At 38.4% G+C, this 60,150-nt stretch overlaps 1 protein-coding gene across 2 annotated transcripts; it reads right to left on the bottom strand.

Annotated features, from left to right (window-relative positions):
* Nucleotides 1-15,597: 15,597 nt before the first annotated feature.
* On the bottom strand, nt 15,598-56,592 carry jag1a (jagged canonical Notch ligand 1a). 2 transcript variants are annotated; one of them, XM_067440931.1, is made up of 26 exons: nt 56,290-56,592; nt 55,663-55,971; nt 46,089-46,146; nt 43,184-43,441; nt 42,150-42,210; nt 41,535-41,665; nt 41,151-41,270; nt 36,536-36,649; nt 35,605-35,718; nt 35,181-35,294; nt 32,701-32,747; nt 30,857-31,030; nt 30,579-30,729; nt 26,396-26,560; nt 26,194-26,307; nt 25,987-26,100; nt 24,972-25,085; nt 24,771-24,887; nt 23,655-23,682; nt 22,777-22,862; nt 22,554-22,667; nt 20,804-20,913; nt 20,055-20,279; nt 19,821-19,952; nt 18,677-18,830; nt 15,598-18,365 (listed from the first exon to the last, which is right to left on the bottom strand). In XM_067440931.1, the coding sequence occupies exons 1-26, from the start codon at nt 56,359-56,361 to the stop codon at nt 17,812-17,814; spliced, it is 3,750 nt and encodes a 1,249-aa protein (XP_067297032.1). In that variant the 5' UTR covers nt 56,362-56,592; the 3' UTR covers nt 15,598-17,811. The 2 variants fall into 2 exon arrangements, with proteins under 2 accessions (XP_067297032.1, XP_067297033.1); XM_067440932.1 differs by having other exon boundaries at nt 15,598-18,362.
* Between the last annotated feature and the right edge of the window lie 3,558 nt (nt 56,593-60,150).

Genomic DNA, 60,150 nt, shown 5'->3' with positions numbered 1-60,150 from the left:
GTTCTCCCAGTGTGTGTATGTGTGTGTCAAGACGACATCTACTAGATTACTATAAGACGCTAAATAAAGATTAATGAGAGGGTGTGTTTGTCTCAGTTTTGCTTTGTATCCTTCATTCACGTTTCGGATTCACAGAAACAGACAGTAATGGATCACTCCAAAGTCACTTTATAGGAAACATGTGTCATACTCATTCCCTGTATTAAGGTGATTGTTTATTTCCATCTCTCTTCAAACAGTTGCCAGACTTCCCATGCAGTGAGGAGACTGAGAAAGAGTAATGGCAGGTTTTGAAGGAATGACAGAGCAGAGGGTAATAACAATTTAAACTGGCTAAAAAGCTCAGGGCTATATCTATCACACACACACACACACACACACACACACACACACACACACACACACGTTTGTTTTTGTGACATATGGGGAAATTCCATATGGTGTAATGGTATTTTATACAAACCGTATTTTATATCCCCTTACACTGACCCTACCATCACAGGAAACATTCTGCATTTTTACTTTCTAAAAAAAAAACTCATCCTGTACGATTTATAAGCATTTTGAAAAGTGGGGATATGGTCAGTGTCCTCATATTTCACCCTCTCCTTGTAATACCTATGTCAAACCCACAAAAACATGCCCCCCCCCCCACACACACACACACACACTTACACACGTGCAGACACACACACACACACACACACACACACGCATGCACGCAGAGACACAGTTCGTGTGGGAAACTAGTTTGTGTTTACAGTAACATGCCCAAACTGCCAATTTCCCCCCCCCCCCCCACACACACACACTAATCCTCCAATCAGCCCCCATTCTGGGCTTGTGCAGACAGAGGTCCTGTTTACACCTGTTATTGACAACCAATTAAATTTTTCAATAAGCCTTTCCATTTTTTATCTAATTATGAGATAAAAAGTATATAGATCTATATTATGATATAATTATGTATTATAGCAGAAAACAACATAATTATCATAACATGCATCTGTTTTGGTCATTATTATGAAAACGTTTTCATGATTTTGTGGTAATTATGACTATAGTAATCTCATAAGTATGATTTCTAATGTAGCAGTAAGGTAAATCGTCTCGATGCACCGGGGTTCATCATCAGTGATGTTCCCTGGGGTCCTCGGGTGTTTCGGGTCTTTCAGCATCAGACAGGTAACCCGTCCAGGGTTGAACCGGCCCTAATCTGCATCCCAGTATCAACTGCCCATGGATCAGCTCTCTTAAACCAAAATTGCATATAGATTTGCATATAACCGCCCCTGTCATCCCCAGCCAGCTCAAGAAGAGATCACCCTGCAAGGCCCCTGCATCCAGGGCCGTGCACAGGGGGGTGGCCCGGTGGCTAGAGCCACTGCCCCTTTGCCCTCATCGGCTAAGGTGCCCCTCTTGCCCCCTTCCCTCCCTTCACCCTCAGAGGATTCCTATAAAAGCGTAATAAAAGCGCTCTGTTCCGCTAAAAATCCACTAATTCCGCTAATCCGTTCCGTGTTTTCCCGCTCCCTCCGCAGCATCGCTCACAGTCTGCAGCGGGGTCCGCTCTCTGTGGAGACGACAATTCCAGAATGTCGTCCCATTAACGGGTAAATCACAAACTACAGTCTACATCACAGACAGTGGTTGATCCGCAGAATTATTTGTTTGTTTCTTTCAACAGTTCAAACATAAATTAAAAGCTCCAGCATGCCAGCGGGTAAATCGTCATATACTGTATACTGAATAGCTGACAGTTTGTCACTAGGCTATTTAACTCCTGTAAAATAGATTTCCGATTATAATACATTTTTGTGAGTTAACACTTGTATCTATAACATGTCATATTTATGATATTTTATTTAGACCATATTAATTGTATTCACAATTTTAAAAAAAGGTAATAAAGGCTATTATAGATATGAGTTGTATCAGGGTAGCCTGGGGCTAAAGCACACCCTAAGAAAAATGTGGCCATTTTCCAAAAAAGTTCATACTTGTGCAAAAAATATCTTGCAACGTTTGCATTATTTTCTGTTTATTTTGATGAATAAAATAACATTCTGTTATTTAAAAAACGGTTGCATATGATTTACATAAATCATAAACAAGACCTTTGTCTCAAAACATATTCAATAAATGATTCTTATTTGCTACTTAAATCTCCAATACTTAAATCTTCAATAGAAAAGAGATCAAATTAGCCCAGAATCAACTTTTTGGAAGAATAATTAGAACAACATAAATGTAATTAGTACTAAAGCCTAACAATTGTATTCATTCTCTATATTAAGATGATACTCAACCCCCTTATAGTGCCCCTTTTTTGGTTGGGCCACTGCCCCTCAAAATGTCTGTGCACGGCCCTGCCTGCATCCCACCTCTATGGGCAGTATGTCTTCCAGCCTTTTCCTCAGCTAGTCTCCATCTGATCCTGGTACTTTGCATGTTTCTGCTCATCTTCCATCTGCTCTTCCCAGGGCACTGTAAGTCCAGCATGATCAGCTGGTTTGTGGCCTCAGAGCTAATGAGGGTGTCTGGCCAGGGTCATGTTATTGCAATGTGCGGTTGAAACTTCAACTGTTTTGCCAGGTCAACTTTCAACAGCCGGTCAGAGACAGGTTAGAGGAGGTCCGACCTTGTTTTAACATGTACCTGGTGTTTTGCTCCAGCTTTTACTTAATGGGGACATGTTGGTTTTTATTGGTATTTATGGCCTTGTCTATACTATCAGCAACTGCCCTGAGCATCTGGTAACGGCCTTCCTCCAAGGCCTTTGGGCTGAGAAGATGTCCCAATGAGCCAGGGAGCAAGAGGGTGTTTCGCTCTTGTCCCAAACATGGAGGTTTGCTCGACTTGGTCGTGTGCATACACAGTGTTGCCACAGTTACTTTGAAAAAGTAATTGGATTACTGATTACTCTTTTTAAAAAGAAACTTAGTTACTTTACAGATTACTTGATTTTAATAATAATCAATAATAATTTGTTACATTTATATAGCGTTTTTCTAGGCACTCAAAGCGCTTTACATAGAAGGGGGAATCTCCTCAACCATCACCAATGTGCAGCATCCACCCGGATGATGCAACGGCAGCCATTTTGCACTAGAATGCTAACCACACACCAGCTGATTGGTGGAGAGGAGACCGAGTGATGAAGCCAATCAGCGTATGGGGATTATTAGGAGGCAATGGGCAAATTTGGCCAGGATGCCGGGGTAACACCACTACTCTTTATCGAAGGACATCCTGGGATTTTTAACGACTAGAGAGTCAGGACCTCAGTTTAACGTCTCATCTCAAAGGGCGGTGCTCTTTGACAGTTCAGTGTCCCCATCACTATACTGGGGCGTTAGGACCCACACAGACCACAGGGTGAGCGCCCCCTGCTGGCCTCACTAACACCTCTACCAGCAGCTACCTAGTTTTCCCAGTTGGTCTCCCATCCAGGTACTGGGCAGGCTCAGCCCTGCTTAGCTTCAGTGGGAAACCAGTCTTGGGCTACAGGGTGATATGGCTGATATTTTAAAAGTAACAGCCTTAGTAACTAATAAAGTAACTTGTAAGATTACAAGTTACTTTATTAGTTTCATTCAGCAGTTGCCGGCAACACCCCTGCCGTCTCAACATAGAAATGACAACCGTTTTTCCTCACTTTATTGGAAGTGCGTTTTTAACAGTAACGTCAATAATGCATCTCCTGACATTTTAAGTTGAAATTAAAAAAATATTTCCTGAAAAAACACTCTCCCTGAGATGCAAGATGAAAGCAAAAATATATATATTTTTATTTTTTACTAAGCAAAATGACTTAAATAGTAACTCACAGTGACTTGGATAAATTACTTTAATCTGATTTCTGGTTTGGAAATAGTAACATGTTAGATTACTTGTTACTGAAAAAAGTAGTCCGATTAGAGTAACGCGTTACTAAACTCTGTCTGCCTGCATGATGTTTGTTCAGGGGATCTTGCGCTGGGATATGCCTATTTCATCCATGCTCCCTGTGGCCTTAGCCCCAACCTAATAACTCGCTCCTCTTCCACACCAGCTCGGACCTCCTACTGGATCAGGTGGTGATGATCGTTCCCCCGAGCCTTGCCAATTTGCCATCATGCCAACTTTTGGAAAATATCCCAAACCTGCTCTGCTAGTTGCCACATGTTCCACCAATGCTTTCTGCCTTAGGCGGGACTGCTCCACCTCTGCATTCTCCACCCTCCATTTTGTGCCTGCCCTCATCGCTATACTGGTTGGAGACACCTTTGGGTCCCGTGAATTTTTGTTCACGGGATGTCGGGCTTCTCTCGTTCATGCCACCATAAACTCTTCAGTGAGAGCAGGAGATGCAAGGTATTACTGGTTTCATGTAGTGCACCACTATTCAAACTCCACAGAAAACCCCAACCAACTACAGAGAAAATCCGCTGGTTATCCTCTCTAGACATTCAACTGTTGACAATGGGACAGCATAGCCCAGGAAAGGCCAGAAGACTTGTGGTAGATCCATGCTTTCAATCTACCAGGCAGGCCTAACTTGTCTACCTTGCTAAGACAATTTTTAAGTTTTTTTTTTTTTTTTTAATAGTCTTTCAGTGTGGAATCATAGAGTTTACCCAAACTCTTAATTGGCTTCTCTGGAAAATAAATATGGATAAAATGTCATGTGACTGTATTTACAGTCCAGTCTTGTGTGTTTGCAAATACATATACATGCGTTGTGGTTAGTCAGCAACGTTGCAAGCGTTGTTACTTTACCTCATTTTCATATTGACTACCACTTTTGAAGGACAACAGCCTCCAAGCTACATCTCTATGACAAAATGCTGTGTTTGTGTCTGCCAGGGTGTGTTGTGTGAGTGTAACACCTGGTACTACAGCTTCTCCATTATTACTTTAATAGGCTTTAGGGCAATTTTCTAGATGACAGTAACCACTTACACCCATTAGTGCAAGACCTTTCCCCTCTCTCACCCAGTCTTTTTCCTTTTTTTTCTATTCTTTTTCTCACTCCCAGGAAATTTTAAGAGGAAACATGCCATAATTTACCTTCACCTACAGTACCTGCAAAATAGGAAACACACACACACACACACACACACACACACACACACACACACACACACACACACACACACACACACACACACACACACACACACACACACACACACACACACACACACACACACACACACACACACACACGCACACACACACACACACACACACACACACACCGTTTCCATGTTCCACTTTCCATAGACATTTTATACTTTGTGACTTTTATACTGATCAAACTGTATATTCTATCCCCTTACCCTAACCCTACATCTACATCTACATCTACCCTAACCATAACCCTACATTAGTATGATTTATAAGCTGTTCTCTTCATGGGGACAAGAAGATCTAGCAACACCCAAGCAACTGCATAGAACACTCCCAGCAAAAGCCTAACAGCACCCTAAAGGCTAAAACATACTCTGCAAAAACATTGCCCTGGTTTGGGAGTTCTCACAGCTTGTTTTTGACACATCACCTGAGCAGAACTTTTTTCTTGCGGGTGTCCGAGAACTATTATGTGTTTGGTCAGACATTTAATGTGGGCGTGGTTAATGCGGAGAAACACAGATGATCGGCACCTGCTTTTCTTGTGAAGTATGGAATATACTGCCAGAACGAACTTTGTTCTTGTTCTTGCCACCTCGAGAAAATGAACTCATTTCTTTTTTCTTGTAGAGTATGTTCCAAGCTTAACAACTCCCTAGAACACCACAGCAACACCCGTAGCAATGCACTAACAACAGCCTATAGAATACCCCAGCAATAGCCTAGTAACACCCTAGTAACTGCACAGAACACCCCGGAAGCAGCCTAGCAACAAACTAACCGTGCGTTTACACCGCCGCCGGGCGAGAGCGTCAAAATTCGCTCTTGCCTCCCTGCCAATGACGCTGTAGAAAGCTTCGTGGGCACGCTGCCGCTCTGACGTAGATCAAATGTTTTTTCTTTTTTTAAACTGTATTTAAAGAGGCCACAAATCAAACAACCATGCTGATTGATAGACTGACCACAAGTAGGGTATAAATTAACCTCATGAAAAAGTAAGAATTAATTGCATACCCGCTGAAAAAGAGCGTTCTAGGGCCAATGAAATAATGTTGCATGACTTCTTAACAAATTACACATCACTATGAATGATCTCGTCATAAATGATAGGGAAACCCGCACAGCAATGATCAACTTCTCTTACATTTTGCTTGGGAACTAATGTGGTCGGGACCAAAGTTTACAGGCCTGCATTCTCTGGATTTCTCTCAAGCAGAGCACTTCTTCATTCCAATTGGTGGCCGTCGGTTGCCGCCAAACCGCGTCATAGCTCATTACCATAAAGTTGAGCTGATTTCAACTCTCCTAGATACCCAAATCATCCAAGACGCACCGCACCACTTTCGCCGGAGCTCGCCGCACGGCTCCCATTGAAAATCAATGACTTCCGGCCAGGTTGCCGCTCTCGCTGCCGGCGGTGTGAACGCACAGTAAAAACCATAGATATCCATAATAAAGGCTAGATGTCTTACGGCGGAGTCACCATCGGCATCACCGGCGGCCGTCTTGTCACAGGCAAGCTTTTTGTCGGGCTCTGTGGAACCTGATGTAAGGTGAGTAATCTGTACGAACATAAATACAAAGAACACAAAAAAGTTACAAATGGTTTGGTTTCTTACAAACGTTATTAACATGCTTAATCTGGATGCTTTAATACATTGAAATTGCAGCTTTTCGTTTCGATAATCGACTTAATCGTGCAGCTTGTGTATCACGGGCCACGGCTAACTTACGTGCACGTTATCAAGGCTGAGACCACAATCAAGCTGTTTAATTATATATAGGTTTTATTGACACCAATAACGATTTTGACAACCAATCTTTTGTCTAGTTAAAATAAACTTAGTTTGCATGTTTTTTGTTTTTTTTTAATTTAAAAAAATAGATAAATTATTTTATTATAATAGTGATATTCTTATTATAAAAGTGTACATTATATATATATATATATATATATATATATATATATATATATATATATATATATATATATATATATATATATACATATTTATATTTATATGTAAAATTAATAATTTCTCATGTTGCCATTCGGTACACAGTTTTAGCCTATATATTTATTTAACATAAATACCTTTTTTATTGCACCTATTTGTTCTGTTCAATGTTACTTTCATATTGAAGTCCATGGTTATAATTATTCATAAGTATGTAGTGTTATAACTACATCTCTGACGTTTATAACAAATGAAACAGTTTGAAAATCGGTTGAAAATTGAGCAAGTTATGGCTAGTTATAAGTACATGGACCATTAAAACACACTGTTACGAGCGAGCGAGCTGCCTGTGACAAGATGGCTGCCACGAGACATCTAGCCTTTATTATGGATTTCTATGGTAACAACTCCCTAGAACACTGCAGCAGCAACCTATAGCAATGCCATAGCGGTAGCCTATTACATCCCAGCAGCACTTTAGCAACAGCCTATCCAGCAACAGCCCAACACACCCAAACAACTCCCAAGAACAGTGCAGCAGCAGCCTACATTAGTCTAGCAACAGCCTATAGAATACCACAACAATAGCCTAGTAACATCCTAGCAACAGTCTAGCAACAGCCTATAGAATACCACAACAATAGCCTAGTAACATCCTAGCAACAGTCTAGCAACAGCCTAGAATATCCCAGCAACAGTCCAACAACACCCTTACTATTCCCAAGAACAGCGCTGCAACAGCCTATAATAGTCCAGAAACAGCTTAGAATACACCAGCAGTAGCCTAGTAACACCCTAGTAACTGCATAAAACACGCCAGCAGGAGCCACACTAACAACTCCCTAGCCTAGAGCAACCATAGCGATGCTATAGCGATAGCTAACATCCTACCAGCAGTCTAGCAACACTATAGCAACAGCCTAGAATAATCTAGCAACATCCTAAGCCCAACACCCTAACATCTCCCTAGAACAGCAGCAGCCTAGCAATGCATTATAAAACAGCCTACAAAACCCTATAGTAATTTCTGTGGCATTTGTGAAAGATAATTTTTTTCCACGTTCTTTTTAAACGTGAATGCAAAAAAGGACATAATGATAAATCATGGTTTAGTCAAGCAGTCATGTTCAGTTCCCAGAACAGCAGAGAGTCATCTTTGATTGACTATGATACATTAATTCCCGTCAAACAATTACTACCTCCACCTTTGATGATGTCATCAGGGCATCCTTTCTTGCATCACGTATGAGAACACACACACACACACACACACACACACACACACACACACACACACACACACTGACGCAGAGTGTTGTCTCTGATGTTTAGATATATCTGCAGTTACATGCAGGTTTTTTGGGTGTGTCAGTGCTTAGATACATTTCAAGTGTTCTGTAACAAACTTTCAAAACAAAGGTAATAGAGCCAAAAATATATATAAGTGTGGAAATGTGGGAACTAGATATGCATGTATGACAACTGCTGGGGCGGTTCAGTGTGTATGAATGAGTGAGTGTGCGTTCTTGGCAGTACATCTGTGAATCTTGACTTTTGTCCATTTTGTTTTTGAACTTCAAAAGGGCCTGAAGAGGTCAGACTTTTAGTTTTACTTGTGCCTGACCTACATTCCTCCTGCACTGCACTAGCATGTGGTTTGTCAACAGTTAGCACTGTAGGGTGATAAAATACACACAAACAGCCCAGTGGTGAGTCCACTGAGAGAGAGCTGGACTCTCAGCACCATCTACACTGCAGCAGGATCAGCTCTTCCACACTCTTAAAAGTAAAGGTACAGTCTGTCAGAAAAAAAAGTGCATTGCTGTCACTGGTTGCTGTCATCAAGGTACAAAACCGAAAAGGTACTAATATGTACCATTTAGGGGTGAGTAAGGTACAAAGATGTATCTTTTTTTACTTTTGTACTTTAGGGTACCGCCCCAGTGTCAAATATTATGTCTAATATATGTAATTAGACAATGCAACAACCAGAAACATATAATATATGCTCCTATTAAAGAAATGTCTGACTTGCGGTGAAGTATTTATTTTGCTGTGATGTTGATTATGTGCTGGTGGTAGAGCGAATTTACAACCTTTACCAAAACAGAATTCACAAAATCTTTGCCAATGAGCCAGTTGTGAAGTGTTTAAGTAGTCCTGTGTAGCTCAACATCAATGATATGATACTGTGGGAAATATCTACAACATCAGAGAAGCAAATCAGACTGTTATCACGCTGAAAAATAGCACAGCAGTTACGCCTTGCAGATAAGCTAATCGCTAACGTTAAAGCCCTGAAATCTAGACTGTCTTACACCGGCCGTCTCTGTTTGATCACACACTTCCTGCCTCCGAAACCAAAGATCCAGCTTTTGTTTTCGGCTCAGATAAAAAAGACCTTAAAAACCATGACACAGGAACGTTCTCGATAAAAGCCAAGCTCTCTCTCTCTCGGTTGTGTTGTTTTTATTGCTTCTCTTAAACACTCTCATGTTTCAGACGACTAAAGGAAGTGTGTCAGTGGGTATGTGTTGGGTGATCAGCTCACGGGATTATGGTTTTGTATGATTATTATTAGCATGAAACACTGTGAACAACACACACATAAATATGCCTATTTAATTGACACTTTAGGTATTAAAGTATCTTTATTTATAATTGGCATTTCCCCCACTTTCTCGAACTTTTTAATTGGATGTTTTCTCTGATCTCATAAGCTATTAGCATAAAAGCAAATATCTATTTTGACTTCACAATAGTGGGATATTTGACTAACGTGTGATCCACGTTGCAGGTTATTCTGGCCAAGAATATGCCTACTTAGACGGGAAGAAATTGTCTGAGCAACCAGAAATAATAAGTAACCAGAAATAATAATAATAATAATAATAATAATAATAATAATAATAATAATAATAATAATAATAATAATAATAATAATAATATAATAATCTGACCATTTTGCAAACTGAACATTTTTCAGACAAAATAATGATGTAAAGATAAAATGTAAGATGAATAGGTGGCTGAAGGGGTGGGGTTGAAAAAGATGGATAAATTACATACATACATACATACATACATACATACATACATACATACATACATACATACATACATACATACATACATACATACATACATACATACATACATACATACATACATACATACATACATAAATAAATAAATAAATGGGAGCTCCATGCTCTCTGATATCCCTCTCTAGCCCATGAGGGTGGCTCATTCCTGCACTGTAAATTTTTTTTAGAAAAAAAGTTACCTGGTTGCCTTAAAATTTTGAGTTCATCAAAATAACATTTTTGAGTTAATACAATTAATTTTTTTTGAGATTCGACAACCTTTATTAAAATATTATTAAAATATTTTGTAAGCATATTGGGTAATTGTGTGTGTTTTATTTCTGATGATGCAGTGAAACATGGCAAATTGTGCTATTTTCATGATTTATCTTTTTTTTTAATGTGGTTCAGATACAATAATATTTTGAGTTTCTATTTATTAAACAAATTTCCTTCATTGTATCAACTCACATTTTTAATTTCAATAAACTCAAAATTAAGGCAACCAGGTTTCTTACTTTTTTTAACTTAAACCAACAAAAACCAACAACATTTTTTTACAGTGTGGTCAAAGTCAGATCTGTCTGCTCCTGGAGGTCGGGTGCGAGCGTAAACGTTCACAAAACGGACCTTCAAGAACGTCAATCTGTATATCCATCAGGAACAGATGAAGGTGGATGACCCTCCTATACAGACCGTTGTGAAGCCCACTAGAGCCTGTGTGGGAATCCAGTTTCCACCGTGGTGGAAGCCTGGAAGCCTGGAAGCCTGGAAGCCTGGAAGCCTGGAAGTCCTCCACTTTAGATAGAAAAAAATATGAATAAAAAACAAATCATGAACAATGAAACCAGTGACCAGTGTTGCCAAGTTTTCCCGCAGAATTGGGCTACTTTTACATTATTATTATTTTAATTGAACAATATCAATTTACAAACTCAAGAAGGGAACAATAATATGAATATATACACAAATAACATGTAATTACTTTTAAAATGTTGCTGTGGTTCGTATTTTTAGTCTGTGGGTTGAAGTGAATTAAATTTTTACCCCCGAAACACTTTTTTTCTGGATTTGTTATGCAAACATGGCAACCCTGCTGCCATACGCATTAAAGGGTTAGTTCACCCAAAGTGAAAATGATCATTTACTCACTCTCAAGCCAGGTGTAGGCTATACGACTTTTTTTATTTCAGCCGAACACAATTAGAGTAATGATAAAAATATCCTTTAGCTTTTGTCAAGCTTTATAATGGCAGTGAATTGTAGCCTACTTTAGATTTTACAGCCCAAAAAAGCACATCCATCATAAAAGAAATTCATACGACTCCAGGGGGTTATTAAAGGCTTTCTGAACAAAGCCATGCTATTGTGTAAGAAAAAATATCCATATTTATCACTTTATAACCTATAATCACTGGGAATCAACTTGAGGTTTAGATTGTGGGGTAAATTTCATTTTTGGGTGTACTATCCCTTTAAGAAATCAAATAGAGTCGATTATAATTCTGTGTTGCTCTGTTCATAGTGTGTAAAACAACATCATGCGCTTGCAAATCATCAGTGCCAAACTGCCTAAGTTAGTCTGTAAATAAACTATTTGTCAATGGAACAGCCGTCTAAATTGCCGACTAAAGCCTAAAGGGACGGCTTCTGTTCTTCCCTCCTTCCCTCGTTTTATTTTGCACATTTTTCGGCCTAAAGGAAAGTTGGCATCATCATCTAAGGACGCATAAGTTCCCACACGGTCTCTGTTTTGCTGTCTCACACACACATTCGCAGGCTGAGTCACGATTCGGGACCCATTACTGACTGAGGAAAGTGTTTCTGCAGGAATGGGCAGAACCTCAGGGTGTGTGAATCGGTGTGTGAATCTCTGACTGTGCTTTAAACAAATACAATCTCTGTGTGCTTTTAAATTTTTTTAAAATTTAAGGGAAAGGCAGGGAAAGAGTAGACCTGATAACTTTGACCGTTCTATTAAAATTACCGGAAGAATGTTTTTGTTCAATACTTTGAGAGAACCTTGCCAGAACATTAGCCAAAAGTTCTGAGAACGAACCCTGTTTGCTGGGACGTTATCTTCAAATGCTATGCTTGTGTATAGACATCCCACAAGGTTTTGGAACAGAGCTAATGGTTTTCTGGCTAAATTTGAGTGCAAGTGTCTTTTAAAGGCTTTGTACTTTCCAACCTTCTGGTCTGGAATCACTCTCCTTACAGTACAAACACACACACACACTCGCGCGCACGCACGCACGCACACACACACACACACACACACAGATCAGTTTCTAATACACTTTTAAATAAAAAATGGCAATAAAACTCCTTCTGGAAGCTCATGTTACATCACCTCAGCCCTGGCAGTTGATCTCGCCGCGGCGTTGTTCTAAAGCGGACACTGAGTCCAGTTACCGTGACAAATTTGTTAACATGATGGAGCCATTAGCGTTGGAGAAGGTGGCCAAGTCAAGTTTCAGAGAGACTTTCCTTCAGCCTGACCCATTTCTTAGGCTTTGAAGTCAGCGAAATGCTCATATTTTCTGTTCTGATGACCAGGAAACGAAGGGTCAGTTAGATTAATAGTCTGAATGTGTTTATGGATTTGTCTACGTCTTCAGGCAAATATGGGACTTTCACAGAAGGCATTTGTTCTGCTTCTGCTTGCTATACATCTGTTAAAATGAAGGAAAACAAATGACAGTGGCCCCTGAAAGCATTTATTCCACACTTAAAAATGAATGAATGTCATTGCATTTAAAAGTGTCGTCTGTGTTCAAATGCTACCAGAGATTTTCTCAGAGCTAAGCCATTCTCACAAAAAAACAACAACAACAAAAAAACATTGCAACTGGTTTAAAGATGATTATGATGATTTGTAGATGATATTAGTGAGAGGGGCATGTTTATTCCAGAGTATTTAATTGGACAAAAATGTGTAGTTCAAGATGAGTTATCTGGTCTGCATAGTGTTTTTTTCACATTACATTTGAAATGGTTATATGTGCTAAAAGTGAATTCAACCTTTAGAAGTGCATGCCGATAAAGCTAAAAGACATGACTAAAAGCCACAAAATGCTCATTTAGAAGACATGAGGTGTTTAAAACCTATGATTTATGTGCTTGTGCTATCTTGCTTAAAATAAATACCTTGTGGTTTGGTTATTTTATTATCTAATGCATATACTTGTAAATGTCTTAGATGTCCCGATACCTTCTCAATGTATCATTTCAGTAACATGATTAATGATAGATGCATGTCTGTCACTTTAGCTCCAGAAAAACAGGTTTGCACGTGTTCAATGCTTCAGTGCATCAGGCCTGTTGAGAAAGGGTCACCGCGCGGTTTTCAAAGAAAAGCTGATTGGAGGCGGAGATCTAGAAGAAGATGTTCTTTGTGCGATGCCTTTGCAAACACGTTAGGCAAACGCGTCTCATGCTGTCTATTTTGGTGTGCATCTTCAGCTTTCCCACGACAGCAGAGAGAGACAGTGTGAAAGGCTTTCATAACCTGTCTCACATGGTCGCCCACCCGCCGCACTCAGCTGAACGTCTAGCCACACACAATGTGGACCCTGTTGGGACGGTTACGGCTGTGTCCACTATGTCAGACCTGCAATTCAGACCCTGTGTAACATTAAATCAGGGATAAATAAAGAAAACATCTACAATATTCTTAGACCTAGACTAGGCATAAGCTACATTTGATAGTATGTACTTAAAACTTTAAATTCCATAGAGATTAGTGCATGCTGTCAAAAAGATTAAATGCAATTAATCACATTTACCTAAAAAGTTTGTAAATATATGTTGAACGGACATATCCGATATCCAATATCGAACTATATGTGTCACGAACTTCCTCGTGGAAGAATAATGCCATTGTGTTTACAACTGTTTAAAAAAAAAATCACATCCCTAAACATAATGCGGAACAAAACAAACTGTAATTTGTTGCATTACATGTCAGTCAAACGTCCTCTCTGGTGGTCCTTGACCAATGAAAGAGTCCAGACCTTCTGTCGTCAGTCTGAATGTCTGGTTACGCAAGACTAGGGTCAGAGCATCTCCAAATCTGCAGCTCTTGGGTGTTCCCGGTCTGCCATGGTCAGTATCTATCAAAAGTGGCGAACCGGCAACAGGGTCATGGGCGGCCAAGGCTCTTTGATGCACGTGGGGAGCGAAGGCTGGCCCGTGTGGTCCGATCAAACAGAAGTTAATGCTGGTTCTAAAAGAAAGCTGTCAAAATATACTTTTCTTTGGCCAGGTGCGTGTGTGTGTCGCTTACGTGGGGAACACATGGCCCCAGGATGCACTATGGGAAGAAGGCGAGCCGGCGGAGGCAGTGTGATGCTTTGGGCAATGTTCTGCTGGGAAACCTTGGGTCCTCCATCCATGCGGATGTTACTTTGACACGTACCACCTACCTAAGCATTGCTGCAGACCATGTGCAGCCTTTACAGTATTCCTGGTGGCTGTGGCTCTTCCAGCAGATAATGCTCCTGCAACAGAGCAGAAATGGTCCAGGAATGGTTTGAGGAGCACAATAATGAGTTTGAGGTGTTGACTCGGCCTCCAAATTCCCCAGATCTCAATCCAATCAAGCATCTGTGGGATGAGCTGAAAAAACAAGTCCGATCCATGGAGGCACCACCTCGCAACTTACAGGACTTAAAGGATCTGCTGCTAACATCTTGGTGCCAGATATATCTTCAGGGGTCTAGAGGAGTCCATGTCTCAACGGGTCAGGGCTGTTTTGGCAGCAAAAGGGAAACCAACACAATATTAGGTCATAATGTTATGCCTGATCATTGTATATAAATCTATATTAGTGCTGTAAAATCGATTAATCATGTTATATACAAGTTTGTTGATTAATTACGATTAATCGCATCTAACACAACCATGTACATTTCTCTTTCTCTCTCTCTCTCTCTCTCTCTCTCTCTCTCTCTCTCTCTCTCTCTCTCTCTCTCTCTATATATATATATATATATATATGAACCTATATTAGTGCTGTCAAAATGATTATTCGTATTTAATACAAGGTTGTAAATATGATAATGATTTTACATGATCTTTTCATCAATTGTTAGTGAATACTGGGTAAGTATTATTTATCATTCAATGAATCATTCAGACAAATTTGTGAACCCATTCAACTGATTCATTTAAATGAACTGACTCAAAGAATGATTCACTCACAAATCAGGCCTCATTATGTCAGCCAGTTTCACCTTACACAAGACAAATATTTATCCAATGAAATATTTTATAATATAAAAATGTATTTTTTTATGGCATAATGCTCAGTTTAGGATTATTCTTTACACCATAGAGCTTGCTTTAAATTATTATCAAGTTATAATATTTGCCACAAACTAAAACTCGTTAGATAGTTTCCGAAAAAGAAAAATCAAATTCCTAAATTCTAAACATTCAAGTGAAATTTTATTTGATTTAGGGATCCAAATGACAACAACTGAATAAAAATCAAAATAAATGTTTTGACAAACCCCAGGATGATTTGTTTTCATGGCTCTGCTTTTTCATAGAAGAATTTCATAGACAAACACAAGAAATAAACATTTAAAGGAATTCAACAAACTCTAGACAACATGGCAGTAGTAACACAGATCGCAAGTGGGACTGAAGCAGAAAAGCCCCACAGTCCTATTGTCTTGTACAATTAATAAAAATGGTCTACTAAAACTAAGTTGATTTCATGTTTGTCTCGCTTATCACATTCAAATCTGTTTTCTTCATATTTCACATTACATTGCACTTCTAATACTGCTGGTTCCCTTTAGACGTTTTGGTTTAAGTTCATTTGAATACTGTGGTTTACCAGAAAACTCTGGACAAGCGTTGTTTGATATCCTGGGCTGCCGAATTCATTTAACACAGCTATGAGCAGAAAATTATGTTAAAAATGTTTAGGAATGGTTTTAAAGTCATAACAACTAGAAAAGTGTATCTGCATCAGTCAACACTAGATGGAAAACCCATCTAGCCTACGTCTCAGGACATTACAAACACAAGCCATGCACGTTTTCTCAACAGACATTGCACATTGTATTCTGGATTTAGACACAAATAAACAAGCTATTCTTCAAAAATAAACTATTATTTTGGCATTTCAGAAACAAGAGACAATATTTTCCATCCAAAAATACAAAGATCGGACACATTATCAAACCTAAACAATGTATATAAATAAAAACAAACGATAGGCTCTCGATTATTAAGTTAATAAATCAAATATACACAATGATTAATTAGAAAATATGTACAAAGTCATCTATACAACATCTAAATTGACAGTGAATTTCTTCATATAGACAGTAACTCCTAAGCATGACTGTACACATGTAAAAAAGAAAAAAAAGAGAGCAGAATAAATAAAAATGAACTGCTGGAAAGAGCGGGAAAATAAAATCCAGTAAATACCCAATAAATGGGAGTTAAATACAATCTTCAAGCACATTTTGATTTTTGGAAATGATTCACGAGCTATTTCTGGTGCATTACGTTCTGAAATTGAATACAGTCTGCACGTGCCATTCAGTTCAACAATTGGGTGATACTCACGAAACCCTCAGGAACATTTCCATGGCTAATTTCATCCCAAAGTCATAAGAAAGTAAAAACAAACTATATTTTTCACAACCTATGTTTAGCACTATAAAGTTTAAGCACATTACCCTGCAATTCTCATTTCCGCAATGCAAAAAAACAGCAAAATTCAAGCATGATTTTAATTAATGTAATGTTAATTTTGAAAAACCTGAATAATGGTAGGTTATTTTTACTGTAGAATTTATTGTACTGCCTTTAGGGGCTGTTTGACACCGGTTACAATAAAAAACTGAAACCTTTTTATGCATTTTGGCTGTTCATTTACACGACGACAGCGTTTTGGGGACCTGAAAACAAAAGCTTTTGAAAGCGTGTTTCAAAGTGCAAGTTTTTGAAAACGATAGTTATCGTCTCAGTGTAAACTACAAAAACGCGAATATGTGAAAACGATGACGTCACGCACATGCGTATTATGTGTTCAGTCTATAGGCGTGTAGTGTTTCTTTACTAAGTGACATCGCCATCTACTGACCTGGCATAATTAATACAGCATTTTTTGTCGTTTTCGTGGATCCGTGTGAACAGGGATCGTTTCTGTACACAAAACCTTTCAAGAACGTGAAGGAAAAACGTTCCTCTAAATTTATGTCGAAAAAAATACTAGTATTTTTTTACTGTATAAAACAGCAGTATTTCACTTTTGGAAAAAAATAATAATTGCAAAAATACTATAATGGGAATTCAGGAGACAAATGTGCTTAATTGTCATTCAAATAATATCATAATGTCTATGAATTCTGGGTTGAAACATGACCTGGACATGTTTTTGTGAGATTCACGCAATTCGCAGATTTGAGCCAATTACATTCTCGTTCAGGTTTTGTGCTTCAGGCTAGAAGTTCTGCACAGGTTAATGTCTTTTTATGACTGGCGCACAAAAAAAGAAAGCGGACCAGCCTGTGGTCCACTGCAGCGCAACGCCTGAACAAATACTGTCCGGACTTGTCGTCACAGTCATAAGCTTTTTGATTTATTCGCTATCCGTTGAGCTTTTGAGACGTCGTCAGTGATTGTTATACGATAAACTCCATTTTGTGCAAGCTGTGTTGCGTGTCCAGATCTCTTTGCTGTGAATCCGGAGCTCTGTGCTGCGACTCCAGGTCTCTGTTGTCGCGTTTATCAGTCCAGTGCGGGTTTTTTGCGTCCGTGCCGTTGGAGCTGAGCCTGTCGTCTCGGTCCACCAGCATGTAGGCCGGCTGCCGAGGAAAGCGTGCCTTCTGCAGCCGCGTGTTGGAGTCGTCCTGCGCCAGTCTGGCGGATTCGGAGAAATGCGTCCTGATTTTGGCGTTGACGGTGTTCTTGTCGTCGCAGAGGTGCTCTTTTCCTGGCAGGCTGCCGTTAGATGCGTTCTTCTCGATGTGGTTCTTGATCTGGTTGAGCTGCTCACGGGCGTTGTTCACCGTGTTTTCTTCTGCGCTTCCTGTGGTGAAGGGGGCGGAGGGGTTGATCGCGGTGGAGCCGGAGCTTTGTTTGCGGCGATGCCGAAAACACCACAGGAACACAGACGCCAGGGCCAAAACCCAGATCGCCGTCACTATGGAAACCAGCAACGGCACCAAGTAGTCTACTGAACCAGAACCAATGAAAACTTAGATTAATACAAATAAGCTTGCAAAATATGACATCCCTTCATTGTGTGCAAAGAATTTAGTATTTATCGATATCTTAGTATTAATCGATACTTTATTTGTTATTAAATTTAATATAAACAAAATCTTAACATTTTTCAGACATCTCAGGTAATTGAATACTGTATACACACACACACACACACACACACACACACACACACACACACACACACACACACACAGGATCCATCATTTTGACCTACGGCTACTTCCTGTAAGGTTTTAAAGACTTCCTGTGGTGTCTCACCGTTGGGGTTTTGTGGTTGTTTGCGCTGCACGCGGACCTCAGCGATGGAGCCGATGATGGTGCTGTTCGCGCTGTGTTTGCTCACCAGATCGATGATGCTGTCCGTGATCTCTTTAACAGGAACTCTGCCGTGAATACCATCCTCAGTCACATGCTGGAAAGCACAATATTTCCTTTAAAAAACAAATTCTGACCTAGACAGATTTAGTTTCTTTTTGCAACTGAAGCTATATATATTTATATATGGCGTGTAACACAGCCACTTTGACGGGTTGAATTTTATATATAATATATACAAGTCTTTTTAGGCACCTGAAAAAATAAACTAACTGCAATGGAGATTTTTTGATACATATCGATACTGGATTTGATATGTATCGAAAAATACTGCATGGAACAGCTGCTTTCTCTCTCTCTCTCTCTCTCTCTCTCTCTCTCTCTCTCTCTCTCTCTCTCTCTCTCTCTCTCTCTCTCTCTCTCTCTCTCATCTCTCCGACAGCGAGTTGCACACACAGCCGCCTTCACTCACTCGTTGCAGTTGCTCTGGATGAATATTGTTGGTGTTACAGGGCTTGAATTTTGGTGTGGGAGTGCACAGAATTTTACTTTTTCCCACAGATTTTGTGCTCACACCCAAAGAGCACATACATAAAGCAGCCTCTCAGCACTAAATTAAGTTGTTTTTTGCTGTTAATTGAGCTTAAACAGCCAAATACACACAAAATGTCAAAATGCCAGTGTTTGCGAGTATTCACGCAAACACAGTCAGTTATGTTTTAAGTGAACGTAAACAGCTGAGAAAGAAAACGTGTAACGGTATAATGGATCCATGTATAAGGTCTTAAAGTGACATATGCCTAATATACCTGCTGCCAAATTATGAAATAACATTAAAAATATCTATATGGCAAATTTTCTCCATGGTATCGATGTCAAAATTGTGGACAGTGTAAAGGCTGAGTATCAAGTAACTTTGGAAAACAACGAGCCACAGTGGCTTGTGAGCAAAAAAGTTAATTTTGTGCCTTGTATGTATGATTTTCATATCTTCTTTATTACTATAAGGATACTAAAGCATTGTATAGAAAGTTCACTCACAAAAAAGATATTTCTAACCAATTAAATATCGTGTTAGATCACTTACGATGGCCACATGAATCTCATTGTTAGCGGCGGAAGAGAGTTCACAGGTCAAAGAGATGGAAAACTCAGTCGAAACATTCTTGGTCACATACAGATGTCTCAGCTCACGACACACCTGCTCCACCGTCACTCCCTGAGAGCCAAAGTACATATACACCCATTACAGACATCATATAATAAGAACATTAATTGACTGTATGCAACCATATCACCAAACTTTGACTATCAGTCTCACCTGTGGCATGGTGTCCTTGTTGAAGGTAAAGGTGACGTTGGCGCAGTCGCTCTCGGGGTGACAGCGTGCTCGTACGGCCGGCCGGTGAGCGGACCGGCACTCGCCCTGTGACGAACAGGGCTTTACAAAACACTGCTCTTCCCGTAGCTGCACACACAGCTGACCCAGAGGACAGTCTCCTCGCCCGGAGCCAAGCATACGGCAAGGTTTAGGGCCACACCACAGCTGACAGCCAGAGGAAGGAAGCGTGAGTATTTTAAGATCACAAATTCAGAGACGATAATGCATCACTATTAAAGGGTTAGTTCACCCAAAAATGAAAATTCAGTCATTAATTCCTCACCCTCATGTCGTTCGACACCTGTAAGACCTCCGTTCATCTTCAGAACACAAATGAAGATATTTTTGATGAAATCTGATGGCTCAGAAAGGCCTTCATTGACACCAATGTCATTTATGAATCAGAGAATCGATTCAAGATTCGGATCGCATGTCAATCTGCTGAAATCACGTGACATTGGCGATCCTATTCATGAATTATTCACTGATTCATAAATGACATTGGTGTCAATGAAGGCCTTTCTGAGCCATCAGATTTCATCAAAAATATCTTCATTTGTGTTCTGAAGATGAACATAGGTCTTACGAGTGTCGAACGACATTAGGGTGAGGAATTAATGACTGAATTTTCGTTTTTGGGTGAAGCCTTTAATATCTGTCAACAGTTAAACATCAGCTACAAAACTTACCTTAGTACAGGTGACGACCCCCTTTTGACAGTAACAGGTGTTGCAGTCTTCGGCCCACTTTGCTCCGTCTACAGCGATCCGACCTCCAGCCACACACGGACGTCCGGTCACTAAGAGGAAAAACAAGCCATTTTAGAAATCATGTGACATTAACACTTTTTATTTTTGTAATTATGGCCACTTTTGACTATTTAAAAATCTTTAAAAATTAAACTTCTTCAAATTATGGTTCATTTATGTTCAATTTGTGATGGTAATAATGTTTTTATTTATTTATTTTTTTATAGAAAATATTTAGTGTTGATCTAACTAATACAATACGTTAGCTAGTACTCAGAACTTATTAAAAAATACAAAGAAATTGATTTATTATTAAGAATTATAGTTACTATTTAAATACTAAAATGATTTAATTATATAAAAATGATTAAAATTAAATTAGGAAAATTAAACCAAATTAGAATTAAATTACTAAGGGTTTTGGTAATAGTCACAACAAAATGTGTAAAACCTTTATAATATATATTTTTAATCTAGAATAAAAAATTATTAAAATACTGAGGGTTTCAGTAACGACATCTAATTCTTCTGACATCATGACTAAAAAATATCACCATAATAACATGATAGTCACAGTCAAAAAGTATAATAATATGGGATCTATGCAGTATAATAATATGGGATCTATGATCATGATTATTATATTTTTTTTTAAATGAACACAAAAGACAACAATAAAAGTTTAAAAGCTCTTATAATATATCATTTAAATCTAGAGCAACAAAATAAATTGATTACATTTCAATTAGGGGACAGAAAAGTTCCCCTAATAAATGCATGATTTAAGGTGTCAATTCTAATGTCTTAAAGGGGTGATGAATTGAGAAATCACCTTTCCCTTGAGCTTTTGATATATAAAAGGTCATAGTAATATAAGAATATCCTGTAAGTTTCAGAGCTGAAAACTTCATTGTTAGTCAAAGAAAAGCTTTTATAGACACCAGGCCCAGAAAACGATCTGTGTTCGCATCTTGACGTCATCGACTGACGAAACACACCTCTACAGGATAATAAGCACGTGGAATACAGTCGCTGCATAAGCTTCCTTCGGATAATAATATTATGAATGTGTGGTTAAACTTTATTTTAAATGAAGTGCGTGTGTGTGTTTGTGTGTTGTTTTGTGTCTGTGTGCGTGCGTGGTTCGCGCTTATATCCACCGATCGGGCAAGCAGTAATACAAAAATAATATTCCAATCAACCGCGGGTGGATGAGAAAAAAATAATTGTGTTTGTTTTTATAAAGACGTTTATGAGCCCTGTGATCGAGAGAATCATTCCGGTTGCCGCTTTCAAAAAGATCCCTCCCTCATGTGAACTGAACTGACAGGGGACCTGAAGCTCATTAAATATGCAAATCTTATCTAATCCTAGCCGTGGGCGTTTACGTCCAAGTCTCCAGTGCGGCACGCCCATCAAAACCCAGCGTTCAGGAGAGAGCCTCAAAACCAGTGTAGAAAATAGCCTATTACTTATTAGTTAGGATCTTTTTGAAATTTAAAAACCACACAAACGTCATTAGTTGACCTCAGACAACAGTATAAAAAAAATTAAAAAAAGCCAGTGCATGACACCTTTAATCTATGATTTTGAAGAATCTCAAACTCTGTATAAGCAATAATAACCACGACTAATAATATTCATGTTAATTAAGCAGCAAGCATGAATAATGGGAGTCTACGCCATGTACCTTCCTGACACCTGGACCCGGTCCTGCCGGGGGGACACAGGCAGCGGTAGCCGTTAATTTCATCGACACACGTGGAGCCGAATGCACAGGGAGACGACTGGCACTCGTTGATGTCTGTAGGGTGAGACGCATACATTTAGACATTACTGTAAAACCATCATCTTATGTGTGAATATGACTGTACATAGAGTATATATTAGATGAAGCGTCATTAATCACTCACTGATGCGACAGTCCGGCCCTGCGAATCCACTGGCACACTCACAGCGGTACCAGTTATCACCATCGACACACGTACCGCTGTTATAGCTGCACAAAGATGAAACACGGGATGAGAGAAGGGGTCAAAGTTCAACAGGACACATGCTACCTTCAAGTCATCCAGGGACATTTCTGCAAGTTTGGATAATTTTTTGTCTGAATTTATATATATTAAACAATTCTTTCTCTCGTTGTCACAGAAAGAGTTTAAGTTGTAATGAAAGAAAATGGCCAAAAAATAAACAAATCAATTATTAATTTATAATAAATATTTTAAAAAATATATTATTTTGTATGAAAATATTTATTATTTTATTAATTTGATGCTTTATGTATTTTTTCTATTCTTGTGTACACACAGAGAATGATGGGAAATGTAGTTTTGTCATGCAAGCCAGTCTTAAAATACACAAAACAATACACAAAATATGTATAAACTATATTGTACAGTTAATGCTCACAATAAAAACCTGATTATGATTAATACCAACTAGTTTCCACCATTTTTCTTTAGTTAAAACTTAAGTTCAGAAAGTAAAAGTAAAATTATATGTGGGTAAATGTTGCTATATAGTGATCACGGATATTTTATTGATATATATTATTATTAAATTAAAATATATCATTTTTAAAGATTAAATTTGTTAAATTAAGTTAAAATAAGTTAAGTTAAACCTATCAAATCAAATTAAACGTATTAAATCAAGTTACTAAATTAAGATATTAAATGAAGTTACTAGATTGCATTAAAATAAGTTTAAATAAAATAAAATTAAATTAAACACAATTATTAAATTAAATTAATTAAAATGTAAAAAGCTGACTTAGAACTAAGCTTACCATGGTTGTGGGTTGCAATCATTGGAATCTGTAAAACAAAACATTGAACATTTTGTCATTACAGATTGAATAGAGATATAATACAAAAAACAATCATCTAAAAAAACTCCTCACTGGAGTGAAATCAACACGTCAACAGTTGCAGTATTGTTCCCCTAGTCGCATAGCAGATTATTTTCCCACCTGAACAATCATTCATCACAGTTACGTCTGCCAATGATATCTGAGCTGAACCTATTAAACAGGCACAGACAGAATCTGGGACTATTCAGGGCGTTTTCTGTGTTTATTTTGGAAAGCCTGGAGTTCTGAGGTGCAGATTCTGTGTGGGTCTGCAAACTAAAAGTAAAGGTGATGTGTGTCATTTTTCTATGATAAAATACTTTCTTCTCTGCCAGTGTATTATGCAGAGAAAACTATATATGTAAGCAATTTTGGGATGACACTTGTGGTGTAGAAATGACACACTTCAGCTTTAAAGGGGTGGTAAAACACAATCTTTCGAAGGTACACTGTAACAAGTGTTCATGCTTCGTTTTTTTAAAAATTTTAATTTTTGTTCATATATTTTACCTTTATTCTACACTGCTCTGTCCCTCCTTGTAAAAACGGTCTGATAGTTTCCTGGTTCTATGAAGCCGGTCCCTCAAAAATACACAATTGGCTCAGATTGGTTCGCTGTCCCAGCTGTGTTGTGATTGGCTAACCGCCTAGCACACTACAGCCTACTCTTCTCCACAGCAATAAAAAATGGCCTCGCCCCCCTTATTTAATATTCTCGGAGGAGGGGTTTATGTAAATATTGAACCCACTGATGTCAGCGAGTCTGGAGGAAAAGGCTGTAGTCCTTAGAAAGTGATTTCTTTAAAAGCAAATATCTCCTTTTGCTTTAAACTTTGACTTTGCAGATGTTGTTTCTGCTCAAACAGCAACATTACACACTAACTAAAGTTAGAAAAGTGAAATTTTGTTTAACCACCCCTTAAAGGAACTATCCAATTAGTATATAGTTTGGAAGAGAACCTTAAGCAGCAGTAGGTGAGAGTTGGAAACAGGAGGTAGACAGGTGTCAAGACAGGAAGTAGTAAGGAAGTGGAACAGGAAGTTTTGCCGTACTCTGGCTGCAGGTGAGCCCCTCCCAGCCTTCTTTGCAGACACAGGTGAAGCTGTCACCTGTGACGACACACGTGGCTCCGTTCTCACAGGGGTTCGGCAGGCAGCTGCTGTTCTTGGCTACAGAAAAAAAAAAACTTTCATTATAACGGATTCAGAGCCCAGAGCTCAGAAAAAAGGCCATTCAGGTCATTAGCCGCTCACCTATATTACAGGTAGCGCCTTCCCATCCAAGAGCACACATGCACTTAAACGAGTCGCCTTCGTCAGTACACGTGCCACCGTTGTTACAAGTAGCCTCGTCACATTGGCTCTCGCCTATAAACGACAACAGATCAGCTGTCAGACAAATGGACATTCAGATAAACAATGCACAATGTATTTGTGAAGATTTTTCCACCTGTTTAAAATTGAGCAACATCCTGAATATCATGATTTACTAGATCTGCAATCCTTTTTTTGATCTCAGTGTCAAAAAAAGTTGCGACACTATGAGATACAAGTGTTTTGCAAAAATGACGTTAGAGTCAGAGAGCGTGATTAATTTGTTTATGAGTGAGATCAAACTGTTCATTTAAATGAATCTATTCAAACTCTAATTCAATTATTCATTTGCACCATCACTCAAATGTTCAGGGAATTCATTCATTAAAATAGTTTAAAATAGAGTCGATCAATCTAGCTGTTTAAGTATTATTATAGAAAATGATATAAATTGTTATATAAATTAAAAATAATAGCCTTATTAAAGATTAAATTTATTAAAACATTTAATTCATATATAAAACATATTCCCTAAAGATTGAATTAAAAGTTTAAATATTGTTTTTGTTAACTAAAATATATGCAAAAAAAACTATTTGCAAAGGCATTTTTTTGTTTTCATTTAGTTCAACTTGATGTACTAACGTACTAATCAACCTAAAACCTAAATAGACATTTAATAAAATATTTATATAAAAACTATATCGAAAGAAAAATGACAAAAAACACAAAAAACATTTATTAAAAAAATGATAACAGAAAATACAAAATTGAAACGAAAATTCAAAATCTTAACGATACTAAAATAACACTGAACAAAACAAGCTAGGTTTTTACTGTATCTTAGAGCTTATGTCAAACATTTTGAATCTACTTGACAACAAAATCTCTCTTTTTATTTTATTTTTGTACATCATTTAGTTAGTTAAATGTTCTTAAAGGAGGCGGGGCTTACGTGAATGACAGGTCTTCCCCTTCCAGCCGTTTTCACAATCGCAGTAAAAGTCATTGACCAGATCGCGGCACACTCCTCTGTCCCGACAGGGGTTCATGCTGCAGTCGTCAATGTCTGTTTTGGAAACAATGTTTTAGTGCTAAATATAATTAGAGAAATTAGAGACGTTTGAGGATTGCGCTCCATTGAAGGGAGAGATGCACTCACTGGTCTCACAGTTGGGTCCCTCCCATCCGTCAGCACAGATGCACTGGTAAGTGTTGATATTATCAATGCAAGTACCGCCATTGCGGCAGGGGCTACTCTCACAGTCATTGATGTCTGAGAGGAAAGAGTGAGAGACATTATGTTAAAAAGTCTGTTCTTTCTAATGACAACAACAGATAAGATGGCTGAGCGTTGCGCTTACTCTCATGGCAGTATGTTCCAGTGAATCCGTCCTGACACTCGCAGCTGAAATGGCCACCGGCGTGACTTCGACAGCGGCCGTGAGGACCACAAACACTGGAGGAGATGAGCCGCGTCCCACCAGGGGTGCTGTTAGACGCCACGGCAACTGTGCAGCTGTCAATCACTGGGGGAAAATAAGTTATCAAGAGTCATTTTACACACACGAAGGGACGGCTATACGAACAAGTCTGTGTAAAAATGAAAGCTTGTGCCATCTTGAAAGGTTTTGCAGCTGGAAAACAACGTCAGCTAACAGCTTATGTCCGTTTTTAAAGTTGGTTGTTGCAGATTCTAGGTGGTCTAGATCTAATTTTGACCATGATGGTCTACCAGATAAAAATCAGGTCCACTGACTGGTAGACCAGATGATCAACAATTTAGACCAGCTAGAAACTAATAAAACCATCCAACACTGGTTTTAGTTACAGCAGGGAATATCTTCACATTATACCTAATAGTAAATATTATTATTATCATTATTATTAGTAGTAGTAGTAGTAGTAGTAGTATCCTTATTATTGCATACTAGTTAAGATGATAATGAATAATAAAATAATAATAATAATTATTATTCGTAGTAGTAGTATCATTATTTCATACTAATTAAGATTATAATGAATAACACAATTAATAATTATTATATTTTTTATTCATATACTTATTATTAGTACAGATAATAACTTTTTTATTTATACTAATATTATTATTATTATTATATTATTTAAATATTTTTGCAATTCTACTTGTTTCACAGTAAATAATAATAATAATTAATTATTAATTCTTAATGGCTATGTAGTAAAATAATCATTAATATAATTATTATTATTATTAATAGAATAATAATAATACAGTTAATAATAATGAATAATGTAAATGTATTAATAATTATCAATAATATAATTTCATAACTATTCATAAATATTTTTGCTATTTACTCTAGTTTTAGATCAAAAATATCTAAACAAAATCTAAGTCATTTTAAAAGCAAAAAGTCATCTGAACAATGACCTTTCCAGCCATTTGTGCAATCTGAAATATTTTAGAACTACAAAAATGTCAAAACTACAAAGTTTAGAAAACTAGAAACATTTCCAGGCCTGTAAATTCAAATGTAATTTTTTTTCCAGGTTTTCCATGACCGTGGGAACCCTGCCTCCATCAGAATATCTCTTTCACGATGACAAATATGATGAAAGCATTTAGTGGCATGCTAAGAATTAGCAAAGTCGTCATGTAGTCTGACTAGCGGGGGGTTTTCCCCTCTCTGTAAGCTCACGTCGGGTTAGCATGTGCAGTGTGTAACGATATCTTAGCTGTTACCATGGTAAAACATCCCAGGGGACCAATAGACTAGAGTTAGCGATCACCAACGCTACGGCGTACACAATGGCACGGCATCAAACGCAGCGCGGCCTTGAGATGAGGATAGACTTACGGCCGCACTGACTAAAAAAGACTCGACTTCTATTTCGAGTGCCCATTAAAACCTCAGTATGCACCCGACCAGATAATCTTACAGCCCCACACATGAGGGTCGAGATCTGGAGTCTGAGAGCGCTGATTAGCACTCAATAAAGCTGGGGACATCAGGACCCCTGGAGTCTAACATGGATATCATTCATTGACCATAAACCAAATATCTCAGGTTTGACTCCTGTTACCAACCCTTAAAGGGTTAGTTCACCCAAAAATGAAAATTCTGTCAATAATTCTTCACCATAATGTTGTTTGACACCCGTAAGACCTCCGTTCATCTTCATTGACACCAATGTAATTTCCTCTCTCAAGACCCATAAAGGCACTAAAGACGTCGATACAAAGCCCATCTCACTACAGCGGCTCTACAATCATTTTATGAAGCCATGAGAATAGTGTTTTTGCGCAAAAAAAAACTAAATAACGACTTACACTCGATACAGGGAGTGCAGAATTATTAGGCAAATGAGTATTTTGACCACATCATCCTCGTTATGCATGTTGTCTTACTCCAAGCTGTATAGGCTGAAAAGCCTACTACCAATTAAGCATATTAGGTGATGTGCATCTCTGTAATGAGAAGGGGTGTGGTCTAATGACATCAACACCCTATATCAGGTGTGCATAATTATTAGGCAACTTCCTTTCCTTTGGCAAAATGGGTCAAAAGAAGGACTTGACAGGCTCAGAAAAGTCAAAAATAGTGAGATATATTGCAGAGGGATGCAGCAGTCTTAAAATAGCCAAGCTTCTGAAGCGTGATCATCGAACAATCAAGCATTTCATTCAAAATAGTCAACAGGGTCGCAAGAAGCGTGTGGAAAAACCAAGGCACAAAATAACTGCCCGTGAACTGAGAAACGTCAAGCGTGCAGCTGCCAAGATGCCACTTGCCACCAGTTTGGCCATATTTCAGAGCTGCAACATCACTGGAGTGCCCAAAAGCACAAGGTGTGCAATACTCAGAGACATGGCCAAGGTAAGAAAGGCAGAAAGTCGACCACCACTGAACAAGACACACAAGCTGAAACGTCAAGACTGGGCCAAGAAATATCTCAAGACTATATCTCAAGACAATTTTTCTAAGGTTTTATGGACTGATGAAATGAGAGTGAGTCTTGATGGGCCAGATGGATGGGCCCGTGGCTGGATTGGTAAAGGGCAGAGAGCTCCAGTCCGACTCAGACGCCAGCAAGGTGGAGGTGGAGTACTGGTTAGGGCTGGTATCATCAAAGATGAGCTTGTGGGGCCTTTTCGGGTTGAGGATGGAGTCAAGCTCAACTCCCAGTCCTACTGCCAGTTTCTGGAAGACACCTTCTTCAAGCAGTGGTACAGGAAGAAGTCTGCATCCTTCAAGAAAAACATGATTTTCATGCAGGACAATGCTCCATCACACGCGTCCAAGTACTCCACAGCGTGGCTGGCAAGAAAGGGTATAAAAGAAGAAAATCTAATGATATGGCCTCCTTGTTCACCTGATCTGAACCCCATTGAGAACCTGTGGTCCATCATCAAATGTGCGATTTACAAGGAGGGAAAACAGTACACCTCTCTGAACAGTGTCTGGGAGGCTGTGGTTGCTGCTGCACGCAATGTTGATGGTGAACAGATCAAAACACTGACAGAATCCATGGATGGCAGGCTTTTGAGTGTCCTTGCAAAGAAAGGTGGCTATATTGGTCACTGATTTGTTTTTGTTTGGTTTTTGAATGTCAGAAATGTATATTTGTGAATGTTGAGATGTTATATTGGTTTCACTGGTAAAAATAAATAATTGAAATGGGTATACATTTGTTTTTTGTTAAATTGCCTAATAATTATGCACAGTAATAGTCACCTGCACACACAGATATCCCCCTAAAATAGCTAAAACTAAAAACGAAAACTTTTTTTTGTGTTCATTGAGAACATGGTTGTTGTTCAATAATAAAATTAATCCTCAAAAATACAACTTGCCTGTTAATTCTGCACTCCCTGTATAGCGATGAGCCGATTTCAAAACAAAGATTCGAACGGTCATGAATCAGCGTATTGATTCATGATTTGGATCGCCAATGTCACATGATTTCAGCAGTTTGACACGCATGAATCGATTCACTGATTCATATTCCAAAATTCATGATCTAATTTCAAAACAAAGTTTCGAACGGCTTCATGATTCATGAAAAGTTTCATGAATAGGATCGCCAATGTCACGTGATTTCAGCAGTTTGACACGCGGTCCAAATCATGAATCGATTCGCTGATTCATAACCGTTCGAAACTTTGTTTTGAAATCGGCCCATCGCTATATAAGTCGTTATTTAGTTCTTTTTGTGCACAAACACTATTCTCGTCACTTCATAAAATGATTGTAGAGCTGCTGTAGTGAGATGGGCTTTGTTTCGACGTCTTTAGTGCCTTTATGGGTTTTGAGTGAGGAAATGACATTGGTGTCAATGAAGGCCTTTCTGAGCCATTGGATTTCAACACAAATATCTTCATTTGTGTTCTGAAGATGAACGGAGGTCTGACGGGTGTGGAACGACATTAGGGTGAGGAATTAATGACAGAATTTTTGGATGAACTAACTAGCGGCATCCCGAAATGGTTTCCTTATCTACGAACGACTGGGTGTTAAATGATACGGCCATCTCATCAGTAATATATTCTTGGTCACCTACCTTGACATGGTGTGATGAGGCAGTGGTCTTTGAGTTGGGAGCAGTTTTTGCCTTCATAATCTTCCGGACATTTACAGTAGTAATCCGAGGCCAAACTAAAACACTGTGCTCCGTTCTGACACGGGCCGCTCTCACAGTAGTCTATGTCCAGCTGAAGACAGAATCACACACAGACTCTTACACCTGCTTCAGCCATTTTGTGTGTGTTGATTCAATATAGACATTTATCGATATAACAATGACCACAAACGGTGTTGGCATGGGTGTGTATGGCTCACCTGACACGTGACTCCTGAGAAACCAGGTGGACACAAACACTGGAATGCGTTAAGGCCGTCCTGGCAGCGCCCTCCGTTTAGACAGGGGCGACTCGCGCACTCGTCCACGTCTCGCTCACAGTGTTCACCTGCAAAGCCTGGAGCGCACAGACATCGATATCCACTGACCAGATCCTGAGAGAGACACGCAGAGGGAGAGACATGTTAGGACTGCACGGCATTACCGTATATTCACTGAAGAAAAAGAAAAACAATACTAATCAGTATCAAACAATAATACCATTAATAATAATAATAATAATAATAACAACAATAATATTGTCAAATGCAATATCAATAATTATTATTATTAACAATAACAATAATGTTGACAATTATTGCTAATGATATTTAATAATTATTTATATATTTTCTTAATTCTTACTTGTTGTTATAGAGTAAAATAATAATAATAATTTATCATTCAATTATTATTATTATTAAAATTATTTTTATCATTATTATTATTATTATTAATATATACAGAAGATTAAGATAATTATTGTCAACATTAATTGCAATAATATAAATTATATATTTTCTACATACATACCTGTTAAAGTATAATAATAATAATAATTTAAATAATCATAATGATAATTATTATATTATTATTTAATACAGATTAAGATGATAAATAATAAATTACTGTCAACATTAATAATAATAGTTATTATTTTTCATAACAAAATTTTGAAAATAATTAATATTATTTAATATTTATTTGATGTTCTTGTATATTATTATTTATTATCTTTTATATATTCTTATTCAGTAAAATAATAGTTATATTTATAGTAATAGTAATAATAATAATAATATTTAATAATTATGTTTATATATTCTTAATTCTTACCCGTTACAGTAAAATTCTGATAATTTGTAAATTTTTATAATAATTAATATTATTATTTCATACAGATTAAGATGACAGGTTATTCATAATAATAATAATGATGTTGACCATAACGAATATAATTTAATCATTATTTATAAAAAACATTAATTCTTGTTATGCACTAAAATAATATTAGCAATAATTATTAGTATTATTTGGAAAATTAAATATTATTATGTTAATAATAAATATATTATTATTTCATACAGATTAAGATAATAATTATTGCCAACCTTTTCTTAATTACTTAATAAACATTAGTCATAATAATAATTCTTACTTGCTCTACAGTAAAATGTTTTGGATACGACATTTTTCATAGAATATATCTTGAATCGTATTTATCTTAGCCCACTGACAATTTTTTTTCTTCTTTTAAGCATAAAACCAATAACAATTTTGTGAGGTTTATGCAAAAACAACATCGCCCACCCAGCTAAGGATATTTGATTGTCTTGCAGTCTAAGGGACTAATATCCTAAAGTCCATTACAACATGTTGCATTTGATCAAATCAAACACGGGATTGTCAGTACTGATTAGGACTTTACTCGCTGTGTTTTTATAGCTAACTGGCTCAGACAATGTCCTAATGCTTTCCAGCTGTACAAGTATCCGCCTGGACTACAGCACTGAGAGCGAGTGAGGAAAGTATACAAAAAGAGCAAAAAAAAAACAATGAATAGGAGACAAGGGCAGGAGACAAGAATGTTTATGGTAATCTGATCGTTTTACAAACTCGTTCCGTCTTTGTGACCACTTTGTCTTTATGTACATTCTCCAAAGCATGACTCAGCTTTTGCTATTTTTAAACAAGAATGGATGGAGGTGATAGAAACGGAGCGGTAGACCAGGAGAAAGAGAGTCTGGGGTGCTTTCACCTCTGCCAAAACCAATGGAGCCCTTACCTTACACACCCCTCCGTTAAGACACTGTCCATGGCAGTCGTTGACATCTGCGGGGGGTAATCCATCAAAATATCAGTTCACATTTCATAAATCATGCCAAGAAAGCAACATTAGGCTCCGTATCAGGCCCAGATCAATGCACACTTTTTTTTGCATTTCCCGCACACTGATTTTAGGGCACAAAATGCTGGGTTTAATCAAGGTAAAACATGCGAGACAGAGAAGGCTAAGAGTACAAGACTCTTTTAGCAGCTGAACGCTAATAGAATTAGCCATAATACTGAATAAACTAACAGACAAAGCAGTTTATAGGTGGTTGCAAAGTCTCTAGTTATTGCTCAGGCTCCTCCTTTAATGTAAGTGTACAGGAATTCATCAGATTGAAAATTATAAGTCTGGCTCTGGTCACTGTAAAAAAACAAAAACATGTCTCAACCCCCTGCACAAATGTGAGATGTTATCATTCATGTCTTTACTACAGATTGATCAAATGTCCTGCTGGGATTAGTAGGAAAACTAGAATGATGACTCAGCGATTTGGCGAATCAGTTTTTGGAGCGGATTCATTTCAAAGAACTTGCGTTTTGTCCCACTAAACCACTGCTCGCTGGAAAAGTAGGACAAAAATGATGGACAGTTTTTCTAAACAATTTTTCTAAACTCACAAACATATTTCAGCAATATTAAGTGTTATTTTGAATAATTTATTTACTATTATAGTATTTAATATTTTTAATTAGCTTTAATTTTTTTTATTTTAGCTTGTCATTTTAGTACTTAAACCTAACTAACTTAAACTTCATTATTTAAACTTTTCAAATTTTCATTAAAATTTTGTCCGTAGTTTTTCCTCTTTGTCGCTGTCTCTGTTCGAAAACTGCAATTGCAATTATTTACGGAATTATCAATTTTTCCGTGAGCACATGGCGGAGGAATGTTTTAAGGAGAATGTCTAGCTGTCAGTCACCGCGCCGGTGTGAACTGTCATTCAGAAACACAGACGCTACTGTTTAAAAGTATGACCCGACATAAGAATGTCATCTGAACAAGTAAGTAGATAACAAACACTTTTGTTCTGACCAACTAAGGGGAAAAAAAACATTCCAATAAATCGCGATGATTAAATCAAACAATTGTTTTCACGTCAAACCGTGCAATTTGTACTTTTTCAAATTTGTTAATGTTAATGTTAATAGCATTGCGTGAATAAGTTTAATGTGTATAAGGGCTACCGGTAGTTCATTTCTAATCGTCATATACCAACAAATTAATGTGAAGAGGTGAATTGCTTCCTCTCAGAGCTAGCACAAAATAATTGATGTTTACAATAATGAGTTATATTGATGAGTTTTATTACCATAAAACGAGAAAGGCACAACAAAGAAAACTCCATAACTGTGTGAATTAAGCAAACAAGTGTGCTACTGTTACATAGCCTAATTCAACCATTGAAATGTCCAATCCGATAAACGGTTGTCTTTCAAACTCCCTCTGCACTCGATTGGATAGCGCTACAACCAACCAGAGCAACGAAGGTGAAGCAGAGCTAGTTGACAGATTAAACATTCGCCGTATCCGGTCGGCAAAACTCGAACACATCTTCCCTTTTTAAGAATGACTTCCGTGCCGTTCTTTGTTCTTTTCTCAGAGAAAAGCTTAACTCCAAGTCTTCCAGAGTCGCGGTCAAAGCTGATTCGAAAGACCGCCGTTCGCCAGTTTCTGTGTTTACTAGAAGCACGCAAACGCAACTCGGCCGTCATTATGTTAAGCACCGCCCACCGACTCTATACACGATGTGATTGGCCCGACCAGAGTTTGGCGTATACAGCTCAGAAGGGTATTGAGAGTTGCTAGACGACACTCGCAGCAGATTAGATTTGCTGCCGTTAGGGTGCGTCTACATTTCTAGGCTAGTAAATCGAGCTACGGTAAGCAGATAGTTTTGAACACATGCTGGTTATGTACTTGCTCAAATTCATTTTGGATCATTTTTAACCCAAAAAAGTTACGGACAGCAGCTTTAAGTTAAATTTACTTATCTAACATTATATTTTATTAATATAATTTAATATATTTTATTTCAGTTTTATTACAATTATTTTTTTTAGTTAACAATAACAACACTAAGTATTAACACATCTACCCAACATTTCTATGCGATATAGAAGCATCTTGATATAATTGTGCTGCTTTATTTGGAAATACTCTTGTTGACCATGAACACAATCCTCATCTTTTAGAGCTCCTCAAGGCCGTTCACACAGAATGCGTTTTTCCTATTGCTACTTTTCCATTGTTTTTTAATGTAATCGCACTAGACGGGCGTCTTTAACCATTGGGCTCGTGTCTCACCCATGACCGGGCGTTGTAAAACCGCGACACTCAAGTTAAAAAAACGTAAACTTAAAAAAAATCGTGCCGTTTTAACAGCAAAACTGCGTTCTGTGTGAACCGGTCCTAAGAAGTCATGAAAGACTTACTGATGTCACAGTTTTGTCCTGTCCAACCAGGGAGGCACTCGCAGAAGTATCCGCCAATCAGATTCCGGCAGGAGTGGGCATTGATGCATGGGCTTTCCTCACACTCATTAGCATCTGGGCCAAAAATGACAACAAAAATCAGCACGAGCGGAGTCTATATTACAATCAGACAGATACACATACAGCCAAAAGTTTCTGAAGAATTTGCCCAATTATGTGTGTGTGTTTTAATGGACTGTAAATGCACTCTAGTATGAAACAGCGGTGGGGTCTCATGGTGGTCTGTTACTTAAATTCTTCCAAAGCGGACTCGGTTACCACGGAAATTGGATTTTTGGACAAACACAGGCTGACTCAAAGAAAGAGAGGGGAAGGCGCAGTGCTGGAGAGGAGGCACAGAGAGGGGTAAAAAAGAGACACTCACCAATGAGACACGTCTTTCCGGTCCACTGCACCGGGCAGATGCACTTAAAAGCGTCCACCAGGTCCACACACACGCCGCTGTGATTGCACGGGTTTGGACTGCAGTCATCTTCATCTGAGGAAGAGGGAAAACCCAGAGGAAATTGGCATCATATTTTAAGAGACGTCTAAAGGTCTGAGTTATGTTTCATTTAAAGGGTTAGTTCACCCAAAAAGGAAAAATCTCTCATTAATTTCTCACCCTAATGTCATTCGACACTCGTAAGACCTCCGTTCATCTTCAGAACACAGATGAAGATATTTTTGTTGAAATCTGATGGTTTAGAAAGGCCTTCATTATAACGACTTATATAGTGATGGGCCGATTTAATAACAAAGATTCAAACGGTTATGAATCAGCGAATCGATTCATGATTTGGATCGCCAATGTCACGTGATTTCTGCAGTTTGACACGCGATCCGAATCATGAATCGATTCACTGATTCAAAACCGTTTGAATCTTTGTTTTGAAATCGGCCCATCACTATATAAGTCGTTATTTAGTTCTTTTTGTGCACAAACACTATTCTCATGGCTTCATAAGATGATTGTAGAGCCGCTGTAGTGAGATGGGCTTTGTTTCGACGTCTTTAGTGCCTTTATGGGTCTTGAGAGAGGAAATGACATTGGTGTCAATGAAGGCCTTTCTGAGCCATCAGATTTCAACACAAATATCTTCATTTGTGTTCTGAAGATGAACAGAGGTCTTACAGTTGTCGAACGAAATTAGGGTGAGGAATTAATGACAGAATTTTTGGATGAACTAACCCTTTAATGTTCTCTTCCAAACGATATACTAATTGTATAGTTCCTTAAAGCTGCACTGTGTGACATTTTCTTACGGGTGTGGAACGACATTAGGGTGAGGAATTAATGACTGAATTTGGCTTACTGATATTGCAGGACGGTCCTGTCCAACCTGGCGCACACTGGCACTCAAATTCCTGACTGGACTCCACACAACTGCCTCCGTTCAAACACGGCTCAGACAGACAGGCGTTATCCGCTGATATAGAGAACCAGAGAGAGAGATGTTATAATGTCGTGCTTACACACAATCAAAGCAAAACTGAGACAGAACAGTGTTTTATGAAGGAATGCATAAAATACACAGACATTCTACCCCAAAATAAAACACATGGACCACACATTGGCCAAACAATGACAAACTCTCCTTCTGTTCAAGCAGCACTAGGCCTGTTTCGTGTCATTTTATGGCTCCACGCTCTCTTTCTACACACGTAATAGAGTTATTTAAAAGCAAATCAATATTTCATGTCTATTTATTTCATTAGTTAGTAGCCACTTCAGTTCAGTTGCTATTGTTCTAGTAGCACTAAACTATTAAAAATCTTTATTGTTAATATAAAAAAAAAAAAATTAGATAAATATTAGATGATAAATTCAAGTTTAAAGTGTTTAAGTTAAGCTTAAATAAGTACTAAAGTTATTAAAACTAAAGCGAAAATAAATGAAAGCTAAATAGAGATGGAATGAAAATATAGAAAATAAACATTTACAGGGTTAGTTCACCCAAAAATGAAGTTGATGTCATTAATGACTCTCCCTAATGTCGTTCCACACCCGTAAGACCTCCGTTCATCTTCAGACACAGTTTAAGATATTTTGGATTTAGTCCGAGAGCGTATGCAAGTGTATGCACACTATACTGTCCATGTCCAGAAAGGGAATAAAAACATCATCAAAGTAGTCCATATGAGACATCAGTGGGTTAATCAGAATCTCTTGAAGCATCGAAAATACATTTTGGTCCAAAAATAACAAAAACTACGACTTTATTCAGCATTGCCTTCTCTTCCGGATTTGTTTTCAATCCTCAAATAAAGATTCAAACGGTTTTGTATCAGCGGATTGATTCATGATTCGGATCGCGTGTCAAACTGCTGAAATCACGTGACATTGGCGATCCGAATCATGAATCAATCCGCTGATACAAAACCGTTTGAATCTTTATTTGAGGATTGAAAACAAATCCGGAAGAGAAGACAATGCTGAATAAAGTCGTAGTTTTTGTTATTTTTGGACCAAAATGTATTTTCGATGCTTCAAGAGATTCTAATTAACCCACTGATGTCTCATATGGACTACTGTGATGTTTTTATTCTGGACATGGACAGTATAGTGTGCATACACTTGCATACGCTCTCAGACTAAATCTAAAATATCTTAAACTGTGTCTGAAGATGAACCGAGTCATTAATGACATCATTTTCATTTTTGGGTGAACTAACCCTTTAATTATAGAGTTATCATGATTAAACTGACTTTTTTACATCATCTTCAGCCGTTTTCTAATCTATGCATATGGAAGTCTTCTGTGTTTGGAAAGCTTTACTGAAAACTGCAGTTCACCAGTTCAGAAATCACGGGGCATTTTGCTAAGCTTTTGTTAACCGAGGGGGGTGAAGTTTAGCAAAGGGTCAGCTGAATGTTAAATTGACAGAGAGAAGAATCAGTATCAGTTTTGTTGTATCAAAATCATATTCTCTTAAGAGTTCACAGGCAGTCAGGCAGGGTCACGTCTTGGTTTTCCCCCTTTCAATCTCCCAGTCACTCCCTCTCTTCGGTCTATCGCTCTTTATCAGATCAGTCAGTGGACGGGAAAGCCCCTTTGGCCTTTCTCACACCGAGCAGAGACCACCAACAAAAACAGAGGAGTGTAGCGAAAGGCTGTGAGCATTTATTTCCAATAAGACACGACAAGAAACAGGGTAAACAAAGAACCGACGCACACCAGAACAAAACGAAAACAGCAGAACAAGAAAATCTCTCTATTATTGAGTCCAGGATGGCCTGGTGAAGTGTGTTTGACAGGAGACACATCATGCCAAACCAACCAGAGATATTTTTCCAACAAACATATGCGATAGAGCGTGCACACTATGTGATGGATTTTTTCTGCTCAAATCAAATTAATGCACACTGCATTCTTTGGCTTGGCCGGGACACTGACTGCTTGATTGGTATTTCAAGTGTGTGCGTGCATTTTTGGCAGGGCATCTTCTCTCTTTTACCGACTGAACAAATCTCAGACAGATCACAGAATCCAGGATGAATCGAAAAAGAGAAATATGCAACACTGACAAGCAGGGTCCAAAATGAACCCTCACCAAGTGCCAAATGTGAGTAAAAACTGGCTTAGACGAGTAAATATAATTGAGTTTCTTGCCAGTTGGACGGTATGAACGGCAACATGATACATGCTTAATTCGACGACTTGATGATAAGCAACACGAGCGATTCGTATCAAAAACATACAAATCATGCACTCAAGAACACATCTGTCAAACCATTGATGAACAACTTTCTTCTCTTTGGAAAATTCGAATCAATCAGTATTTTATCCAGGCTACTTTTTCTCCTAGCCTAGAAATAGGAGAAATCTAGAAATCTAGAAATCTAGACGCACCCTAGCGGCAGCAAATCTAATCTGCCGCGAGTGTCGTCTAGCAACTCTCAATACCCTTCTGAGCTGTATACGCCAAACTCTGGTCGGGCCAATCACATCGCGTATAGAGTCGGTGGGCGGGGCCATAATGACGGCCGAGTTGCGTTTGCGTGCTTCTCGTAAACACAGAAGCTGGCGAACGGCGGTTTTTCGAATCAGCTTTGACCGCGACTCTGGAAGACTTGGAGTTAAGCTTTTCTCTGAGAAAAGAACAAAGAACGGCACTGAAGTCATTCTTAAAAAGGGAAGATGTGTTCGAGTTTTGCCGACCGAATACGGCGAATGTTTAATCTGTCAACTAGCTCTGCTTCACCTTCGTTGCTCTGGTTGGTTGTAGCGCTATCCTATCGCGTGCAGAGGGAGTTTGAAAGACAACCGCTTATCCCGCCCCTCGGATTGAGCTGTCAATGGTGAGTTTCCAGACCAAACATCTTGATGTTGGTCTGGCTTGTCAGGCTATTTTTCTCCATGAATGTGGAATATTCCTCTCATCAAATACATACACTAGTGTCCAAAAGTTTGGGGCTAGTTTTTCTTTTTTTTCTAAATAATTAATACTTTTGTTCAGCAAGGATGTATTAAATTGATTAAAATTGACAATAAAGACATTTATAATGTTTCAAAAGATTTCTACTTCAAATAAATGCTGTTCTTTTTCTTCAAATAAACTTAATATTCATCAGAGAAATCAAGAATCCTGAAAACATGTGTCATGGTTTTCTTAAAAATATGAAGCATCATATTAAACTTTCCAACATTGATAATAAAATATATTGTTTGTAATATTTCACAGTAATACTGTTTTTACTGTATTTATAAATAAATGCAGCCTTGGTGAGCAAAAGAGAGTTCTTTCAAAGATATTTTAACAATCTTAACGACCCCAAACTTTTAAACTGCAGTGTTAATATGGAGAAATAATACTCTAAGAGCCAGATGTCTAATAGCTGGCGCCAGCGCAAACCCTTTTTTGGCATTAAAAAAACTACTATCAGGATATTACTAAAGACCAACTGTGAAAAATTAGTGCTGAAAAGGCGTGGACAGGGTTATTTTGCAGCTGACCGTAGTCATATGCATTTGTAGGAGTTTCCCTTTCAGAAACAAAATTAATGGGAGGAGAGTATTTAAATAGTACATTATGCAAGGTGATTTACTAAGGTTTGCGGTCGTCAATTTACTGGTATTTGCTAAATTATTAACCGCCAAAAAAGCATGTCTTAAACCAGATGAATCTAAACTATTGTGTTGGTCATTATGGTAATGATCCGGCTGCGTCTGCTTTAATGTGTGTGTCGTCAGTAGATCACGCGCAGAACTTTCCACTCCAGTCTGCGTTTTTATGGGATTGCGCTCTCACATTAATTTGCCCTGTTTAGTAAATCTGGCCCTAAATGAACGAAGCTGAGCTCATGTCACAAAGTTCAATCAGGAGTCCATGCTACTCCCAGTCCTTGTCCCCACGCCCATCCTTTTCTTTTTTTATACCGAATGCTTACAGTGGACATCGCTCATGTGAGGTGTGTCTGTGTGTGTGTGTGTGTGTGTGTGTGTGTGTGTGGGCTGGTAATCACTACGTTATGGGGACAAAATGTCCCCACAAAGATGGCAATATCCGAAATCCTTGTCCTTGTGGGGACATTTTTTGGTCCCCATGAGGAAATCTTATAAATCATACAGAAGGAGTTTTTTTGAGAAAGTAAAAATGCAGAATGTTTTTGGTTTAGGGACAGGGGCAGTGTAGGGGGATAGAAAATACGATTTGTACAGTATAAAATCCATTACGCCTATGGAAAGTCCCCATAAAACATGGAAACACTACATCTGTGTGTGAGGTATGTGAGGTGTGTGTGTGTGTGTGTGTGTGTGTGTGTGTGTGTGTGTGTGTGTGTGTGTGTGTGTGTGTGTGTGTGTGTGTGTGTGTGTGTGTGTGTGTGTGTGTGTGTGTGTGTGTGTGTGTGTGTGTGTGTATGTGTGTGTGTGTGTGTGTGTGTGTGTGTGTGTGTGTGTGTGTGTGTGTGTGTGTGTGTGCACCCACCTCTCTCACAGTTCTGTCCAGAGTAGCCATCAGGACAGGCACAGTGGTATTTGTCTGGTCCGGTGTTACTGCAGGTGCCGCCATTGAGACAAGGCTGCCGCGTGCCACAGGTGTTCAAGTCTAAACCAGATAAAACAACTCAACAAATGAGCAAAGCTGAACAGAACAGAACAGAACAGAACAGAACAGAACAGAACAGAACAGAACAGAACAGAACAGAACAGCATAGAATAGAATAGAAAAGAATAAAATAGAACATAACTGAATAGAACAGAATAGAACAGAATAGAACATCATAGAATAGAATAGAATAGAATAGAATAGAATAGAATAGAATAGAATAGAATAGAATAGAATAGAATAGAATAGAATAGAATAGAATACCTTTGTCACAGAGCTGCCCTCCCCAGTTGGTGTCACACAGGCATTGCCAGGGTTCTCCGCATGTGCCGTGCACACAGCCAGGATGTGGAATACACTGGTCACAGTACTCTCCCTGCCAGCCGTACAGACACCTGTGAAGAGCAGAACATCACCTCTGAACAGAAGACACACACCTTTCATAACACTGACGTAATGCGGCTCTGTTGCAATTCCTAGTGAGCTGCCGACATAGAAAGGATTTCAGATATTATACTTCAATGCTTTTTGCATTCGCTCGCAAACGTTCACGTTCGAGAAACTTTTGCGAGTGAATGCAAAGGCATCAAAAAAATGTTTTCTCCCATCTCATATTTTTTCCATCACCATGTGAGTTTAGGAGTTCCTCAGAATGCATTATTCATTATCTGTGCCTTTCTGAATTAGGTATTTGGCTCTGAGCACATCCCTAATAATGAGTAGGCCAAAAAAAGGCTTTGTTTGGGTCTACTTATAAGGCTGTATGCTTTTTAGTTAGCATGCTTTCTTTATTTGGACAATAGACAGCGAGTCAGCTCACCTGATTTTGGAACAGAGTCATTAAGAGAGTTTTCTATGTAAATAAATGCTGTAAGTTACCTGCAGTCTCCAGGCACTTTACAGGAGCCATGCTCTGTGCTACAGCCCTGCTTACAGATCGCTGAGAAAACAAGAGAGAAAGAGGAATATGGTTACTGCTATCAGCTCCATCTGTGTGATCTCAGCAATTCTCTCTCATCACGCCACTTCAGCCGCTCTGAACACCATCACACACACTCTGCCAACATGATGTCATTTCTCCTCCCCTCTACTCATGTTTCTTCATGCGGGAATGACTGATGGAATAAACACTATTACAGAGATAAAATCCAGCCTAATACTGTCGCAAACCCACACCGTATCAAACACTAACACACACTGGCCGTCAGACAGGATGCTGTGTGTTTGTGTGTGTGTGTGTGTGAGACAGAGAGAGCCAAAGCTTTGTAGTGATAGTGACATTCTCAAATAAAGATATCCCCGGAGGTCAGTCTGACCAAGCCTGAATACAATTCCCACACTTTATAAACAATTCTCTTAAAAAAATAAACGTTTGCAACCGAGTAAAAAAGTCATAAATTGTTACAAATGTAAAAATTTACATTCAGTACATAAAATGTACATTACTTTACATAAACATAAAGTTTATTAATTGTATTTCAATTTTTTTACAAATAAACTATATTATATATTTCAAAATAAATATATTTCAAATAAATGCTGTTATAAAACTTTAATGAACTTTCTATTCATCAAAACAACTTTTTTTCCACATTGATAACAATCATAAATGTTTCTTGAGCATCAAATCATCATATCAGAATGATTTCTGAAGGATCATGTGGCACTAAAGACTGGAGTAATGATGATAAATTCAGCTTCAATCAAATAAATAAATTAGGTTTTAATTGATATATTCAAATAGAAAAGAGTTATTTTAAAATGTAATAATATTTCACAGTATTGCTGTTTTACTGTATCTTTGATCAAATAAACACAGGTCTATTCTGCCCCTAAATGTTTGAACGGTAGTGTACATCTAGCATAATCCATAAATATGTCGAATGACCACTATCAATGCCCCGCCCCCTTACCAGTGTTGCATTCTGGGCCAGCCCATCCCTCCAAGCAGGTCTTGTTGCCATTGTGATCACAGGTATAGTGGCCGAAGAAGTCATCTCTGGGCCGACAGAACTTATTGCAGCCGAAGCCGAAATAATGCTCGTCGCAGGTCACCCGAATCTGGTACTGGAACTGAGCCACGGGGCCGTTGTGCTTCAGAAGCTGCCACTGACGGTTTGGGTTGATCATGCCCGACTGGACCGCTTTCTCTATTACTTGTCCATTAATGCCTACAGGAGAGAGAGAGAGAGAGAGAGAGAGAGAGAGAGAGAGAGAGAGAGAGAGAGAGAGAGAGAGAGAGAGAGAGAGAGAGAAAGAGAGAGAGAGAGAATTAGAGCAGCTGTGGTTTAATTACGCTTGTGTTCGGTGAAACTACACCACTATCTTACACAACTCTGACACGCACACACACAGTGTGTTTGCAACAAGCGGATTTGTGTGTACTGGCTTTAAGGTGAAAGCTTTCTGATATGGTATGACCCCATGTAACACAAAAGGAGAGTTTAGGCTGAATGTCTATAATACACAACAAAAATGGAGGATTTACAGTCCACATAATGATAAAAAGCACAATTAAAGTATTTAATTAACATAGTTAAAGTCTTTTGAACAGCTCAGCATGACAGATATAATCCAAAATGTTATCCTTTGATCCTTTTTGGAGCTTGATAGTATAAATCGCCAACTAATTTTGTTGTTTGGAAATAGCAGCTCAAAGACTCTGCTTAAAGCGGCCCTATTTTTACAAAGTCTTCAACATATTTCGTTTTTGGAGTCCATAAAACAGGTATTCATGCTTGAACGTTAAGGCACGACTGCACTGCACGGCGAGCTGGCGGCGATCTCACAACACAAAGACTGGAGCTTTCAATTTTGCTGCTATAGCTTCAGATGCAAAAAATAAAGACAAAAATATGTGTGCAAATGATTTGTTGAAAAGCAGAGAACAGTAACCATTCCTTTCAACAGAAACAACCAGAGGGAGAGAGAGAGACTGTGTGCGTGTATGTGTGTGTGTGTGTGTGGTGTGTGTGTGTGTGTGTGTGTGTGTGTGTGTGTGTACGCTGTATGTTTCCAGCCACTGTGCTATAGCCTAATAATACTCGTAGATCGAGTCTGTGATGTGGTTGTGCTTGTGCATGATTTGGCAATAGGGGACAGTCATACGCTAAGCCCCCATAAGCATGCTTAAAACGATCGTACGGTCAGGAGGTGCTCTTAACGTGCTCGGCTCGTTTCGTTTCGTATTTCCTCTCACACGCTGCAAGCCACGACCATACGAGCATCCATAATGTCTACACGATTTCTCCCGAGAGAAAAAAATCGTCTGCGAGTTCGTACGACTTCAAAAATTGCACCCTATATTAACTGAGACTTTCAACGCACTACTAACTAACTCAACCAGGCGTCTCCCCTTTATTTGCATGTGTCTTGGATGGGAATTATTGAAATGGGCAATATTGTGACGTGTTCGTTCCTGGGAGAAAACTTGAGACTATAATGGAAGCGTTTCAGGGAGTGACATTGATATAAGAGAATAACTCCCACTGGAGTGACTTTGTGCTTTGCGTAACTTCTTCATGCTCAAACAGCAACATCACACACTACAATACAAAACAGATTTTTTCTTTAATATCTGTTTTATGGTGTTCATGTGTAACATGAGGATGAAAAAGTAAATAATGATTTTTTTAGGGTGAACTGTCTCTTTAAGAGCGGTGTACTATATTCTTTGTTTACTATTGTTTTTATGTGCAGAGAAATACCGTAGTAATTTTTTCAGGGCAGGCCAGTATCCAGCACAGCGGTGAGGTATTTGGTCGAAGGGCTATAAATTGTGAGAGGAGCGTGTGAAGTGTGTGCGGCTCGTGGTTTAGGGGAACAGAACTAACTGTCCTGACCCAAACCTGTCCTTCAGAAATACATGGAAAGGCATCAGTGTCAGGCTGCCAAACCTGAGATCTCACTGTTACCTCTGCTCGCCGTTTACCTGAGAGCGAGACGGACCCTCACACGAAACATCACACCATTGTGCAAGAGGGAAAGCTGTCATCGAAAATAACATTTACATATATAAAATGAAGGAAAATAACAGCAAATAGTATGCACCGTTTATTAATTATGCACAGTATACTATATACTGCAGAATTAGTATGAGTATTATTATTAGCATGAGAATTAGTGAGTACTTCACCTTGAAAACTTGAAAAATTAAATAGCAAATAAAATAGTGCTGTTTCATTTACTAGTGTGTGTGTGTGTGTGTGTGTGTGTGTGTGTGTGTGTGTGTGTGTGTGTGTGTGTGTGTGTGTGTGTGTGTGTGTGTGTGTGTGTGTGTGTGTGTGTGTGTGTGTGTGTGTGTGTGTGTGTGTGTGTGTGTGTGTGTGTGTGTGTGTGTGTTAATGAACTGTGTGCACTACAGAAGCTGGACCAGTGCTAAAGGCTACTTGACATGTTGGTGTTAAATACAAGTAAATATTTGCACTCCTGTTCATACTGAATGAAATAAATAATGAACACACATATTACACACGTTATCTTTGTTTGTGTACAAAGCTATCAAAATTAATAACCCAAATTTCAAACTTTTTCAATGCTCTCATTGTGTGCATATCTCATGCTTATAAAAAATGTGTTTAAAAAGACTGATGAATGCAAGCAGGTGCAGGCAGCGGTTTGGTAACAGGATGTGTTTGCCAGCCATCCACAACACACACACACACACACACACACACACAGACGCACGCAAATACACACAAACAGCATGCAGCTTTTACACACATCTCATTGTCACTCTCTGACTGTTCTCTCTTCAAACGTACAGAACAAAGTGTGCATGTGTGTGTGTGTGTGTGTGTGTGTGTGTGAAATACTTACTGCCAGTGCTTGAGTCATTGTTGAAATCCAAAGCCTCCACAATCAACGTATATGACCTCTGAAAGAAAGAAAAGACATATGAAAACATCAATACACACTCCCAAGAAATCACCTAAAATCTTCACATGTTCATCTTATTTTCATTCACAATGATCCAGTGTAATACAATAAGGACGACCCAGTGGCCTGCAGTTAAAAATAATAAACCGCTGATCATATAATAAATATTCCACCAAAAGGTTTTCACTAATTGTAGAGCTAAATGGTTAATTATCTGCAGGAAACCAATCACAATTAAATATGCAAATTATATACCTTAATTTCAGAATATTCTACAAATTTAAGTCTATAGGATTTAAAAGTTTAACATTTAAAAAGTACCACAAAAAGGTTAACATTTAAAAGTATACTTTAATATTAAAGTATAAAGTTTACAAAAACCAAACACAGTTACACTACCTTTCAAAAGTTTGAGGTTAGGATATTGTATTAGGTGTATAGGATATTCATCATCAAGGCTGCATTTATTTAATCAAAATACAGGAAAATAAACAGTAATATTGTGAAATATTATTACAGTTTAAAATACCTGTTTTCTTTTGTAATATATTGTAAAATGTAATTTATTCTTGTGATTAAATCTACCTTTTCATCATTCCTCCAGTCTTCAGTGTCACATGATTCTTCAGAAAGCATTTTGATATGATATTTTGATGCTCCAGAAACATTTATTATTATTAGCAATGATGAAAACAGTTGTGCTGCTTCATCATTTTGTGGAAACTGATACTTTTTTCAGCATTATTATGAAACATTTTCAAAAGAACAGCATTTGCTGTAAACATATTTTGTCTTCACTCTTCACTCTCATTATTCAGCAATTGAATGTGTCCTTGCAGAACAAATTTTTTATGAAATTGATGTCATTAATGACTCACCCTAATGTCGTTCCACACCCGTAAGACCTCCGTTCATCTTCAGACACATTGTCTTCTCTTCCGCATTTGTTTTCAATCCTCAAATAAAAATTAAAACGGTTATGAATCAGCGTATCGATTCATGATTCGGATCGCCAATGTCACGTGATTTCAGCAGTTTGACACGCGATCCGAATCATGAATCAATCCGCTGATTCATAACCGTTTGAATCTTTATTTGAGGATTGAAAACAAACCCAGAAGAGAAGACAATGCTGAATAAAGTCGTAGTTTTTGTTATTTTTGGACCAAAATGTATTTTCGATGCTTCAAGAGAGTCTAATTAACCCACTGATGTCTCATATGGACTACTCTGATGATGTTTTTATTCCCTTTCTGGACATGGACAGTATAGTGTGCATACACTTGCATACGCTCTCAGACTAAATCTAAAATATCTTAAACTGTGTCTGAAGATGAATGGAGGTCTTACGGGTGTGGAGCGACATTAGGGAGAGTCATTAATGAAAGAAATTTAATTTTTGGGTGAACTAACTCTTTAATAAGCCTGAAACTATCTATGAAACAAAGTTTGAATGCATTCAATGCATTGGAGTTGAATTAACGCTGAACGTTTATACACTGGGTTTATAACAAACATTTCCAGAATGTGTGAGGAACATTAATACACACTAATGATTGATCACTCTTTGCTTTATCAGAAGACATCACTGAACTACTTTCACTATCTCGATTAAAGATAAGTAACAGGACAGACAGGAGAGTAAAAGAATGCATGAGAAAATCTTCAAAACAATGTTTGAGGAAAAAAAACTGAAACTAACAGAAACTGTTTTGAGAAAGATTCTCAGAATATGAGTCTGATTCTGAGAACAGAAAGCAGAAACATTCACTCTGTCAGTGAGATGATGACCTCACGTCACACACACACCAACAATGCCAGCTCTTCCTGCCTCTGCAGTCTGAGGGATCTATGGGCCTTTATGAGCCCTAATCTACACACACACACACACACAAGCGAAGGTAAATTCAGACGAGTGTGTGTAGATTAGGCTGGAGCTGTACGCATACAGGCCATACAAAGTTCAAACTCATACAGAAAGACACTGGATTCATCTGCAAGTGACACCTCAGTGATTTGAACTGGAGACGGTCTGAGAAAGACATGAAGAACCTCTCGAACAGCACTCTCTTCACACACTCACAGAGATATTTGTTTGACCATATTCAATATTTATATATCTCTATGTGTATGCATTTAATCTGTAATGACTTAAAGGTCCCGTTCTTCGCGATTCCATCTTTCCAACTTTAGTTAGTGTGTAATGTTGCTGTTAGAGCATAAATAATACCTGTAAATAGGGATGGGTATCGTTAAGGTTTTAACGGTATTACTACTCTTACCGATACTGCTTATCGGTCCGGTACTTTAACGGTATTCTTATCGGTACTTTTTGAGATTTTATATATATATATATATATATATATATATATATATATATATATATATATATATATATATATATATATATATATATATATATATACGCACACACACACAATTAACAAAAATACACAGCCTACACATGCAGTGCTTTCATTTCAGGAAGAATTCTACTAATCAAATGTAAAATAACACTGTTCATCATAAATAGCCAAATTAATGCTTATTAAAGCTGAAGTTATTCATGCAAGAGCTGTGAGTGATTTTCTCTTTGCATTTGGTTGTTTAATTCGCAGTAATTCGTCAGCATGTTTATTTACACTGCTGCCTCTTTAAGACAGACGTGCAGATCTATAGGCGACTGATAATAGGCAGATGGACTATATTTTCTCCTGACTATATCCATAATAACTACGTCCATTTTAGACACAAATTGTGTTGTGTTTAAGAGACTCTCCAAGCCGTTCATTTTGCCATAGATGTTTGTGTACATTTGATCGTTTAGACGCGAGTGTGAAAACGAAAGTGTAATTTGCTCGTCTCGTTTGCGGCTGTTTCAGAGCGCGCGCGTCGACTTGGGAACAATCTCTTGCGCACATTTTTGTGCATTTAATCGCTCTTTTTATTATTAAACGCGTCCCACAATTTACCAACAGTGGCTAGACTGTATTTTACAACTATCACTGATCGTGCTGATTCTGTCATTACGTTTGAGTTTGGAGAAATGACAGCGTAGGCTACTGCTGCAAAGGGAATTAAGTTGGGCTAGACATAAATATTATTATTATAATCTATGGAAGACAAAATCTAAAATAAAAGCAGACTATCACAGATCTAAAGTGTAACCAGGCTACGTTTGAATGTTTGGTTCTGTCCTCGGCTGTCGTTTGCGGAGCTCTCTCTCTCTCTCTCTCTCTCTCTCTCTCTCTCTCTCTCTCTCTCTCTCTCTCTCTCTCTCTCTCTCTCTCTCGTCACGTGTATTTTCAAAAGTACCGACAGCAGAACCGATAACGTCCGAGCTTATCGATACAACGGTCTTTCAAAATTCAGCCCCGGGGCCCGTTTAATACCGGTTTTCGGTACCCATCCCTACCTGTAAAATTATAAAGCTCAAAGTTCAATGCCAAGCGAGATATTTTATTTAACAGAAGTTCCCTTTCAAAGCCTACAGCGAACGGTCGGTTTGGACTACACCGCTGCACTTCCTGCAGGACTGACGTCACTAGAACCGTTTGTTCCTCCGCCCACAAGTACACGCAAAATAGGGGGCATGGTCTCGTTGCTCTCCCACGTGGAGAACAAGGGGGTAATCTAGCGCTCGGAAAGCGTTCCACCCCTAGGGGCTGCCATTGCTAACCAAGCCATCACCTGCTGTTAGCATCCCATTGACTCCCATTCATTTTTGAGTCACTTTGACAGTGAATAACTTTACATCTGAGGCGTTTAAAGACTCCATTTGTCCATTGTTTATTTCTAAAGAAACACGACAATGTATAAAAGGCTCCATTACCTTGTATCTTACACTATCGCCCCGCAGAAGCTGTTTTTGTAAAAATAGGCTAACGATTGCGTCATAACCAACGCGACCCTGTCGCACAGTTGAGAAATTACCGTATAGACCTGAGGAGACGCTCGCAGGCAATCTTTTACTGTCTATGAGACAGTCGGGGGGACGTGGAGACATAAAGTCTGATAAAGTCAAGGGGGAAGAATGAGGAGAAGCCCATAGTGAGCCAAAAGCAACGGGAGCAAATATTTAAACATTGCGATTCAGCTTTCACTTTCCACATCTACTAGAAGACCTACAGCTGTCCGACAGGAGGCTCACGTCACATCTTCCTCCTCAAGCTCAGTCTGAGCCTGCGCAGTTCACTCAGCCATCAGGAAGTGAGTGCCCCTAGGTTGACTTCATTCTTTCGCCGTTGACGTCAATGGGAACGCTCGGTCCATTTCTTTTACTGTCTATGGTGGAGAAGAGCTCGATCGCCCCGTTATGGTAAGAGGCGGGACCTTTCCGGGCAAAGTGTGCTAAGCTGCTGTCCAATCACAACACGGGAAGCGCTGGCCCAATCAGAACTCGTTACGTGTTTCTGAAGGAGGGACTTCATAGAACAAGGAAATCATCAGGCCGTTTTTAGGACAGAGTAAACAGCGCTGTACAGACAAGTCAATTGTGTGAAAAATACTGTGTTTTTTTACACGCGAAACATGAACTCGTGTTATATTACACACTGTAAACATAATCAAAGCTTCGAAAACACGCGAAGAACGGGACTTTTAAATCGATAGTTCTTTCAGTAAGAAAAAAACGTAATTTCAACCAAATAGTCATTGTAACCAATGAGATTCCAAATGTTTAAAATGTTTTTCACTGATTTACCAGAATTAAGAAGATTTCATTCATATTTTCCTCTATATGCACCAACATAAATAAAAAGCAATGAACAGCCTTATTTAACTACATATTTTTTCCAAATTTCACGAACTGAATCATTAAAACAGACAGTTTGATTCACAGACCTAAATCAAACTTACCGTTTTTCCAACACCAGATATTAATTTTCTTTCTTTTTTTCTTCTTTTTTAAAAATTATAGCATTGTGACTATTCATTATATTGCACAGCCCTAATCAAAACGTTAAACTTTTAAAACGTAGATGTTCACAAAATACTTTTTTACAAACCTTTAGGAGTCGCCATTTTTCAACGAGCTGATGAACGAGCAGGAAGTTATTATGAGTGTGAGATCAATATTTGGATCTGAAAATCTATCAAATGTAACAAAGAACCTTATACCCTATACGGTGAGAATGGTTCTTTGCTTAATTTAGGGCATATTAGACAAAAGTAGGGCTGTGCGATATAGAAGAAAAGTGCGATATGCAATTAAATAATGCAATATTCGATATTGCAATTATTATTGTGTAAAATCTATTTAAATCATATTTTTAACAAATTACTTAAAAACAGAGAATTAAACCATTTGCGTTTCACATTCTTTCTGAGAAAAGAAAGCATCGCTACAACTTCTGAAAGTGACCAGCAGGGTCGTTCACTTTTCAGCGTGTGTGTGTGTGTGTCAGACAGCAAGTTATTGTTTTTCACAAATTATTGCATTTAACTCTTTTTAACATCAAGCAAGTCCCATAAGTAACAGTTGTGTGCCCAGTCTATTCTCTGATATGCATCGACCTAAAACGGACACTTTTCTCAATGTTGAAGTAGCCTTTTAAAAACATGCAGATATTGCATGCCGTTGCAATATGCATATTGCGATATGTAACGTTACATTTGCAATATTTCGATAATTTCGCAGCCCTAGACAAAAGTGAAGCATGAAATATCTACAGTCCAGTCAAACACAACTGAGTTGAAGCTCTCTAGTCTTCAGCGTCTCCAAGTTCACTAACAGCGGGACACTGGTTACCAAGACACCGTCCTAAACATCCATACACACACCCTGCATTTTCATCTGACCACTGCTGATGATGCAAAAACGAACAACAGACAGATCGGAACACACACACACTCATGCAAAGACCCCCTGCGTTTCTTTGTGAACCCGCTTTGTTTTGAACCGCCATCCCACAATCCAGCATCGAGTTCAATTGCTAGGTAGACTTGTGATGGAAAAGAAAGCATGCAAGATGACAATGTCTAATTAATGTCCATTCAGAGCGGCTGTGAGGCAGGTCTAGCCTGTTCTGATCCACGTGGGCAGGGGGTGAGATGTTTGAGTGTGGCTGCCATGGAAACGGGCCCTAATTGGACTATCAGACTGACTCGCTTTGACCTCGTATTGACGGCTCGGTCTTATGAGTTGTGAAAGTAAACATGGGCTTCGGCGAAAACAATTCCACCATTCAGATTGAGAAATGAGAAAAATTGACATCAGAATCAGATCAGCATCAGGCGCCGTTCTAAAAAAGTAGTGGTCGACTGATAAAGAGATTTTCAGTGAGTCTAGTGGTTGACCGACTGACTTTGAGTACAGAGTGCAGGTAAATGTAGCCCAAAACTGTTTTTGTCATGACAGTGTGAACGGCACAAACCACACCGAATCTCTTTTTGATTCTGATTTGGGCCACTTTCATATGGGGTCCAAAATCCGATACAGGTCAGATGTTTTGCAATACGACCTCCGTCTGAACAGTCATACTATTCACGTGACATTTTCGTCACTCAAGAGCAACATTTGTCACAATTCTGGTGCTCATAGGAGTCACTTCAAAGATTTCTTATCCCTGATGCTATCAAGATGTGAAAGTAAGTAGCCACGTTTACAAGCACACTTTTTTGTCATTCCGATTAAATTAATTCCGATTGAAAGATTCAGTGGACTGTTTACATGAGATGATATCTAAACCGATCTGTGGTTTACATGAGCTGACTTTCAATCGCAATCATCACAGAGCAGTTTGTCTGCCGCTTCAGAAATGTCGACGCTGTCCTCTCCAGCAGCTGAAATGTGTTCACGGATGCCATAGAAACTCTCAACGGCCACCAGGACTTATAAGGTTTCATAAACGCTTTATAAAAGCTCTTTATTTGTTGTAAAGTGTAATCATCTCAGAAAAAAATTCTTCTGTCGGGCACAGTTGAAGTAAAAAGTGCCTGGGACAAACGCTGTCAAGATGAGAGGATGTAGCCAGATGTCCGTGTCATTATGCAAACATTATCTTCATAACTTCTTATGAAATAGAAAGTTTACCCCTCAGAAAAATGTACTTTCCTCTCAACACTATAAGCCTGTGTGTGAGCGCGGCGCGCGGTCAGTGGTGAAGGCGCGCGCTGTGTATCGCGTCATAAGAACGCACACTGAAAAGTAATCGGGTCAGGTCGTTTACATGGCTAAATTTTTCATTTGATCGGTTCATGAAAAGGTTTATCCCACCCCTCTCAAACCGATTACAATTTCATTCGGTTTGGGCATTTTAATTCCGATTGAGGAGTTTATATGGAGCATTTTCATTCGGATTGGACTTTTAAACCGATTACAGTGCTCCATGTAAACGCACCTAGTGTTGCGTCAGAACTTAAAAGTAGTGACAGCTTTATATACAAGCAAAACACCACAGATGTTTAAAAACTCTGCTGTCTTTTTTCGCATCCACATTCACTGTGTTCAGCGGCAGATCACACCGTTTATAAACTTGCAATCGCTTACTTTAATGTTCTCCTTTAATGCTCCATGACAACTTTTTATCCATCTTTTGTGTATGCAGTTCAGTTTAGGACCATAATATGTTCACACTGGAATCTGATATTAGCCATATTTAAAACAACAATGTGAACAGCTATACAAAAAATACATCAGATCTGAGCAATCCATTGAAATTGAGCCGTGTGAACATAGCTTTTTTAAAGCTTGTATATAGGCCATATATTTATATATAGGCCTGTATATCACATCACACTATTTAATAAATAATTTTAACAATTTTTGCAACAAAACATATTTATTTGGCATTATATTCACAAAAATAATTAAATAAATCGGTAACATTAATAAATAAAACATTATTTAAAAATAAATAATTGTGTAACATTAGCAACACTTCAATCATATTAATTACCGTTTTGTGTCCAACGACGTTGTAAAAGCAATACCTTTGTGCAGCGTTTACTGCAGTAAAGTTGAGCAAGTGGATCTCTGAGCTGTGTGAGTGCGGGGAGGCGGGGCTAATTTGCATATTCATGATTCTGCGTAGATTAAATGAAGCACAGGTGTAGAGTTATATTCAAGCTACTTTTTTAAGGCATTAAGACATTTTTTCTCATCCAGGAAAAAACTTTTTAATGTCATTTTGGTGATCAAAGATGCGTTTTAAGAAATATTGATTGCCGGGGGACATTAAACTTGATTAAAAATATGTCAAATATAAAGATTTATAGTTTCTTGATTTTGTAATCCTATCCTTGATTATGTCTAGATTACGGAGGAAGGTGGTCTGTCACTGGTCAATATCAAATGTGACGTACATAAAAAAATTGCTACACTTATTTTGTACAATCTTTACTCAAAATCACCCCAAAAATGTGCATTATTCATTGACAAGGCTGTCAGAGAAGCACTTTTGCCAGTCAAGTGTACATGATTATCAGCCAATGGCAATCATTGCAACACGACTGTATATTGCTCAATCATTTTGGACTAATAAAACAGCTTGGGTGGTCAGTTGGCCACCATCTGGCCATTTTGAAATGATCAGCATGAGGCGATAATCATGTATTCTTGTGAATTTCAAGAAAATATTTTGTAGTGTTGATTTTATCATTTGAATTTGTTTTATTTCTGCATACAGCACTCGGTCCTAGTTATCCATATCAGAATTGGCCAAATAAAAACCTCATATCTAATGCATGCTTAGTTTAGGTTGAATTACAGAATGCGTCTCAAATCATGTGCACCAACCAAATTACCAGGCACGTTTTGGACATACAATGCCCACAAATACTGTCTAGGTAGGTAGGCAGCTCTCTAGGTTTGATTAAGAGATACAAAGATAGAAAGTATTTTCTTTCTAAGGTTTATCTTGGTATCCTTAAATGATCAATGGTGGCCCTGACTGGATATCTAAAGCCGTTTCCTGTGGCCATTGTGTGTTAAACAGCCTCTGAATGTCCATCAGTATGTGCTGGAGATAACCTCAGGTGTTTAATAACGCATTGTCCTGCTTTTTTTGAGAGGATACTGGCGGAGTGGGCTGGCTAGGGTGGGGTAACACACGACCCCTGTCCAACCTGAGCGTCATCATGCAGGAACGCCATGGCACAGAGCACGTGAACGGGGCCAGAACCGAGGCTCACAAAACAACAGCTTGTAACCAGAATCCTGGGAAATGTCGACTGAGTGTTTACAAACAGAATGTGACGCTGGATGCCTCATGGAAATGGTAAGGCGTATATGTATGGGGAGACCGGGGCAAATTTTGTCACAGAGTTTCACGACCTGCTATTGATGGCATGTTGTCACAAAAACTTCACTTTTTTTCATGGTCAATACAGTGTGTGGATGTTCAATAACGTCTATTCTATACAGAAACTGACGACCGAAGAAGAAATATGAACTGTAGGCTACTAAAGTGTGACAACTAGCCCCGGTCTCCTGTAATCCCATGTTCAGCCGACTTGTTTAATCAGATTATGATTTCCCAACGTGTTTGCTAACAAATCAGCTTTTTCAACTCACCGGCCACGCGAAACTGAAGGGGAGCACAATCCTCGATTTATCGCTCGTGTTGTCGAGGGGCTTGACAGAAAAAGTATTCCCACCGATAACCGGAGTAGATCCGCTTCCGTAACTGCACGGGCCTCCCGAAGACACCCGCGACTGATACTCCTTCAAACACACGCGGAAAAACGTATCGCACTCGTCCGCCGTGCATGTGCGGTCCGCCGCGGCGCGAGCGCCGTCACAGCACGCGCCGCTCTGCAGCTCCCCGTTCACGTTCTGCATGGACAAAACCTGAATCTCAAAATGCCCCGATGCCTCACACACCTGGAATAAAAACATACACAAACAGTTAATATATTATTGTCAAATCTATCTATCTATCTATCTATCTATCTATCTATCTATCTATCTATCTATCTATCTATCTATCTATCTATCTATCTATCTATCATTTGATGTTGTGTGGATAAAGAATTAAAATCTGTCCCCAAAAAACTTGAAAAGAACAACTCTTTAAAACTTTTAAAACTAAATGTGAGCTCCAATAAAAACTTATAGATGTTTCAAATCTATTTCAATAAATTAATAAATAAATGTTCTGATAGCATCATCATCACATAAAGCCGAAGCGCATGCACGTACCCGCATCCACAGGCACCGCAAAATCACATGAACGGACAGCACCGCAAAACTTGGACTCCGTCTCAGGATCATGCCTCGTCCTCTGTCTGCCTGCTCGCTGTGAAACTAGAAGTTCAGCCGACACACGGCTCTCATATAGTGCCTCATGCACGAGGACAGAGCCGCTCGGATCCAATAGAGGACAGATACCCTGATGCCCCTTTAGAGGCTCTATTATCCTCCACTCTATTCTTGTATTGTCCTTCTGTTTTTACAACAATGCCCACGGGCTGGAGAGGAAAAGCTGCGAATGCGTCTGAGCGAACGCTCCATCTATACGGCGCGTTCACGGAGGAGGGGCGTGGCCATCATTCGCGATTCTTACATATTCATGAGTGGGTGGGGCCAGCGATGAAAATAACATCCACCTTGTTTTCCAAAGCAATTTTTGTCGACCAAGTGTACTTATTTAAAATGTATGTATGTATGTATATATATATATATATATATATATATATATATATATATATATATATATATATATATATATATACTATTTTGCAGCCCATGTTTTTTCTCCACTACACTCAAAAATGTAAGCCTTTTTTAAGATTTGTACTTTTTTAAATGAATAGTATAAAAGTACATAACAGTATATATATATATATATATATATATATATATATATATATATATATATATATATATATATATATATATATATATATACACACACACATATATATATATATATATATATATATATATATATATATATATATATATAATTTAAAATAATGGCAAGACTGAGCCTTAGTCAGGGTGCATGCCATTTAACTTTTTCCACATTTTTTACCACAATTTTTGCAGCCATGTTTTTTTCTCCAATAAAAATAATAAAGCATTTGTTTCAATTAATAGTAAAATTAACAAAATAAGTACAAAAACTACAACTTAAAACATTTTGTATAAATCTTGAACTTAAATTTAAACATATTTTAATTTTTTTAATAAATATGAATCACATACATTAAATTCCCCTGTTCCATTAAGATGTATACATTATATTATTAAGCTCTAGTATTTGTTTATTTATTTATGAATAATATCAATATGACTACTCAATATGGATAATATGTATAAGGATTGTTCGATTCAATTTGATGGAATTTTACAATCTTGAAAAAAAGTGTCAGACATTTTGTTTTGTTCCATTGTCTAAACAATCAACACCAAGTCTCAGTAAAAGAATCCATTCAGCTGACTGTACGTCTAACCCTTATAGTGTCCTCTTCATTCATGCAAATTTCAAATTAGTGTCTGCCCTTCAGAAAGCATAGACATGATCTCTGACAGTTTTTCCCATGAGCCTGCATAGACGTTATCTGCGCATCAGCATGCCAAAGACTGTCAGTCTGAATCGTATTAGGCATCGCTCTCTGACCTCCCTTCCTGCACGGTGTCTCTGCCTTATTGCATTTTTGGTACTTGATTGCATTCTAATGAGGTTCATTCGCTACACATTTCGGCACAAGTTGCCATTGTGACAGTCCTGTTTATATGCATATATTATTCATGAGCAAGAACCATGAATACCACAACACAGGACCGCTGCTAGTTCTCCATTGTTTTTGCCACAGAAACGGCCTCAGTCTTTTCATGCCTGTAATGGCAGCTGGTCGGAGACGGCTCTTTCTCGGGACGACAAACTGCTCTTTTCAGAGCTAAACGTGAAGCGGTTAATCATCTCCCAGTCCGCGCTAGAGGAGTCCCTAATGAAAGGAACATGACAGGAATAGGGGGGATGGAGAAGAAAGGGAGATCAGGAGGGGAATCTCCTGTGAAATAAAGATGGAGGAAGGAGGGGCTGATAAAGGTGGGGGTCTTTATTTTTAAATTAGAGCAGCTGGGTCTCACTCTCCTTAAAGAGCGGTCATGAATAGATTATGGCACAGGCCTAAACATGAGCCGCTCATCCCCTCCCTTTGGACACGCCCCCTCGGCCTCTGCATTACACTGACAATGAAGAGAGCAGGTATGATTCAACCACACATATAAACCATTAATCGCGATCACTCGCATCCAAATAAAAGTGTCTGTTTACGTAATATATGTGTGTGAATGTGTGTAATTATTATGTAAATTATAAACATACACAACAACAAAAAACATGAACAAGGAACCATGGTTCAGTAAGGGGTCGGTGATATTTCTTCTGCTCACTCAAGCATTTACTTGATAAAAAATACACTAGAATATTGTGAAATATTATTACAATTTCAGTTTTCCACTTGAATATAGTGTCAAATGTAATTTATTTCTGTGATGCTAAAGCTGATTTTCAGCATCATCACTCAGGCTTTCCGTGTCACATGATCCTTCAGAAATAATATCTAATCTAATATGATGATTTGATAGACTGGGTAAACCCAGGCCGATCTGCCGGGGAACAGAGGGACGTTTTCCACGGTTACCTGATTTGCCCTGTCACGGTGAGGGTAGGGTTTGGGGGTGGGATCGGGAGAAGGGGATAGTTTTTATTTAGTGATTTATAATCACCCATCAGTTTGAAAACACCCACAAATTTAGAAACGCCCACACTTGTTCCGCAGAGACCCCATACTCACAGATCAGGCTGGAAACCTGCACATATTTCTATCCTGCTTCTGTTACTAATTTGCACAAACTTATCCACCTGCCTCGCTACTGTCGGGTTTAACACAATGACGGATAGAGAAGCGATAGATCGTTGGTCTGATTGGTTGAAGGACCGTCCAATTTTTATTATTATCAATGTTGAGAGCATTATTATTGCAAATTTATATCTTTTGGAACATCATAAATGTCAATTTGATCAATTTAACGCATCCTTGCTGAATTAAAAGTTTAAATCACAAACAATCAACCAATATCTTTTTAGATAATCTATCTTAATATTTGATTTCTTGTAGCAGATACATTTTCCAGGACTGAAAATACGTTTTTTTTTATGTCCGTCCCGTATTTATCAGCTTCTCAAAGTGCCATTTTAGCCTTACGTGCTGAAAATACATGAAATTTACTCAAGCAAGTTATCAAATTTCTTAAAGCGTTAAGAATCCCTTTTATTCTCCAGCTCGACTCAACAGGTCTCTCGAGTGGTTAGGAGTTGCCAGTAGGGGCTTGTGATGGCGCTGAGGAGACAGAGATGTGCGCAAATCTTTCAAGAGAGAAAAAAAGTTTTTGAAATGTTTGACAATGAGCAGTTAAAGGTGCACTATGTAGTATTTTTGCAGTAAAATATCCAAAAACCACTAGGCCGGTGTTATATATTTTGTACAGTTGAGTACCTAAAATATCCCAAATGTTTCCAACTATTTGTAAATTGTGAGAAAATTGTTATTTTAACAAAGGACCGGGATGTTTCAGCATAGCGTTTGAGGAAGTCGCCTGTCAATCACGTCATATCTGCGCTACTTTCGGTTTCAGGTTTTATTTGGCAGGAGCGCTTTACTCTTAGCAGTGTGAACAAGTGAACGCACGGAGTAACGTTATAACATCATTTTAAACACACTTAAATGTATCTAATATGTTAAACAGAGCTGCATTACCTCATAATCATAACCGGAAGAGCGGATCAGTGCGGACGCCCGGCGATTGTGTCCCTTCCCGTCATAATAAAAGTCCCGGTGTTCGCAAGCCGTGTGTTTATTTAACAATCGCTCCAGCGGCCGTGCTCAGCTCCTCAACACTCGGTCCTGCTCTGCTTTAGACTACAGTAACGTTAATAACCGCATCCATGAACGTGATTTCTGCCCGAGTCCTATTTTCCACCGGCTGTGAGGTGAAGACCACATGTCCCAAGATGCTGCGCTCAAACTTTGCGTCATCAAACTACACATT

This window comes from Pseudorasbora parva, chromosome 4, assembly GCF_024679245.1.
Source record: "Pseudorasbora parva isolate DD20220531a chromosome 4, ASM2467924v1, whole genome shotgun sequence".
NCBI lineage: Eukaryota > Metazoa > Chordata > Actinopteri > Cypriniformes > Gobionidae > Pseudorasbora > Pseudorasbora parva.
Note: the sequence above shows the minus strand (reverse complement) of the source record. Positions and strands in the feature narration are given on the sequence as shown.

Excerpts from the sequence above, each read along its gene's own strand:
- jag1a (XM_067440931.1), bottom strand. The coding sequence starts at position 56,361 with ATGATCCTGAGACGGAGTCCAAGTTTTGCGGTGCTGTCCGTTCATGTG. Across the intron at positions 55,972-56,289 it reads TGCGGTGCCTGTGGATGCGG|GTGTGTGAGGCATCGGGGCA; the intron begins GTACGTGCATGC and ends TTTTTATTCCAG. Across the intron at positions 46,147-55,662 it reads CCTTCAGTTTCGCGTGGCCG|AGGTCATATACGTTGATTGT; the intron begins GTGAGTTGAAAA and ends TCTTTCTTTCAG.